At 44.7% G+C, this 58494-nt stretch overlaps 1 protein-coding gene across 1 annotated transcript; it reads right to left on the minus strand.

The window, feature by feature from the left end:
• Nucleotides 1-2829: 2829 nt before the first annotated feature.
• On the minus strand, nt 2830-42341 carry LOC135563714 (sericin-1-like). Its single transcript, XM_065006827.1, has 4 exons — nt 42188-42341; nt 41890-41941; nt 6271-6396; nt 2830-2920 (listed from the first exon to the last, which is right to left on the minus strand). The coding sequence occupies exons 1-4, from the start codon at nt 42339-42341 to the stop codon at nt 2830-2832; spliced, it is 423 nt and encodes a 140-aa protein (XP_064862899.1).
• Nucleotides 42342-58494: the final 16153 nt, after the last annotated feature.

A 58494-nucleotide genomic window follows, 5' to 3' on the forward strand; every position in this document is an offset into this window, starting at 1 on the left:
CACATGCACATTTGTGGCCTGCTGGAGGTCATTTTGCAGGGCTCTGGCAGTGCTCCTCCTGCTCCTCCTTGCACAAAGGCGGAGGTAGCGGTCCTGCTGCTGGGTTGTTGCCCTCCTACGGCCTCCTCCGCATCTCCTGATGTACTGGCCTGTCTCCTGGTAGCGCCTCCATGCTCTGGACACTACGCTGACAGACACAGCAAACCTTCTTGCCACAGCTCGCATTGATGTGCCATCCTGGATGAGCTGCACTACCTGAGCTACTTGTGTGGGTTGTAGACTCAGTCTCATGCTACCACTAGAGTGAAAGCACCACCAGCATTCAAAAGTTACCAAAACATCAACCAGGAAGCATAGGAACTGAGAAGTGGTCTGTGGTCACCACCTGCAGAACCACTCCTTTTTTTGGGGGTGTCTTGCTAATTGCCTATAATTTCCACCTGTTGTCTATTTCATTTGCACAACAGCATGTGACATTTATTGTCAATCAGTGTTGCTTCCTAAGTGGACAGTTTGATTTCACAGAAGTGTGATTGACTTGGAGTTACATTGTGTTGTTTAAGTGTTCCCTTTATTTTTTTGAGCAGTGTAGGATTTTCACAGATCGGGTGAAAAGGATCTTTCTATGAGGCCTTGTATCCTTTTCCCCATGTAGTATAATACTAGCCAACTGGCCCAGATGCTATCAGCTACATTTAGCTACCATAGACAATAATTTGTCTTATACTGTATATGTGTCAGGTTCTCCCTAGGAGAGGTGGGTGTGAAGTCAGGCGCAGGAGAGAGTGAATTGCAAGAAGGGTGTTTATTTACAAGTCCATCAAGAACAGGCACAGGACCACAACAGCAGCCACTAAACAACAGGAACGCAGTCCAGAAAAAACACCTGTTCAACAGAACAAACCAAACGCAAGCAAATGACAGCTACACAAACAATCCCTCACAAAACCTAGAGGGTAGGGCGAGATTAAATAACCCACTATATTACCTAAACTAGACACAGGTGAACAACAAGACAGACAAAACCAAATGAAAAAGAAAAGGGATCAGTGGCAGCTAGTAGACCGGCGACCGCCGAGCGTCGCCCGAACAGGGAGAGGAGCCACCTTCGGTGGAAGTCGTGACAATATGATTATAGTAAATAGTGGCTTAATTAATTGCAGTAACAGCATGTTAGAGGGCAAAATGTATCTGCACGCAAATATATTTTACTTGTAAAATATCAGTCACTGTTCAGAGTGAAGCAAAAAGCTATCAGGAACTGTAGGTGTAAAAGTTACAAATAAAGTTGGTTTCAGACAAGTCAATCACATTGCAGGGGAAGTAAGGTAATGCACAGCTAGTGGAGAAAGCATAGAAGAAAATATGAGTTTTTGTATCCGTTTTTGAATTATGTGCCGGTTTGGAACTCTTTTGAGGTGGTTGTGCAGAGAGTTCAAGACACGGGACAGGGGCACAGAAGGTGGTTGGGCAGAGAGTTCGGGATAGGGGCACAGAAGGTGGTTGGGCAGAGAGTTCGAGACACGAGACAGGGGCACAGAAGGTGGTTGGGCAGAGTTCGGGACAGGGGCACAGAAGGTGGTTGGGCAGAGAGTTCGAGACACGGGACAGGGGCACAGAAGGTGGTTGGGCAGAGTTCGGGACAGGGGCACAGAAGGTGGTTGGGCAGAGAGTTCGGGACAGGGCACAGAAGGTGGTTGGGCAGAGAGTTCGGGACAGGGGCACAGAAGGTGGTTGGGCAGAGAGTTCGGGACAGGGCACAGAAGGTGGTTGGGCAGAGAGTTCGGGACAGGGCACAGAAGGTGGTTGGGCAGAGAGTTCAAGACACGGGACAGGGCACAGAAGGTGGTTGGGCAGAGAGTTGGGACAGGGCACAGAAGGTGGTTGGGCAGAGAGTTCAAGACACGGGACAGGGCACAGAAGGTGGTTGGGAAGAGAGTTGGGACAGGGGCACAGAAGGTGGTTGGGCAGAGTTCAGGACAGGGGCACAGAAGGTGGTTGGGCAGAGAGTTCGAGACAAGGGACAGGGGCACAGAAGGTGGTTGGGCAGAGTTCAGGACAGGGGCACAGAAGGTGGTTGGGCAGAGAGTTCGGGACAGGGCACAGAAGGTGGTTGGGCAGAGAGTTCGGGACAGGGGCACAGAAGGTGGTTGGGCAGAGAGTTCGGGACAGGGCACAGAAGGTGGTTGGGCAGAGAGTTCGGGACAGGGCACAGAAGGTGGTTGGGCAGAGAGTTCAAGACACGGGACAGGGCACAGAAGGTGGTTGGGCAGAGAGTTCGGGACAGGGCACAGAAGGTGGTTGGGCAGAGAGTTCAAGACACGGGACAGGGCACAGAAGGTGGTTGGGAAGAGAGTTCGGGACAGGGGCACAGAAGGTGGTTGGGCAGAGTTCAGGACAGGGGCACAGAAGGTGGTTGGGCAGAGAGTTCGAGACAAGGGACAGGGGCACAGAAGGTGGTTGGGCAGAGTTCAGGACAGGGGCACAGAAGGTGGTTGGGCAGAGAGTTCGGGACAGGGGCACAGAAGGTGGTTGGGCAGAGAGTTCGAGACAAGGGACAGGGGCACAGAAGGCACCGCTGCACATGGTGCGCAGCCTGGTTTGTTGGACGATGAGCTTGTAGGTGCTTGAAGTTCTGCGATTGCTGAAGGGCTTGGTAGGCTTGAGGTATGTGAGTTAAAAAGCATTACCATCAATGTATTTGAAGGCCAGCAGGGCAATTGTGAAAAGTGTAAGCCAGTGTTTACTAGCGTGAGAGGTATCAAACCGAGACTGCGATTGTCTCCGGTGAATAGCTCATTGATGACTTTGCCACCCATTGACTGGTTGTCAATGAGTCTCCATCATGGGTGTAATAGGAGGTAACGGCTTGTTGATGTCAAACTTCTCCAGAATTGGTAAGCACTGGCTCACATTGGAACTGTGCAATAGTGGAAATTAGGTTAAGGGTCCAAAATTATCCAGGCAACCCAGCCTCCTCCTGCCCACTGTGTGCTGTCCTGTGGTGGTCTGTTTTGTGAGAGCCCTCCTGGTCATTAGCAGTAATTAAGTGGACCTGTCCCTGACCAGCCAAACAAGACACACTCCACTCCAGCCAAAATACCTGCTCACATTGGCGCTAAAACCTCTGGTCCAGATATCTCTACACATCTGGGTAGACTGAAAACAACTTGCTCAGATATTTTATTACTACCATATATTTCCTGTCCAGGATTTGGAATATGAATGTGGTAACAGTATTTGCTAACTCTTAAGTGGATACAGTCTGAGTTGGGATCAATTCCATTTCTATTCCAGTCAATTCAGGAAGTACATTGATATTCCAATTCTCATCAATGCTTTTCAATTAAGAACATTTGAAATTGGATAAAACATTTTTTCAAATTGATACAGTTGAGTATTGCAACATTATTTTTGATGATATTATATTATAATGATACTCTGCTAGCGCTATTTCTCATCCTATAGCTTGTTCTCCGTTTTAAATGGTGAGGCAACATGCTTTCAGCACTTATTTCCATGAATGATCAAAAAATAATTCTCATGGCTCTCTCGTCTCCCTGTAGCAGACACAGTGAGAAATATGTTTGGAACATCGAATCGCAAAATAATGGCAGTATCGAATCGCAATACTGTATCGTATTACATATAGAATCGGAATACATATATCATATCGTGACAGTATCATATCGTGAGGTCCCTGGCAATTCCCAGCAGTAGAATTTGACTTACTTTCTAAATTGACTGTAATTTAAATGGAATTGACCCCAACCCTAGACATCATAGCTTGCTTAATTTAACAAGGATAGGTTTAAGTGGCTGGTTTACCATTCATCACATTTAAGTAAGTAAATAGATGTTTATTTTGAAACCAGAATAAGAGTTCATATAGTCTACTGAAAACAATGACAGGTTAATCAGGATTGGGTAATAATGGATATCCCCAGCTAAGCCCATGTAGCTCATCCCATTGTGGGGCTGCCGGCCAGGCAGCGGTTGGAGCTGTTGCAGCCCTCCATGCCCATATATCAAACCCTCTTCGCTGTGCCTCCCTCCCTGCTGGGCAAATTTGTCCAATTAGATACAGCCCCACAGGGAGGCATTCCGTTTGAAATGAGGCTACTACTGCCTGTAGATGAAGCCACAATAAAGAGGGTTTCACAGACATGCTCATTTAAAAACTCTGAATGGCAGGGCTAGGAACCGAGGAGACAGGACTGCACAGAAACACACAGTGCATGCAGACAGACAGAGAGACACATACATACACAGGGCTGGTGGAAACTTCCTCCCAACGCAAACACAAACACAGACACACACAGAGCCCAATACACACCCTCACACAGACAGAGCCCAATACACACCCTCACACACAGACACAGACAGACACAGGGTCCAGTACCAGTGGTGTGTATTTTCCTTCAGTTCCCAAGAGACTGAATGTATCTCATAGGAGAAAGCATATGAGCGAGTGAAACAGCGCCCCTCTGTCTCTCTACGTGTAGGCCATCTATCTGATGCTGTCTGGTCCAAACAAGTATAACATTGTTGCAGCCTGTGGCATTGAAGGCAAGGAAAGCCAGCGAGCATTTGGCCTCCCTTGATTAAAAAAAGTATAAAACATTTGCCAATCAGCGTTGATCTAAACTGAACAAAATCAACTGTGAATGGTCCTGGCGCACCAAATAAACAGTCAACGGAAGCCAGCTTGGATGTTGGCGTCACTCCTATCAAATCCTATTGCAAGCATATGTCATTGACAGAAAGACTTGAATTGTTGCATCTCGTTGTGTTGTTGTCCTATGGTGGCTAGCTAGCTAAATTGTCCCTTTCCTAAATTAGCTATGGTTGGAGATAGGGATTTGGACTTGTGGTCTTACTTAATTCTCCATACTGGCCAATGATTATAACTGTGATTCTGATCCAACCATTAATTCATACATGGGGCTGAGAGGATGGAAGTTAAATATGTAGCTAGATGTAGAAGGCTAATGTTAACTAGCTAATGTTGCCCATGGATGGAGGTTAGGCTAGCGAGCAAGCATTTTAGCCAGGTAGTCTATGAAAACAAAAAATACAAGCATGTACTGTATGACAGAGGGATAGACGGTTTCGTCAACATCTCACGTCACCCCGCTCCTCCGCTCTCTCCACTGGCTTCCAGTTGAAGCTCGCATCCGCTACAAGACCATGGTGCTTGCCTACGGAGCTGTGAGGGGAACGGCACCTCAGTACCTCCAGGCTCTGATCAGGCCCTACACCCAAACAAGGGCACTGCGTTCATCCACCTCTGGCCTGCTCGCCTTCCTACCACTGAGGAAGTACAGTTCCCGCTCAGCCCAGTCAAAACTGTTCGCTGCTCTGGCCCCCAATGGTGGAACAAACTCCCTCACGACGCCAGGACAGCGGAGTCAATCACCACCTTCCGGAGACACCTGAAACCCCACCTCTTTAAGGAATACCTAGGATCGGATAAAGTAATCCTTCTCCCCCCCCCCCCCCTCTTAAAAGACCTAGATGCACTATTGTAAAGTGGCTGTTCCACTGGATGTCATAAGGTGAAAGCACCAATTTGTAAGTCGCTCTGGATAAGAGCGTCTGCTAAATGACTTAAATGTAAATGTAAATGAAAGAGAGGAGGATGGCATTGGAGTTTCTCTACAAGTAGGGTGAGTCAACATGTTTTTCTGCTTGCATGAACGTGCAGGCGCACACATGCATACAGAAATCAGAACCATGGACAGCCACATCATATTTAGCTTAGTTGTCATTGTATTAGACTAAGTAGAGGTAATTTGATGATGCTGGTATAGTGGAGGCAGCATCTGTTTTCTTTGAGACTTGCGGGTAACTCTTTAAGGTTCTAAATCAAAGGTTGTTTAATGGTCTGAACATTTTGGAAACATTAACTTGCTTGAACATTCTGTAGGTCATGTAACTGTTTGTTACTGTACGTGCAATATGCTTTGTGGACTTTACTGGGCAGAGATTGCTATCCGGTTTTGTGATAAAACAAAGGTGTGGTTGAATTTATTCTGCCACTGTGTCTTCTTATTGTCTCGGCATTGCGGCCTATAGATGGCAGTCGCAAGGCATATGAATTAACAGGTTAATAGGTTGTAATATGGCTTCCCCGGTGATTTTACCCACACACCACTACTGTCCAGTACCCGCCCTCACACAGGGCCCAGTACACACCCTCACACAGGGCCCAGTACCCACCCACCCTAATATAGAAACCGACAGACACACACAGAGCCTAGTACACACCTCTGCCCCTTATCTGTGACGAGCCTCTGGCTGATGCGTCTCACACCCGACCCTCCGTGGCGACATAATCCAAGCCTCTGGCCCAGGCTAAGAGCCTTACACGTGTCAGAAGAGGCCAGCTGCCACCTTCAATGGAGTTCAGTGACTGAAAATACACACCTGACCGGTAGCGCTCGTGGGGCAGGATGGGGACAAATTACAAGCGGATCAAATGCAAAGCAACACGGAACCAAGAAATGAGGGGACTGGCACACACCCAAGTGAGAAGTACTCATGAGGTAGCTTACTGCAGTCAATCAGATGAACTCCAAACTCATTCTTCAGACTCTCAAAGGAAATAGATTGCGTAACACATCTGTTTTGTAAACTAATGACGACTCCAAATCACTATATCACAAAATCCTCCACTTAAGGCAGGTCTTCAGCTCTTCAGATGAAGCAAAAATGACATTCTATAATACTTAGTTGGCATCAAGCATATCCCCTGGCAAATGTATCTGAAGCTATTCACAGCTTAATTTGATGCTATCCACAGCAAACCTTTAATGCTAATTTGGGCAATAAAGTAGGTTTTGAGGGTCATATTGCCTCCTGTTTCACTAGGGTAAACATGGGGCACTTGATTAACAAACTGACGAAAAAAACACAGACACATACGTATTTTAATGAAAATTGTTCCTTGAGGAAGTTCGTCACTAATGCCAGACAGGGACAGACTGGGATCAGAAATCATCCAGGGCATTTATAACACACTGGCCCATTGGGGCGGCAGGGTAGCCTAGTGGTTAGAGCATTGGACTAGCAGCCAAAAGGTTGCAAGTTTGAATCCCTGAGCTGACAAGGTACAAATCTGTCTTTCTGCTCCTGAACAAGGCAGTTAACCCACTGTTCCTAGACTGTCATTGAAAATAAGAATTTGATCTTAACTGACTTGCCTAGTTAAATAAAAGGTAAAATCAATTTAAAAATGATTTCCTTGAGGCCCCCAACACTGGACTAAAGATGGACCAGCTAATCTAGCATTTACCCAATGGCCAGTCCATCCAACTCAGTGACCTTGTGGTTAGTGTCCACCATGAGAATGGAAGGTCAGGTGTTCAATCCACGGTAGTCATACCAAAGACTGTAAAAATGGGACCCGATGTGTCTGTGCTTGGCACTGCGATAGACTTGTGTCCTGTCCTGTCCAGGTGGTGTACTTGTACATCAAGCTGCCTCACGCTACAGAAACAGGAGATAGGCTCCTGTTTCTGGGCTCCTGCTCCGATGAGCTGTTCTGGCTTGCACAAGCCAAGGCTCATGTAAGGATACTTACTTACAGTCCATCTCTGATGCCGGGTAACCTTGATGAACTGAGAGCTATTCAAAGAAACCAAGATCTACTACATGGGGGAAAGGAGACGTGGCCTCCCAGAAAGATCCTCTTCATCTTATCTGTGAAAATCCTGTGAGATCTAGATCTCTTGATAGGATCTGATAGAGGTTGGATAATGACCACATATACAGAACAAAAATATAAACACAACACTCAACAATTTCAAAGATTTTACTGAGTTACCGTTCATATAAGGACATCAGTCAATTGAAATACATTCATCTATGGATTTCACGTGACTGGAAATACAGATACGCATGTGTTGGTCACAGATACACTACATAACAAAAAGTGTGTGGACAACTGCAAATTCTAGCCAGTTTAGCATTGACATGAAACCAGGCAAAACACCTCAAAACAAGACATGGCATGAAGCACAAGATGAAATGAGCTGAAACGAGCCACTTACGATTCCCCACATGCCAGTTTCTTGTCATTCTTGCCATCCAGAATCACGACAACATGCTAACTTCTGCCCCATGAAAATGCACACATTGTTTTCTTGACGTTGTCAGCTAACCCATCTATTACTTAAGTGCGTGTTATGGAATATTTTATTCTGTAGGTTTCCCTCTTTTGACTCTGTCATTATTTCGGAGTAACTACAACATCCCCTGATTTCTCCCATCACAGCCATTGAACTCTGAGCTTTTTTAAAAGCACCATTGGCCTCATGGTGACATCCCTGAACAGTTACCTTTCTGTCCTGCAGCTCAATTCGGAACACAGCCATACACAGCCTGGAGGAGTGTTGTGTCATTTTCCTGTTGAAAAACAAATTATAGTAGCACTAAGCGCAAACCAGATGGATGGCGTATCGCTGCAGAATGCTGTGGTATCACATCTCCTCCTCCATGCTTCACGGTGGGAACCACACATGCAGAGTTCATCCGTTCACTTACTCTGCATCTCACAAAGACACGGCAGTTGGAACCAAAAATCACTAATTTGGAACGGTCTAATGTAATTTGCTCGTGTTTCTTGGCCCAGTCAAGTCTCTTCTTCTTATTAGTGTCCTTTGGCAGTGGTTTCTTTGGAGCAATTAGACAATGAAGGCCTGATTCACGCAATCTCCTGAACAGTGAACAGTTGATGTTGAGATGTATCTGTTACTTGAACTCTCTGAAGCATTTATTTGGGCTGTTTTTTCTGAGGCTCTTAACCTGTTAAAGATAGGGCTGTCTACTTCCCCTGTTGGAGGAATTGCGTGCCCATAGTAAACAGAATTTTTTTTTTGTCAAAAATTGCTAATATATGTGTTACGAGTAAATGAGTGAAGAGGTGTGGAGTCAGGCGCAGAGAGCAAAGGATGTGGGAAAAACAACACGCTTTAATGTCCTGGAAACATAACATGTACAAAAGTGGAAACACAAATGAACAGAAATATAAACGGACAGCGTGAAACCCAAATGCCAACAAAATACACTCAAACAAAGAAACAGGAGAACAAGCCCGCACGAAACAGAAGCGGGCTGAACAGACTATATATAACCCTATCCTAACAACCAAACAAGAAACAGGTGATACCAATTATACAGAACTAAACGAACACAGAACAACGGATCAGCGATAGCTAGTAGACCGGCGACGACGACCGCCGAGCGCCACCCGAACAAGAAGGGGAGTCACCTTCGGTAATATTCGTGACAGTACCCCCCTCCTGACGCGCAGCTCCCGCAGCGCGCCGACGCCGGCCTCGGGGACGACCCGGGGGGCCGAGGCGCTGGGCGATCCGGACGGAGGCGATGGAATTCACTCAACATAGATGGGTCTAGAATATCCCTCACCGGGACCCAGCACCTCTCCTCCGGACCGTACCCCTCCCAGTCAACGAGGTACTGCAAGCCTCTCACCCGGCGTCTGAGTCCAGAATAGCTCGTATCTTGTACGCCGGGGACCCCTCGATGTCCAGAGGGGGCGGAGGAACCTCCGGAACCTCATCTTCCTGCATAGGACCAGCTACCACCGGCCTGAGAAGAGACACATGAAATGAGGGGTTAATACGATAATACGAAGGAAGTAATAATCGATAACAAACCTCATTTATTCTCCTCAGGACTTTAAATGGCCCTATACACTGCGGACCCAGCTTCCGGCAGGGCAAGCGGAGAGGCAGGTTTCGGGTCGAGAGCCAGACCCTGTCCCCAGGTGCAAACACTGGGGCCTCACTGCGGTGACGGTCAGCGCTCTTCTTCTGCCTTATACTCGCTTGGCGTAATGACTCTTGGACCGCCCTCCAGGTCTCCTTAGAGCGCTGTACCCACTCCTCCACCGCAGGAGCCTCAGTCTGGCTCTGATGCCACGGTGCCAGGACTGGCTGGTACCCCAACACGCACTCAAATGGTGACATGTTGGTAGAGGAGTGGCTTAGTGAGTTCTGGGCTATTTCTGCCCAGGGAATATATCTCGCCCACTCCCCTGGCCGGTCATGGCAATACGACCGCAGAAACCTACCCACCTCCTGGTTAACTCTCTCCACCTGACCATTACTCTCCGGGTGATACCCTGAGGTCAGGCTGACCGAGACCCCCAGACGTTCCATAAATGCCCTCCAAACACGGGAGATAAATTGGGGGCCCCGATCAGAAACTATATCCTCGGGCACCCCGTAGTGCCGGAAGACATGGGTGAAAAGAGCTTCCGCAGTCTGTAGGGCGGTAGGGAGACCGGGCAATGGGATAAGACGGCAGGACTTAGAGAACCGATCCACAACGACCAGGATTGTAGTGTTACCCTGAGAGGGGGAGGTCAGTAAGAAAATCTACCGAAAGATGGGTCCACGGCCGTTGTGGAACGGGAAGAGGTTGTAATTTACCTCTTGGCAGGTGTCTAGGAGCCTTACTCTGGGCGCACACCGAACAGGAGGAAACATAGAATCGCACATCCCTCCTCAAAGTGGGCCACCAGTACTTCCTCTCAAGACCTCGCACTGTCCTATAAATACCTGGGTGACCCGCCGAGGGTAGACAATGAGCCCATCGAATCAATTGATCACGGACAGCCAGCGGCACGTACCTACGACCCTCCGGACACTGTGGAGGCGCAGGTTCCCCCCCTATGCGCCCGCTCGATGTCTGCGTCCACATCCCATACTACTGGTGCCACCAGCTTAGCTGCCGGAATGATGGGAGTAGGATCGATGGACCTGTCCTCAGTGTCATAGAGTCTTGACAGCGCGTCAGCCTTAGTGTTGAGGGAACCTGGTCTATAGGAGATAGTGAAACGAAATCTGGTGAAAAACATGGCCCACCTTGCCTGACGAGGATTCATTCTCCTAGCTGATCGGATATACTCCAGGTTACGATGGTCAGTCCAGATAAGAAAAGGGTGCTTAGCCCCCTCAAGCCAGTGTCTCCACACCTTCAGGGCCTCAACCATAGCCAACAACTCCCTATCCCCCACATCATAATTCCGCTCCGCTGGCCCGAGTTTCTTTGAAAAAAAGGCACAGGGGCGGAGTTTCGGAGGCACACCCGAACGCTGTGAGAGCACCGCTCCAACCCCAGCCTCGGATGCGTCCACCTCTACTATAAACGCCAAAGAAGGGTCCGGATGTGCCAACACCGGCGCCTCAGTAAACATCGCCTTCAACTTATGAAAAGCTCCGTTCGCCTCTGCTGACCACTGCAAACGCGCCGGACCCCCCCTTCAGCAGTGAGGTAATAGGGGCAGCTACCTGACCAAAACCCCGGATAAACCTCCGGTAGTAATTGGCAAATCCCAAAAACCGCTGCACCTCCTTTACCGTGGTCGGAGTCGGCCAATTACGCACGGCCTTTATGCGGTCACCCTCCATTACCAAACCAGAGCTGGAAATGCGATAACCCAGGAAGGAAACTGATTGTTTGGAAAACTCACATTTCTCCGCCTTCACATACAGGTCATTCTCCAGCAGTCGTCTAAGAACCTTGCGCACAAGAGATACATGCTCAGTGCGTGTAGCGGAGTAGATCAAAATATCGTCAATATACACCACTACACCCTGTCCGTGCAGGTCTCTGAGTATTTCATCCACAAAGGATTGAAATATAGCTGGAGCATTCTTTAAACCGTATGGCATGACGAGGTACTCATAATGGCCCGACGTAGTGCTAAATGCAGTTTTCCACTCATCTCCCTCCCGAATACGCACCAAATTATAAGCACTCCTGAGATCCAGTTTAGTGAAGAACTGCGCTCCGTGAAATGATTCCACTGCTGTAGCAATGAGAGGTAGTGGGTAACTAAAACCCACTGTGATGGAATTTAGACCTCTATAATCAATACACGGACGTAACCCACCATCTTTTTTCTTCACAAAAAAGAAACTCGAAGAGACAGGTGACATGGAGGGCTGAATGTACCCCTGTCCCAGAGCCTCGGTGATATAAGTTTCCATAGCCACCTTCTCCTCCTGGGACAAAGGATACACATGACTCCTGAGGAGTGCAGCGTTACCCTGGAGATTTATCACGCAATCCCCCTGCCTATGGGGTGGTAATTGGGTCGCTTTCTTTTTACTGAAAACGATAGCCAAATCGTCATACTCAGCTGGAATGCGCAAGGTGGAAACCTGGTCTGGACTCTCCACCGTTGTCGCACCGATGGAAACCCCTACACACCTGCCTGAACACTCATCAGACCACCCCTGTAGAGTTTCCCTGTTTCCACGAAATCGTAATTCCTCGGAGGCGTCATGTGCAGAGCGCTGGAACCGGATCCAGATGGGGGAGATGGTAGAGTTGCTGGTAGGAGGGTCCGCGGGGTAGTAGTAGGGAAACCATTCCTCTCCCAACGATCCATCCTCTCCATCATCTGATCCATCGCTGATCCTAGGCGATGGAGGATGGACGTGTGATGTTGAACTCGCTCTTCCATAGTGGGAAGAGGAGTGGTCGCTGCTCCTGCTGACTCCATAGAGGGGTGCGGGCTTCTGTTACGAGTAAATGAGTGAAGAGGTGTGGAGTCAGGCGCAGAGAGCAAAGGATGTGGGAAAAACAACACGCTTTAATGTCCTGGAAACATAACATGTACAAAAGTGGAAACACAAATGAACAGAAATATAAACGGACAGCGTGAAACCCAAATGCCAACAAAATACACTCAAACAAAGAAACAGGAGAACAAGCCCGCACGAAACAGAAGCGGGCTGAACAGACTATATATAACCCTATCCTAACAACCAAACAAGAAACAGGTGATACCAATTAGACAGAACTAAACGAACACAGAACAACGGATCAGCGATAGCTAGTAGACCGGCGACGACGACCGCCGAGCGCCACCCGAACAAGAAGGGGAGTCACCTTCGGTAATATTCGTGACAATATGCATATAAAAAAATATTATTGAATAGAAAACACTCTAAAGCTTCTAAAACCGTTTAAATTATGTCTGTATGTAAAGCAGAACTCTCAGGGCAGTCATTCTCCCAAACTCTCTCTTGTCATCAGAAAAGTTGGCCAAACTTTGACGTCATCGCCCCCACCCTTCCCAAGCACTTACAGGTCTGGGAACAGTCTCTTTGTCTTCAGCGCGATCTCTGCTTTCAATGGGGATTTTCATTGTGAGAATCTCGTGCTCACAAGAGTTTTGGCGGGCCGAAACCTTTCGGTCACTCGAAAAAACAGGTTACTCTCATGCGCGCTCTCCTCCGGTGATGTCTTTTTTCCGAAGTTGATTAAACGATGCGTGTGTTTCTGTTCGTCCTCACGATTGCTGTGTACCTTTATAACAAGTTAAAGCTTGATTATGAACATAGTTTGACAAGTTTAGTCGACATATAATATGTAATTTCAACGTTTTGGTGCGCATCCACTTAACTCTAATGAACATATCCTCTGCAGCAGAGGTAACTCTGGGTCTTCCTTTCCAGTAGCGTTCCTCATGAGAGCCAGTTTCATTATGGCGCTTGATGGTTTGTGCGACTGCACTTGAAGAAACTTTCAAAGTTCTTGAAATGTTCCGTATTGACTGACCTTCATGTCTTAATGTAATGACGGACTGTAGTTTCTCTTTGTTTATTTGAGCTGTTCTTGCCATATGGACTCGGTCTTTTACCAAATAGGGCTATCTTCTGTATACCACCCCTACATTGTCACAACACAACTGATTGGCTCAAATGCATTAAGAAAGAAAGAAATTCCACAAATTAACAAGGCACACCTGTTGTGTAGTAACCAAAAAAGTGTTAAACAAATCACAATACATTTTAGATTTGAGTTCAAGGACATGAACTCCTAGAATTCGCCAGCCGTGAGTAACCACTGCGAATGAATGAGCTGCCCTGTTCAATGCAATCTTTTGATCAAACTGATTATGAAAGCGGAAATGCGCTTATAATTGGAATGTTTGATGAACTTGGGAATGGAATTTAAAAACAATGAAGATGTTTGAGTTTGGAAAACACTGAGAACCTATACACAATGTAGCCTAATCAAATGTCTAATATTAAGCATAATGTGGAAATGCAATGCATCGAAGGAATGCAACTAAAGGATCTAAAGATACTGCCTGTTTAAATGTAATTAAACAGGACAAAACCTATAATGGGATGAAATGTTTAACCCATCTAAAATAACGAACTTGCACATGTTCAATGCAAGATGGGTCAATTTCCTGAAAGAAGTGGACATTTGGAAAAATGCTGAAGTTGAGCCACAAACGCTCATTGACCCAAGACAGCATTTCCAATGTGTCAAAAATATCAAGTAAAACAAAATATTCTAAGTTGCATCATCCTGAATGTCCTCTGCATGCTTGAAAAGCTGAAGCAGAGCGAACAGCTCTACTCGCCCACCAAGAATCATTACAGGACAAGCATGCATTGGAACTGGAACAACAGAAAGCTCAGCTGAATGTTAAGATGGAAAAAAATGGAACTGGAAACTGACGTAGCAGCATATAATGCCAGACTGAAGGTCCTGGAGAGATTTGAGTCAACTTCTCAATCCCATGCCGTGCTAGCCCACTTACTAAACCAAGAAGGTGTAATTAACTCTTATTTTGAGAACCAGGATCCTGAGGCCTTTCAGGAACCTAAACCAGCACCTGTTGAGTTTGCAGGATTAGGTGCAATTCCAAAGACCCCACTACAAAGGGTTTTACAACCAAGCCATCCAAACCCATTCAGAAAACTGTCATAAACCACACCCTTCAGCAGCCAACAGCAACGTCTAGCAATCAACACAGAATCAACACTGTGGGTGTCACGCCCTGACCTTAGAGATCCTTTTTATGTCTCTATTTTGGGTTGGTCAGGGCGTGAGTTGAGGTGGGCATTCTATGTTTTGTGTTTCTATGATTTTCTATTTCTATGTTTGGGCCGGGTATGGTTCTCAATCAGGGACAGCTGTCTATCGTTGTCTCTGATTGGGAACCATACTTAGGTACCCTTTTTCCCACCTGTGTTTGTGGGAAGTTAACTTTGATGGCACGTTTGATGGCACGTAGCCTTAAGCGTCACGGTTTGTTTTGTATTGTTTATTGTTTTGTCGGCGTCCTTTCGAATAAAAGAGAAAATATACGCTCACCACGCTGCACCTTGGTCCCGTTCTTTAAACGGCCATGACAGAGGGTATCAGCCATAATACCAGACATAATAACCTCTCTACTGTCATGCAAAGACAAAATGAAATTGCAAGACCTACAGAACGTGGAAGAGCTTAATCTTCCCTCCAACATAAAGTTGATAATGTCAAAACTTCCCTACAAACTAAGGGAAACATCTACAGCATGTATCTACCTTTGTGACGTTCATGGAAAAATTAGCCAAAATATTGCAGGATCCGTTGTATGGAGATATTCAAGTCCCCTTTCCAGCAAAATGTTTTTAAAAAACAAAATAGCAGCAGACTTTAAACAGCAGTTCAAGTCCAAGAGTAGGGGAAGCTGTAGCGGCAAACATTCAAAGTAAAGAGACCAGGCACCTACCCTTCTGATGCTCCCAGTATCTCATGTGTATTTTGTGCTGGTGAGCATTTATTGGTTGACTACCAAACAGGTGAAGGCACAGCCACACGAGTCCAAAGTTGAGTTTCTGAGATCAAGAGGCCTTTTGTTTTGGCTGTTTGATGAGTGGACACTTAAGCAAGGAATGTAAAAGAAGAATGAGCTGTCAAAGAAAGCCTCCCACTATCCTGCACATTAAAGGAAGAGCGATTTAGATTTCAGAAGGCAGATATGAGTGGTGTAGCAGTAATGCGGGAGGAGACTGTCAGCGGTGCTCTTGTTTCACTGGAAGCTGGTCAAGAGACCGGGGCCGGTACAGATTATGCACTTGCAATTGTGCCAGTTCAAGTAAAGATGGAAAATGGAAGCAAGTCTATGTTAACCTATGTGTTTCTTGATTCTGGTAGCTCAGCAACATTTAGTACGGAGAGACTCATGAGGCAGCTAAAAGCTAAAGGCAGTGAGACTGAAATTCTGCTACGCACAATAGGGCAAGAGGTTTGAGATATTTGGATTAGAGATTGGCAACGTGGAAGGCGTCACATTTCTTGCATCACCAAAGGTCTACACCCAGGGTAAGATACCAGTGACAAGAGAGAACATTCCCACTCAGAAAGTCATAACAGAAAGAGGTTCAGTTGAAGGAGATTGATGGCGATTTCAACAAGAGCACATTGTCATGATGGCAGACATCAAAGGAATGTTCCATCAACTACGTGTCCATGAAGATGACTTAGACTTCCTGCGATTCCTGTGGTGGCCAGATGGTGATACTAACAAAACATTGGAGGAGTACAGAATGACGGTACATCTTTTCAATGCTATATCCTCTCCAAGTTGGTCTAACTTTGCACTGCGAAAGACTGCAGAAGACAACTGTGAGAAGTATGATGAAGAGGTGATTGAAACAGTCAAGTCCAACTTCTATGTTGATGACTGCCTCAAATCACTGGCCATAGAAGAACAAGCCATAGCTATCACAAAAAACATCAGATGTGTGCCCTCAGGGTGGGTTCAAGATGACCAAGTGGGTCGGCAACAGTCGCGCTGTGCTGGCTTCTATCACTGATGAACACAAAGCCAAGCAGATTAAAGAACTGGATGGAGAAAAGCTGCCTGTTGAAAGAGCACTTGGAATCCGATAGAACAGTGAAAGATGATGCGTTTACCTTCCGAGTCACTTACAAGAAGAGGTTCTCTCTCAACTGTCAGCTCTGTTTATGATCCATTAGGTTTCCTCTACCCATTCATATTAAGGACAAAGCAAGTTCTTCAAGAGCTCTGCAAGTTAAAGTATGGATGGGACGAAGTCATCCCCAAAGAACACTCTATTTCATTGAAGAGGTGACTCTCAGAGCTGGACCAGCAGTCCAGATTCCAGATTGATAGGTGCATGATGCCTAAGAACTTTGGTCAAGTCAAGACCGCAAAGCTGCATCACTTTGGTGAAAAAGGTTATGGCACGGCAAGTTCACTTAGGTTCACAAATGGTATGGAAAAGGTCCACATCGCATTCATGCTGGGGAAATCAAGGGTGATTCCACTCCAGCAGATGACGATCCCCAGACTGGAACTTGCTGCAGCAACATTGGCGGTGCGAGTTGACAGGATATTAAAGTTGGAGCACCAGATTGAACTCGAGGAGTTAACTTTCTGGACAGACAGCCAGTCTGTGCTGAAATTCATCTGCTATGATACCAAGAGATTCCATACCTTTTGGCTAATAGGGTTGCTGTGATCTGTGACCAATCGAAAGCAAAACAGTGGAGGTTTTTGAACTCCAAACACAAGCCAGCCGATGATGCCTCGAGGGTTACAGGTTGAAACTTTCCTGAACTCAAAGAGATGGCTCAAAGGATCAGAATTCCAGGAGAAAGCAGAAGCACAATGGCCGAAAGTCACCGAGAAGCTTGGCGCCATCCCTCCGAATGATCCAGAGGTGAGAAAAGACGTCATTGTGAACAGTACAAGTGTGGAAGAAAAGAGTCCTACCAGCAAACTTGAACTAATCTGTAAATAGCACACCCGACTATCTCATCCCCATATTATTACTTACCCTCTTAATCTTTTGCACCCAGTATCTCTACTTGCATGTCATTATCTGCACATCTATCACTCCAGTATTAATACTAAATTGTAATTATTTTCACCTCTAGGGCCTATTTATTGCCTACCTCCCTACTCTTCTTTATTTGCACACACAGTACATAGATTTTTCTATTTTTCTTTTCTTTTGTGTTATTGACTGTACGTTTGTCTATCTGTAACTCTGCGTTGTTGTTTTTGTTGTACTGCTTTGCTTTATCTTGGCCATGTTGCAGTTGTAAATGACAACTTGCCTGGATGCTGAAACTGAAGAGTTAAGCCAGAAAAGGAAAGTTCTCACAAACACTGTTCCAGGATCAGATCAGAATTGAACAAACTCACTGAAGGAACAAATTAACAAGTTCAAACTGAAGTTTGGAAAATTAAGTCTGTCTGTGGATGACCTAGATAAAGCAGAAAAGATCATCATTCGATTTGAGCAGACAGCACTTTAAACAAGAAATTGCACTTGTTGTGGAAGGAAGACGATGTGAATGGGAAACGGTTCAATCTGTAAGCTTGATCCAATTGTTAACAATGGCATTCTGAGAGTGGGAGGAAGGTTAAGCAAAGCTGCTATGCCTACGGAACTACATAATCCTATGTTCCTACCCAAAGACACCCACATCTCCAGAGTGATATTACTCCACATCCATGAGCAGGTGCAGGCATGTAAACATGCTTTCCAGAGTTCGCCAGCAATATTAATACCTTAGCTAGGAAGATCCTTAAGAGCTGTGTCTTCTGCAGGCGGATGCAAGCTAGAGCTGGGGAACAGAAGATGTCCGACCTTCTACAATATCGGGTCTTTCACGCATGTGGGCATAGATTGCTTCGGCCCCATAGAGGTGAAGCCATGCCACGTTCATGTGAAACGGTATGGTGTGATCTTCACTTGTCTTGTGAGTCGAGCTGTCCATCTAGATGTTGCAAGTTATCTGGATACTGATTCCTGCATCAATGCCCTGCGCAGGTTCATCTATCAAAGGGGCCCAGTAACAAGTATCAGAACAGACAATGGCACCAACTTTGTTGGAATACACTGCGAGGATAAGCTCTGAAAGAGCTGGAATACAACAAGATTCAAAATGCGTTTCTGAAAGAAGGAGTGACATGGTCATTCAACCCTCCTTCTTGAGCCCACAATGGGGGAGCATGGGACTGGTTGATCCAACTGGCGAGTGAAAAATATCCTCTATTCAGTCCTTAAAGAGCAAGTTCTGGATGATGAGGCTTTGCAGACAGCCTTTGTTTGAATTTGAGGCGATCATAAACGACAGACCAATCACAACTGTAACAATTTACCCTAATAATCTAGATCTCCTGACTCGGAACCATCTGCTTCATCTGAAAGCAAAGCCAGTTGTCATGATGTTGCCCTGTTGGTGAGGTTTATGACCCCCATAAATACATTTTCCTCTTTTCTTTCTCTACTCTACAGTATGGACTCTTGGAAAGCCCTTTGTTAACATAGAGAGAGTATGGTAACATCAAAAGGTTGGGAACGGAACAATATTTTGGTAAACCAACTAGTTGAAAGTATCCGTTGGTAGTTAAAGAATATGATGTCAGATTAGTTGTCGTCTGAGACATTATTACTGATGATAGGACGACATAAATTGTATCTTGGAAAGTCTACACATTCTAGTTATCAGATTCACATGGAATTGTTGTGCAATTTAAATGTTTAAATATAAAAATATTTGTGAAAAGATTAAATGTAGTTTTGGTTAAGAATGAGCCAATTGTTTTCATGAGTAAAATATGCTCCCTCAGTAGCCATGCCCAAGTGAATATGTATTGGTTGGAAATGATGAACCAAGCCCCTTTCTACAAGAGCCCCTGTGAACCAATTTATGGCAGACTAAGCCAAACTCAGGGTGAGCTCTGGTTGCGAATGGTTGAACGACTACAACCTAACGAAATTAAGATTGTGTTCCCGATGATGTGAGGACTGATGTCCATACATTTAAAAGGGCTAATTTCAACGTGGAGGTGACGATCACCTCGCTGGAAGGATGCATTTTGAATACACCAGCCAGAATATAGCATGAGTTGAGTATGGCAACTTGGTATGAATTTTGAACTCTTATTCACTAAAGAAGTGATACATTCTATTATCAGCAGTAGCTGTAAATGTGCGTGGCCTAGGAATGGACGGACAATCTCTTCAGAACGACAGGATACTACAACGTATCAATTCTACCACACAACGACAGACTACAACGTATCCGACAATAAATATTCTTCAAAGGACAAGGGAGATCTCTGCTGGGAAACCCAGGCTTCCATCTTCGACCAATCTATCGAAGCACATCTCAGAGTAATTTTTTGTTGTTGTTGCATTTTCCATTTCCGAATGGGCGGTTATTTAGAATGCATAAGATTCTGTATTTTACGATAGCATAGCTTCATGAGGTTCAATAGAGACCCAATCCTTTTGTTCCTCAGTCTTCCCGCTCTTTCATTCAAACCCAACCCCCTTTCTTTGTGTAACCAGTCGTCATATTGGTTTCGTCCGCTTGGGACATTTTCTTTTATTACATATTTAGTCATCAATGTATGATCCATTCTGTGTATATGTAATCCTGTGTGATTATTTAGTAAATAAATAATTAAACCACATTATGTATTGCTGATTCAACTTGTTAGCCAGGGTTCGTGAAGAAAACAAATAATTTTATGACGTTCAGATGAGACTGAATAAGGTGATGATTAATAATTGACTGCTATTGATATAAAAGATTACCAAGTCTTTAAGAGTTTATTCGGAAGACAACAGCTCTATAAACATTCTTCCGTGGTGCCCCGACTTCCTAGTTAATTACATTTACCTGATTAGTTTAATCAGGTAATATTAATTACATAGAATTTATTTGATATAATAGCATATCATATATAATTTAATCAATAGTAAAGTCACGACAAAGTCCTGCCACCAGGACTATTCCAGAGAGGAGACCTATACTCATGAAGGAGATGGAAGTAAGTACAATATTATAACACTGTAATACTGCTCTAGTATAGTATATTTTGTGTATTGCTCTATTTTTGAATATTAAATAATTGTTATGCATTCAGTTCAGTTAACAATTAGGGGCCGGTATCTTAGACATAGTTGTATAAAAGACAGAACATACAGTGTTCCATAAATGTGTGTGTAAATAAATGAAATATGAATCTATGTGATCAATTTGGAACATACCATTATGATTTATATTTACCTGATTGAGATATGTTCCTTTGTTATTAGTGTAACTTAGTATTTGGCTCCCCCTCTTGCCCATTCACTGTACCATGGTAATTGTGTTAGTGATAGGATAAAGGCAGGAAGTTGGGCCTTATGTCATATCAAATCAAATCAAATTCACATGCGTCGAATACAACAGTGAACCTTACAGTGAAATGCTTGCTGACGAGCCCCTAACCGACAGTGCACTTTCAAAAAATACGGATAAGAATAAGAGATAAAAGTAACTAAAGAGCAGCAGTAAAAAAATAACAATATATACAGGGGGGGTGCCGGTACAGAGGCAATGTGCTGGGGCACCAGTTAGTTGAGGTAGTATGAACCTGTAGGTAGAGTTAATTAATGTGACTATGCATAGATGACAACAGAGAGTGGCAGTGGTGTGGAGAGGGGAGGGGTGGTGGTCAACGCGAATAGTCTGGGCAGCCATTTGACTAGATGTGCAGGAGTCTTATGGCTTGGGTGTAGAAGCTGTTTAGAAGCCTCTTGGACCTAGGCTTGGCGCTCCGGTACCACTTGCCATATGGTAGCAGAGGGAACAGTCTATGATTAGGGTGGCTGGAGTCTCTGACAATTTTTAGGGCCTTCATCTGACCCCACCTCGTATAGATGTCCTGGATGGCAGGAAGCTTGGTCCCAGTGATGTACTGGGCCGTTCGCACTACCCTCTGTAGTGCCTTGCGGTCTGAGGCCGAGCAGTTGCCATACCAGGCAGTGATGCAACCATGCTCTCAATGGTGCAGTTGTAGAACCTTTTGATGATCTGAGGACCCATGTCAAATCTTTTCAGTCTCCTGAGGGGGAATATGTTTTGTTGTGCCCTTTTCATGGTGTGCTTGGACCATGATAGTTTGTTGGTGATGTGGACACCAAGGAACTTGAAGCTCTCAACCTGCTCCACTGCAGCCCTGTCGATGTTAATGGGGGCATGCTCTGTCCTCTTTTTCCTGTAGTCCACAATCACCTCATTTGTCTTGATCACGTCTAGGGAGAGGTTGTTGTCCTGGCACCACACGACCAGGTCTCTGACCTCTCTATAGGGTGTCTTGTTGTTGTCGGTGATCAGGCCCACCACTGTTGTGTCATTGTCATGCCCTGACCTTAGAGCCTTCTTATGTCTCTATTTGTTTGGTCAGGGTGTGATTTGGGTGGGCATTCTTTATTTATTTGTTTCTGGCCGAGTGTGGTTCCCAATCAGAGGCAGCTGTCTATCGTTGTCTCTGATTGGGGATCATACTTAGGCAGGCCTTTTTCCCACCTGTGATTGTGGGTAGGTGTCTATGTGTAGTGGCCTGCGAGCACTACGTAGCTTTACGTTCGTTTGTTATTTCTTGTTATGTTGGCGACATTATAAATAAACTAAAATATACTCTCACCACGCTGCGCCTTGGTCCATTCCTTTCGACGAGCGTGACAGTCATCAGCAAATGTAATGATGGTGTTGGAGTCGTGCCTGGCCGTGCAGTCAGGAGTGAACAGGGAGTACAGGAGGGGGCTGAGCATGCAGCCCTGAGGGGCCCCTGTGTTGAGAATCAGCGTGGCGGATGTGTCGTTACCTACCCTTACCACCTGGGGGCGGCCCGTCAGGAAGTCCAGAATCCAGTTGCAGAGGGAGGTGTTTAGTCCCAGGGTCCTTAGCTTATTGATGAGCTTTGAGGGCACTATGGTGTTGATCGCTGAGCCGTAGTCTCAATGAATAGCATTCCCACATATGTGCTCCTTTTGACCAGGTGGGAAAGGGCAGTGTGGCGTGAAATAGATATTGCATCATCTGTGGATCTGTTAGGGCAGTTCGCAAACTGGAGTGGGTCTAGGGTTTCTGGGATAATTGTATTGATGGGAGCCATGACCAGCCTTTCAAAGCACTTCATGGCTACAGACGTGAGTGCTACGGGTCAGTAGTCATTTGGGAAGGTTACCTTAGTGTAATTGGGCACAGGCACTATGGTGGTCTGCTTTAAAGATGTTGGTATTACAGACTCGGACAGGGAGAGGTTGAAAATGTCAGTGAAGACACTTGCTCGTAGTACACGTCCTGGTAATCCGTCTGGCCCTGCGGCCTTGTGAATGTTGACCTGTCTTACTCACATTAGCTGTGGAGAACGTGATCACACAGTCTTCCGGTACAGCTGGTGCTCTCATGCATGTTTCAGTGTTATTTGCCTCGAAGAGAGCATAGAAGTAGTTTAGCTCGTCCGGTAAGCTCTTGTCACTGGGCAGCACTTGGCTGTGCTTCCCTTTGTAGTCTGTAATGGTTTGCAGGCCCGGCTACATCCGACGAGCTCCAGAGCCGGTGTAGTACGATTCGATCTTAGTCCTGTATTGATGATTTGCCTGTGTGATGGTTCGTCAGAGGGCATAGCAGGATTTCTTTTAATAAGCTTCAGGGTTAGAGTCCCGCTCCTTGAAAGAGGCAGCTCTAGCCTTTAGCTCAGTGCGGATGCTGGCTTCTGGTTGGGGTATGTACGTACGGTCACTGTGGGGACGACGTCATCGATGCACTTATTGATGAAGCCAATGACAGATGTGGTGTACTCCTCAATGCCATTGGAGGAATCCCGGAACATATTCCAATCTGTGCAAGCAAAACAGTCCTATAGCTTAGCATCTGCTTCATCTGACCACTTTTTTATTGATCTAGTCACTGGTGCTTCCTGCTTTAATATTTGCTTGTAAGCAGGAACCAGGAAGATGGAATTATGGTTAGATTTGCTAAATGGAGGGCGAGGGAGAGCTTTGTATGCATCTCTGTGTGTGGAGTATAGGTGGTCTAGAGTTGTTTTCCCTCTTGTTGCACATTTAACATGCTGATAGATATTTGGTTAAACTGATTTAAGTTTCCCTGCGTTAAAGTCCCCGGCTACTAGGAGCGCCGCCTCTGAGTGAGCTTTTTCTTGTTAAATTATGGTGGAATACAGCTCATTCAATGCTATATTAATGCCAGCCTTTGACTGTGGGGGTATGTAAATAGCTACAAAGAATTTAGATGAAAACTCTCTCGGTAGGTAATGTTGTCTGCAGCTTATCATGGGAAACTCTACCTCAGGCGAGCAATAGCTTGAGACTTCCTTAGATATCGTGCACCAGCTGTTGTTTACAAAAATACATAGACCGCCGACCCTTGTCTTACCAGACGCAGCTGTTCTATCCTGCCGGTGCATCGTATAACCAGCCAGCTGTATGTTGATATTGTCATTGTTCAGCCACGACTCCGTGAAGCATAAGATGTTACAGTTTTTAATGTCCCGTTGGTAGTTTAATCTTCCCAATAACGTATTCATTTTATTGTCCAAAGATTGCGTGTTTGCTAGCAGAATTGAGAGGAGTGGGGGCTTATTCGATCGCCTCCGACTCCTCAGAAGGCAGCCCGCCCTCCGGCCTCTCTTTCTCCACCTCCTCTTCACGCAGATCATTGGAGTTTGGGCCTGTTCCCGAGGGAGCCGTATATCCTCCGCCTCGGGCTCGTCATAGTCGTGAAAGAAGAAAAAGGATATTGCTAAGTCCTTGGTGAGTTATCGCAGTCCTGATGTCTAGAAGTTATTTTTCGTTATAAGGGACGGTTGTGGGAACATTATGTACAAAAATAGTAAAAAAACAAGGTTACAAACAACGCAGATAAACAAACAAAAAAGCACAATCGGTTGGGGGCACATGAAACGTCTGCCTTCTGTTCCGGTGCCATCTTACAAGTATTTTTCATGTCAAGTAATCTATGCTTTAAGTAGATTGGAGAATCATTTTTTGTTAGATATAAGAATAACCTTTTTGTTGCACCATATCCCTGGATCTCATTGAAGTCACTACACTGTTGGAAAAGCATTCCAGGTGAAGCTGGTTGATAGAATGCAGACTGCAAAGCTGTCATTAAGGCAAAGGGTGGCTACCTTGAAGAATCTACAATATATTTGACTGGTTTTGGTTACTACATGATTCCATATGTGTTATTTCATAGTTTAGATGTCTTCAGTATTATTCTAAAACCCTTGAATGAGTAGGTGTGTCTTAACTTTTGACTGGTACTGTGAACACTATCCACATTTTGTTACATTACCGCTTTATTTTAAAATTGATTAAATGAATAAAAATAGTCATCAATTTATACACAATAGCACATAATGACAAAGTGAAAAGAGGTTTTAGAATAAAAAATAAAAAATAAAAAAAACCTTATAAGTATTCAGACCTCTTGCTATGAGACTCGAAATTGCGCCAAGGTGCATCCTGTTTCCTTTGATCATCCTTGAGATGTTTCTACAACTTGATTGGAGTCAACCTGTGGTAAATTAAATTGATTGCATACAGTGGTGGAAAAAGTACCCAATAGTCATACTTGAGTAAAAGTAAAGATACCTTAGTAGAAAATTACTCAAGATAAAGTGAAAGTCACCCAGTAAAATACTACTTGAGGAAAAGTCTAAAAGTATATGGTTTTAAATATACTTAAGTATCAAAAGTAAATGTAATTCCTCAAATATACTTAAGTATCAAAAGTAAAAGTATGACTAATAAAAATTCCTTATATTATGCAAACCAGATGGCATAATCCTTTATTTTTTTATTAGTGTAGATGAAGGGGAGAAGACAGGCAGTGGTGTAAAAATATTTTGAAGTACTACTTAAGTCGTTTACTTCTCTAAAGAAAGAAAATAATGTACTTTGTATTCCATACATTTTCCCTGACACCAAAAAGTACTCGTTACATTTTGAAAGGACAGAAAATAGTACCATTTCTGATCAGGCGGACTCACTACACACATGCTTCGTTTGTAAATTATGTCTGAGTGTTGGAGCGTGCCCCTGGCTATCTGTACATTTAAAAACAAGAAAATTGTGCCATCTGGTTTGATAAATACAGAATAGGAAATTTGAAATGATTGATACTTTTACTTTTTATACTTCTTTTAGCAATTACATTTACTTTTGATATTTAAGTATATTTAAAACCAAACAAAAAACCAAACACTTTTAGACTTTTACTCAAGTAGTATTTTACTGGGTAACTTTCACTTTCATTAAGGTATTGTGATGTCCCTCCCACTCTGTCTGCTGGAATCCGTTGTTTGGTAGTCTGCTTGATGCAGGAGGCCAGTGGGCAGGACTGCTCCCTCCCTCCCCTCAGACTGACCATCAGATGTAGGCCATCGGTCCAGTAAAATAAAAAAAGCTAATGATTATGCTCACTCAGCTGATCTATTCCCAGTGTGATCATATACCTAACATGTTGTAATATCATTTCAAAATGGTCTGAGTAGAACAACATTGGCAGGGCAATTGAAGCATAGCCAATATGAAGTGATAATGTATTGGGCCTATTGCCTTCTGCACAAACCTCACTGCTACAGAACTGGTTTTAATAGGTTATTAATGTTGCATAGGCTTATGTTTTTTAAGTCATGTTTTTTATTTATCTGAGCGGTTTATCTCGGCTTGCTTTTGGACTCAGAAATTGATCTTGATCTCAAAGGTTGGTGACCACTGCTCTAGAGCCTATTGAAATTCGCGGTTTCCTTGAATCCAATAGACTACAAACATAATGAGTTAGAATCCAACCAGGAAGTGGGTAATCTGAGGTTTGTAGTTTTTCAACTCATTGCCTATCAAATATACAGTGTCTATGGGGTCATACAGCACTTCCTATGCCTTCCAATAGATGTCAACAGTCTTTAGTATGCTGTTTGAGGCTTCTACTGTGAAGTGGGAGCGAAAGAGAGCTGATTCAACCAGAGGTCTGCCAGAGTGGCATGAGCTGATCACGTGTGTACGTGAGAGCGTTCCAATGCAATTCTAAAGACAAAGGAGTTGTCCGGTTGGAACATTATTGATTTATGATATTATAAGATTTATGTTAAAAACATTCTAAAGATTGATTCTATACATCGTTTGACATGTTTCTATGAACTGTAATATAACCTTTTGAACTTTTCATCTGAACTTTCGCCTGGACTTGCCTGCGCCTCGTGAGTTTGGATTTGTTTACCAAACGCGCTTACAAAAGGAGGTATTTGGACATAAATTATGGACTTTATCGAACAAAACAAACATTTATTGTGGAACTGGGATTCCTGGGAGTGCATTCTGATGAAGATCATTAAAGGTAAGTGAATATTTATAACGCAATTTCTGACTTTTACTGACTCCACAACATGGCGGGTATCTGCATGGCTTGTTTTTGTGTCTGAGCACAATGTTTTCGAGGCACAACATTACTGACCATACAGCGCCAATGTAAACTGACATTTTTGGATATAAATAGGAACTTTATCGAACAAAACATACATGTATTGTGTAACATGAAGTCCAATTTGATGAAGATCATCAAAGGTTAGTGATTCATTTTATCTCTATTTCTGCTTTTTGTGACTCCTCTCTTTGGCTGGAAAATGGCTGTGTTTTTTTGTGACTAGGCTCTGACCTAACATAATCATATGGTGTGCTTTCGCTGTAAAGCCTTTTTGAATTGCACTTGTGAATGTATGAAAGTTACATATTTCAATTTTTGTATTTCGCACTCTGCCTTTTCTGCGGAATGTTGTCGAGGGGTTCCCCTAGACATAAGAAGTTTTAACATCAATTAACCAAAAAAAACGCATCAACTCAGATTTTTTTCATATTCGCATATGTTGTAGTAGGCCCTACTTTACATCATCTGAGGTTTTTGGTGTTGTGCCCGCCATTGCAGATACAGATTGGATGAGACTGAAACTCCCTGCACCAGACCTCCAACCCCATCCTATACCCACATCCATGACATGTAAATGCATCACGCCATCTTCTCCTTAAACACCAGTGTAGCGGGATGGTTCCCAATGTCCACCCACTACACCAGGTCTAAGGTTTCCTTAATGTAATGAAGTTTGATCTATAGTGTCCAATGTCCAATATTGTGCTGTTATGCTGGAGTTAAGAGCTCTCTGGGACTTCTCAGGTTCACAAACACACAGGACCTCCCAGACTGTGTCGTTGGACTGTTGTCTGTACAGTCCCTTAACTACAGACAGGCCTGCGATTAGAACTTATTAAGTTCATACACTGCCTGGCTCTGTATGGGGGGCTGACAGCTTCTTCAGTAGGACAAACACTGTATCCATGACAAGGTCTGTCCTCCTGGGACTGTCCATCCTGGCATCCTCCCCGCCAAGCACTATACGGTTGCAGATCTCCAATCAATGAGGAATCCACAGACGCCGAGCCTCAGTCGCCTTCATTTGTTACGTTTATTTAACGGGGAGAGAATCACATTAAAGTCAGGGAAACTAATGACATGAGGTGACAGACATAAATAAAGTTAAGTACAGAGGGTTGACATGCGTCTATGGCTCCTTAATTGACTTACTGCCAATGTTTTGGGACTGTGGCAAAGGAGCAAGACACCCTGAGCAGACTCTGTCTGACAAATTGAAATTAGATTAGCCTCATGACACTGGTATCTGACCAGAAGTGAGTGGGGGACGGGTAGCTGCTACCATTAAGATGTCTAAACAGTCTATAATTAAACCACTTTAATTGTGAAATGCAAATTGAAGGAGAAAACAGTGGTATAAGCACAATGATCCTCTATTCAACAGTACTTGTAAGATCCATATATTCATTGGTCTAATCTAGCTTTTACATACCAGCAGGAATATCAACTACACGGGGGTCTTCTGTGTCTCCTGCCCACACGTTTGCTAAACTCGGCTGTGAATTTACTTCCTGGGTTTGCTAGAGGGCACATTTCTGGCAGATATAGACACAGACGGGGTCAACAGATCGGAAAACATGTGCACCACAATCTTCAAGGGGACATGCTAAAGTGAAAAGCTGGCGCCTGACAACAAATGTTTAGTCATTTCAGCGGGGGATTGATGTTATCGGCATGCGCAGCAGCCACCTGAGCCCCCGGACCACCTGCCCTGCCACCACTCACTGGAATGACAACTCTAACAGCTGGCCCAGGGATTTACACACACATTAAGCCCAGCCTGCCATCCCAGTATGGTGTGGTTAACCGTCACCGGTCACCACCACCATAGCCTCACCAGCCCAGCGCCCAGAACTGGTAGTTCAGAGCCAAGAGCATGGATCACCTCCTCAAGCTTAATGCAGGGGATTCCAATCTCAAACCTGCTCTCTCAGGGGTCCAGCATCACCTTATTTTCCATCTAAATGAAAGGGCATACCCATTAATCCCTGCCCAATTCATTGGAGCCCCAGAGTGGCACAACAGAGTCAATACCCTGCTAATGGTGCTTATCAGCGCATGAGAGCGCGAACAGCACGGCCATTTTACAACCTAATCTGTGGACTAAATCCCTGTGTGATGCCAGCCAGAGCAGCCACTGTGGTATTTCTGCTTGTCTGCCAGCCTGCTAACATCCCGCTATCAACACCCTCTCCTGCACTCATCTGACTAACAACTCTATCAATGAGCACAGCTTGCATGCAGGCACAAAAGCACACATTCACATACATCTTAGTAGCTTTTACCAGTGTGAGGAATTAAGTGGAGAGAAGATCAGATCAGATAAGTTTTTGACCAAATACTACTGCATCACTAACACATTGTCCAAGTTAAACCAACAATATAATATAAAAGAACATAATCTTACAATATTATTATTTTACTATTGTAAAAAAATATAATGTCCAAAAGGTTCTGCATACAATGTCTTAGGCACTTTTGCTCTGGTATGTTTACATTGACACCAGGTTTCCAACAGGGAGAGGACAGCCAACAAGATTAGTAACATGTCCCGTGATGACATCCTGATATTGGGAAAGAGTGGTGTAAAACAGACACCTAATTAAATGTTTAATTACCTGTTCATTAACATTAACACTATGGAAAGAGTTCAAACCCTTTCCAATTAGATGAATTAGTGGGGTGACCAAAGTACAACCAAAGTACAACAGCAAGTGACACCTACTGAGATTACATCGTAGGAAAGAGTGTCGTAAAGTATATTGTACAGCTCCATCAGCCAGATGGCTACAACAATATATGCATTCACACAGCAAGTCTACTCTTGAGCTGGGCTCAGGGATGGAACAACTGTTGAACATCTGAGCTTTGTGTGTGTGTGCGTGTGTGAGTGTGTAGGTGGTTGTATTGGTGGAAGGGGAGAGGTGTAGATGTGTGGATGGGGCATGTGGGTGTATGCATCCCATAGCCGTTGCTATAGGGCAGTGGTACTCATTGAAGCGAGCCCTTCATTTGCGGCTTGTGGTGATTTTCCTATTTTCCATTCATAATACATAGCAATGATACAATTTCAATTCAATGTGTTTAATGCAGGCCTGAATTGCTTCATTGAGTATATATATTGTTCCCTGGATGACAGATAGATGGCAGTATAGTGCGGCTGTTGAACAGAAAGGCCGAAATAGAACGTTTGCCGAAATAAAACTAGCTAATTTTGCAGTCTGGTGGACATTGATCGATTTATTGTAAAAAAAGAAACGTAAATCTATTGACAATGAAAATGAGGGGGAAGAGCTGGAGAACAACGTGACAGCTAGGAATGAACAACCACCGGAGAACCAGGAAAATCAGGAAGATGGCGGAGGGGAAATGCAGCTAGCTAACATGGTTAACGTGGCTCAGGTAGTTAAGAGAGAATAACGGTCGATTCAAGAAGAACACTGAAAGTTCCAAGAGAAATGGACAGACAATTATTTTTTGTACTGCATGATGGGACTAGCTCACTTTGTCTTATTTGCCAGAAGGCAGTCAATTGTTTTAAATGAGCAAATTTAGAGCAACATTTTCAGTCACACCATGACCACTTTGACAAAACATATCTGCCACAAAGCAACCTCAGAAACAACAAAATAGCGCAACTCAAAGGACAGCTCAAAGGACAACAACAAATGATGGACAGATCTAGCAATGTTGCAGAGATACCGACAGAGACAACATATGAGATTGCTTGGACACTCGCGAGAAACAAGAAGGCCTTCACAGACGCAGAGATTGTCAAACAATGTTTTTTGGCCTCAGCCAAAATATTGTTTGCTGATTTCACAAACAAGGAAGCTATTTTAAAGCAAATTACGTGACTACAACTCTCAGACTCGACCATAACAAGACGCATAGAAGACATCGGTGAGGATGTCGGTAAGCAACGGATTACTGACATATCCGTGGCACCTTGTTTCAGTACTGCACTTGACAAAGGCACTGATGTAAGAGACATTGCGTTTGGGTCCACTTCCATCAAAACGAGTCGTTCAGAGAGGAACTTTTATGTTTACTGCCCCTTCAGGGACAAACATGAGGAGAGGATATTCTGAAAGCCCTTGTTACATTTTTTGCTGATAATAATATTGACAGGTCAAATCTGGCATCTGTGTGCACAGACGGCGCCCCAAGCATGCGAGGGAAGAAGAAGGGACACATAGACCTGATGAGAAAGACCGAGGATATTACCAAATTTGTTACGTTTCATTGTATCATTCATGAGGAAGCACTTGTGGCTAAACTCAAAGGCTGTGACTTACAGAATGTGATGTAGCAAGTTTGGTGAACATTATTATTGTGAGGACACTGAATCAAATTCTGCAAGTTTCTTGAAGAATACCAGACAGAATACGGTGACTTGATATTTCACAATGAGGTGAGATTGTCACGCCTTGGTCTTAGTATTTTGTGTTTTCTTTCTTTATTTGGTCAGGCCAGGGTGTGACATGGGTTATTGTGGTGTGTTTTTGTCTTAGGAGTTTTGTGGGGTGTCTACGTAGTCTATGGCTGCCTGAGGCGGTTCTCAATCAGAGTCAGGTGATTATCGTTGTCTCTGATTGGGAACCATATTTAGGCAGCCATATTCTGTGAGTGTTGCGTGGGTGATTGTTCCTGTCTCAGTGTGTTTGTATTTCACCAGATAGGCTGTATAGGTTTTCACGTTCCGTTTCTTGTTTTTGTATTTATCGTGTTTATTCTTTCAGGAAGAAAGCCGTTACAGAATCACCCACCTCACCCGGACCGAGTAGCGTGGTAACAGGCAACAGCGACAGCAGAAGCAGCGAAAGGAGGAACGGACATGGGAGGATGAATTGTTCGGAGAAGGACCCTGGGATCAGCCTGGAGAATATTGCCGCCCCAAAGAAGAACTGGAGGCGGCGAGAGCTGAGAGGCGCTGGTATGAGGAGAAGCAACAGCGGCAGCAGGAGCAACAATATCGGGACTACACTACTTGGGAGGAAATAGACAGGTGGGCGGTCGACCCAGAGAGAGTGCCGGAGCCCGCCTGGGATTCGCTGGAGCAGTGCGAAGCAGGTTATAGGAGAATGGAGTTGGAGAGACAAGCACGGCGGCGCAGAAGAAAGCCCGAGAGTCAGCCCCAAAAATGTATTGGAGGGGGCTCAGGGAGAGTGTGGCAGAGTCAGGAGTCAGACCTGAGCCAACTCTCCCTGTTTTCGTGAGGACCCAAAGAGGAGACCAGAACCAGAGCCAGTGTTAGAGGTGAGCGAAGCAGAGACTGTGAAGGAGTTAATGGGGAAAGTGGAGGAGAGAGTAATGAGGGAGTTGCTAGTTTGGTGCTTTAAATACGATATTCGCCCGACGGAGCGTGTCAGGGATTTAATGGCACCTGGGTCAGCGCTCCATACTCGTCCTGAGGTGCGTGTTAGTCGGCTGGTGAAAATTGTGCCAGCCTCACGCACTAGGCCTCCTGTGTACCTACCTAGCCTTGCACGTCCTGTGCCAGCCCTGCTCTCAGGCTCTCCAGTACACCTTCATGGTCCGGTCCATCCTGTGCCACCTTCACACACCAGTCCTCCGGTGGCAGCTCCCTGCACCAGGCTTCCTGTGCGTGTCCTCGGTCCAGTTCCACCAGTGCCAGCACCACGCATCAGGCCTACAGTGCGCCTCGCCTCTCAAGCGCTATCAGAGGCTTCCTTCTCTCTAGCGCTGTCGGAGCCTCCCGCCTGTTCAGCGCAGCCAGCGCTTTCCTCCTCTCCTGCGCTGCCGGAGTCTCCCGCCTGTTTAGCGCAGCCAGAGCCGCCAGTCTGCATGGAGCAGCCTGAGCTGTCAGACTGCATGGAGCAGCCAGAGCTGCCAGTCTGCATGGAGCAGCCAGAGCTGTCAGTCTGCATGGAGCAGCCAGAGCTGCTAGGTTGCATGGAGCAGCCAGAGCTGCCAGTCTGCATAGAGCTGCCAGTCTGCATAGAGCAGCCAGAGCTGCCAGTCTGCATGGAGCTGCCAGTCTGCATAGAGCAGCCAGAGCTGTCAGTCTGCATAGAGCAGCCAGAGCTGCCAGTCTGCATGGAGCAGCCAGAGCTGCCAGTCTGCATGGAGCAGCCAGAGCTGCCAGTCTGCATGGAGCAGCCAGAGCTGCCAGTCTGCATGGAGCAGCCAGAGCAGCTAGATCCGCCAGTCAGCCAGACTCTTCCAGATCTGCCAGTCAGCCAGACTCTTCCAGATCTGCCAGACTCTTCCAGATCTGCCAGTCAACCAGACTCTTCCAGATCTGCCAGTCAACCAGACTCTTCCAGATCTGCCAGTCAACCAGACTCTTCCAGATCTGCCAGTCAACCAGACACTTCCAGATCCGCCAGCCAGCCAGGATCTGCCAGAGCCAACTACCTGCCTGAGCTTCCTCTCAGTGCTGAGCTTCCTCTCAGTGCTGGGATTTCCCTCAGTGCTAGGCTTCCCCTCAGTGCTGCATTTTGGTCCGACTCTCCTTCGACGGAAGAAAGCCGTTACAGAGATGGCTGTCTCGTGGCAGTGTTTTGGAAAGATTTCTCTCTCTCCTCCCTCAAATCCATGAATTTGTTGCAAGCAAGGGGAGAGAGGAGCCAGAGCTGGTTGAGCCACAGTGGGTATTTAAACTGGCTTTTTTAACTGACATCACCTGCCACCTGAATACGGTGAATTCCCAGCTCCAAGGGAAAGGTAAACTCTGGACAAAATGCTGCGTGTGGTCATTGCATTTCAAAATAAAATCACCACACTGTTCATACCTGACAGACAGCATGTTAAATTTCCAAAACTCAGAGCAATCATCACATCCAACTCAGACATACTGCCACATTTTAGCTATGATGCATTTGTGCGTGTGTTGGAAGAGTTGATGTTGGAGTTTGAGTCAAGATTCAAGGATTTCATGGAGTACAAGGAGTTTTTCAACTTCGTTGAGAACAGCCCTCTGTCCTGACTGTGCTGGAACAGAGAGTGAGATAGTGGAGCTGCAGGCAAATGACACATTGCAAGGTGAACTAAGATCGGGTGTAACCCATTTCTGGACATTTTCGCACATCCAACTACTGAGGAAACCCTTACTATGGGTCTTATACATGTGATGTAGCCTATTTGATGTGTGTCTGTATATTCACTACTTGTCAACTTTTAGAACACCTCATTCACAGGTTTTTATTTATTTTCTACTATTTTCTACATTGTAGAATAATAATGAAGACATCAACACTATGAAATAACAAATATGGAATCATGTAGCAACCAAAAAGGTGTTAAATAGTACTATACAGTGCATTCAGAAAATATTCAGACCCCTACCCTGTTTCCACATTTTGTGACATTAAAGCCTTATTCTAAAATGGATGAAATAAAAAAGAATCCTCATCAATCTACACACAATTGCCCATAACGACAAAGCGAAAACGGATTTTTAGATTTTTTTGCAAATGTATAAAATTTTAAAACAAAAATACCTTATACATAAGTATTCAGATCCTTTGCTATGAGACTTGAAATTGAGCTCAGGTACATCCTGTTTCCATTGAACATCCTTGAGATGTTTCTACAACCTGATTGGTAAATTCAATTGATTGGACATAATTTGGAAAGGCACACGCCTGTCTATATAAGGTCACACAGTTGACAATGCATGTCAGAGAAAAAACCAAGCCATGAGGTCAAAATTGCTCGTAGAGCTCCAAGACAGGATTGTGTCAAGGCACAGATCTGGGGACCAAAACATTTATACAGCAATGAAGGTCCCCAAGAACACAGTGGCCTCCATCACTCTTAACTGAAGATTGGAACCACCAAGACTCTTTCTAGAGGTGGCCGCCCACAGACACTGAGCAATCATGGGAGAAGGGCTTTGGTCAGGGAGGTGATCAAGAACCCTATGGTCACTCTGGCAGAGCTCCAGAGTTCCTCTATGGAGATGGACAACCATCTCTGCACTCCACCAATCAAGTCTTTATGGTTGAGTGGCCAGACGGAAGCCACTCCTCAGTAAAAGGCACAAGACAGCCTGCTTGGAGTTTACAAAACAAGTCACCTAAAGGACTCTCAGACCATGAGAAACAAGATTCTCTGGTCTGATGAAATCAAGATTGAATTCTTTGGCCTGAATGCCAAGCATCACGTCTGGAAGAAATCTGGCACCATCCCCAAGGTGAAGCACGGGGGTGCAGCATCATGCTTTGGGGAAGTTTTTCAGAGGCAGCAACTGGGAGAATTGTCAGGATCAAGGGAAAGATGAATAGAGCAAAGTACAGCGAGAGACTTGATGAAAACCTGCTCCAGAGCACTCAGGACCTCAGACTGTGGCGAAGGTTCACCTTCCAACAGGACAACGACCCTAAGCACACAGCCAAAACAATGCAGGAGTGGCTTCGGGGCATGTCTCTGAATGTCCTTGAGTGGCCAAGCCAGAGCCCAGACTTGAACCCAATCTAACATCTCTGGATAGACCTGAAAATAGCTGTGTCCTACCGGACAGAGCTTGAGAGGATCTGCAGAGAAGAATGGGAGAAAATCCACAAATACAGGTGTGCTAAGCATCATACCCAAGAAAACTCAAGGCTGTAATCGCTGTCAAAGGTGCTTCAACAAAGTACTGAGTAAAGGGTCTGAATACTTATGTAAATGTCATTTTAAAACATTTACAAATATTGCCAAAAACCTGTTTTTGCTTTGTCGTTATGGGGTATTGTGTGTAGATTGATGAATAAAAAAACAATTTAATCAATTTCAGAATAAGGCCATAACTTAACAAAATGTGGAAAAAGTAAAGCGGACTGAATACTTCCCAAATGCACTTTATAAGTCAATGGTCATCTATAAGGGAGTTAACACTATTTTAAAGGACCGTAACTAACCATTTGTAAGGTGTTAATAAATGGTGTGTTCACCATTTATTAATCATAAACCCACATTAATAATCAATTTACTAATCATTAGAGAAGTATTTTTGCAGTTCCTAATCTAAAGTTAGTGCTATTTATACTTTATAAATGTTTTGAGTGACCAGTGTAATTTCTCACAAAAAGATGGGAATGCCATTGGTAGACATTCCTGGCGTACGTGGTAAAAGAACAAGCACAGGATGTTTAAGGAAATATACTGTATATTTACAAGTACTGTATGAATAACTAGCTTACTAATAACATTCATAAAATGTAGGAGTAATGATTAATAAATGGTGAACAAAATGGATTGTAAATTCCTCATAAACAGTTTATTATGGACCCTTAAAATAAAGTGTTACCTTAGGGGGTAGCTCGGCACAGCGCAGGCAGTGTGTGAGAGAAAGAAACACACACACACACACACACACTGACACATGTACTGCCAGTTTATTGATGTTTTGGCTCTATAATATATATGGGCAGTTGGGATTTTAGCATGCAAATCTTGGTGGGATATCAAACTCAAATAAATGTTCTAGATGCGTGCCAGCAAAGCCACTACGCAACACAACACTAAACAATCCATTAATTGCTCTATAACGGTGACAAACGGTGCCCTACATAAAGCTGTCCCAACAGCAGAGCTTTCTTTTCAGCACCATGGAGTGTATCCTTACCACTGCTACACCTGGGTTTCAGCAGAGCCTTGTCTGGCAGTGAAACAGTTCATTCAGCCTCATTTACTGCCTTGTAAAAAACAAAACTGATATGGATGACTTGCTTAAACAAATGTGGTTTCTACTGACAATTGAAATGTACACACTATGGCACAAGGGGACGACTAGCGGATGAGAGGCCATCTGTAATTTCGCTTAAGACATTAATGAGCAAGCTAGGACGGACATAGTATTAGTATTTGTTCAGCACTTTTAATTCAACATAATTCAGAACATGGGCCATTCTTACAGTATTCTCCCTGTACACCAAGTCAGAACTGTAGGACAAATAAAGTGGGTATATAAGCAGACAATGAAAATTCTTACAATATTCTCTAAAATAGGCTGTAGGCCACATGTGCAACACCAAGTCAGAACAGTAAGCTAAGTTATGAGGGGGAAAGGGTTCAAATTATTAAGGTGAGACACATGGGCTACTAACAGCTTACTACACAACATACACTTGGTATTACTTTTTTAGCTACAGTATACAGATCTCCCTGGCATATGACATCATTTATGCAGCAGCATACAATACATTTTTGGATTCAACTTGTTGTTCTGTGCTCACTTGAACAGGAAGGTGGTGCGGCGGTCATTGGTGGGTAAATTTTGTCAGCAAACTGTGTCATCAAATTCTCTGGATTTATGGTGCTTTCAAGACAACTGGGAACTCAAAAGAAAACTAGGTCGAATCATGACATCAGTGATCTTTAGGTCGGATCTCTAGAAAGAAGATGGAGTAACAAATTTGTGCTTCTTTTATCTGAATCTTCCTGAGTGCAATGTTGTAGGTCAAATACAATCTCTATCTTCGTTGTTGCTTCTAGTGACGTCAAGATCCATTGGAAAAGTATTTTTTAATCGGAAACTAATTAGTATGGTGGGACTCATTAAGCAACCAGAGGACAGCCAATAAGATTAGTGACGCCTCCTGAGATGACATCTGAACTTTTGGCAACCAGTGGTGCAAAAAGAGACCTAATTAAAACTGATTACATGAATTAACCATGTGAGACTAAACAAGCAACAAGAGGGCAACAATGACGTCTGAACTTTAGGGAAAGAGTATTATAAAAACAGATAAGATTGCACACATTGTACATAGATTTTTCTATTTTTCTTTTATTTTGTGTTATTGACTGTACGTTTGTTAATGTGTAACTCTGTGTTGTTGTTTTTGTCGCACTGCTTTGCTTTATCTTGGCCAGGTCGCAGTTGTAAATGAGAACTTGTTAAACTGACCTACCTGGTTAATAAAGGTGAAATAAATACATTTAAAAATTAAAACGTTTTTATTAACCTTAAAACTATGGAAAAGTTCCTGGATTCTAACTGAATTGGCCAACAAGCTGTGAGGGAATTGATGTTTAGCTCGATATAGCTTATTAACAAATTGACTGAAGTCTTCCTGAGGCAGCGGTGTTTCACCAAATTCTACACTCTAACACATTGTTCAACTTCAACTAATGGAATCAAGTGAAGAAAAATAAGCATAATGTGACTCTTCCTGATCACACTGTCATAGCTCTAATACAATAACAATCTTTATCTCCTTTGGCACCTTGAACGACTGCATAACGTTCTTGTAATCCACCTTGATTGGACTACAAGCTGAGGGGATTGACAACACACTCACGTGTGTTACGGTAGCTAATTATAGCTAATTGACTGAAGTCTGTTCACCAGCATCTGGTTCTCACCCTTTTCAGATTTCTGAAGTTGCAATTTCAATACGAAAGACTTACCTGGTGTTTGTCCACTAAAATCCCAAACATAACACTGATCATTTATTAAATGACAATCAGTCAAGAGTTATATCAATTATTGTACTTGTACTCAGATTTTTTGTTTCATGCTCATCAATATGGTCACATTGTTCTTTGACATTGATCATGATAAAACAAGGCATCTAAAGATCGTAGCTTTCTAGCTACTCTTACCTGCGGACCTTATCCCTTGGCTGGCTACTTACACAAGGATTAAAAGGACATCTGAGGGGTATCCAAAGAGGCAAGCTAGATCTACTCAGGGTTTTCTAAAGCCAACCAGCTTCAGTTAGCTTCACATTCCAACTCAGGCTTCGTCTGTACTACGATGTTACTTGTCCACCTGATGCTAACTATTGCAGGCTTTTAACTGCGAGTGCATGTCGTACATGGCTAGTCAAACGGCAAACTCTTCATTGTGACAATGCTGAAACATCAATCAATGGTCGATTAGGGCCACATTTTCCATTGTGCCAAAATCAAAATGAAAGAATTCAGCAGGCTATGGTGTGAAATAGACTTTTAGAAATGCAGTCTTTATTTTATTACTTATCATTATTGCCATGTTTGCTCTGCTTTATCAATGTACAAGCAACTTTTTTCCTATCAATGTTTTTAAGTCATACAAAAGTGTTACAATGCGTGAAGTTGAAAATGCGTTTTGTCATTACTAAATGTGTATTGTGATATATTTTAACATGAGAATTTCTTCCAGAAGAAAAACATTTGGTTAATAAAATATTTAATAATTCATCTTCCTCAAATGAAGGGGATGATGATACAATCTTTGCAAGAGGGAGAGAATCTGATTGCATTGGTCCTCAACTTGTGGCTCAGTCATTTCATTCAGGGTAAGTGGGGTTAGCCATGAGAGAAGGTTAGTTGTGAAGGATTTGTTGCCATAGCAATTTACCTGGCTAAATGTTGAGCCACTTTCCTTTGACCGGTTATCCCGAGTTGAGCTCAGTTTACCTAAGTTACATTGCTAACTACTCAAACCTGCTCTGTAGGATACCGCTCGGTTCAGGTCAAGGCCATTAGGATTTGTAAACCAGGAAATCAACAAAGGCAGAATCATGCAGTAGTGTTCCTCTGCTCAGACGTTGCTGACGCATGCCAGATCTTACAACAACTGGATAGGTATTTTATGTATCAGTTAATCATATCATAAATCAATCATGTGGCATGGAACTATTGGTTGATGTATGCAATGCCTGAGCAGGGGAACACGACCTATAAAATCTGTGATTAAGAGAACACTGCCAGAATCACGGAATCCAGACATTAAAACGGAATTCAACAATATAAAATTGTTTATCTATTGAACTTAGGAGGAAATCAATTAAATGAATTGAACTTATTCAAAAATGTATTAATTTGTCCAAGTTTATCATAAGACATAAACAGAATGTATCAGTGATTGTTTTTTTTCTGTAACTTTCTGAAGAGGCTACAACACAGGAATGGCCTTGTCTCTGAGTGTGCGTTGTTCACTTATGTCTTCCACTTTGTGTAGCCTTTAGCAATGCTAATGATAACCGTCTTTTGGTAGATGGAAACCCATTCATAAAAAAACTTCTCAATTAAGTGTTATGGGGCGTTCACATGCTATTGGAGTAATCAGAAGTTCCGAATCAGAGTTCCGACTGGGAAATTACACTTGAACAACGCTCCAAGTCGTAATTACAAGTGGGAAACTCTTGTAACCTGAGTTACAAAGCCTTTCACCTTTTCACCCGAAAGATACAACAAATCAGCAAAGTTAAGTATCTTATCTAGCAGCTAAAATCTCAGCAGTTGAAGAATTGTTCCACTTCAAAAGCACTTCAACACAATCATATTGGACTTACGACCTACCTTTTGCCTACCTGGAAGAAGGATATCATGATTATTTACGCTACCGGTCAAATGTTATATAACAACTATTCACTCAAGAGTTCTTCATCAGTCGTGTTGTGACCAGGTGGAGGGGTATACAGAAGATAGCCCTATTTGGTAAAATACCAAGTCCATATTATGGCAAGAACAGCTCAAATAAGCAAAGAGAAACAACAGTCCATCATTACTTTAAGACGTGAAGGTCAGTCAATGCAGAAAATGTCAATAACTTCTTCAAGTGCAGTCGCAGAAACCATCAAGCACTGTGATGAAACTGGCTCTTATGAGGACCACAACAGCAAAGGAAGACCCAGAGTTACCTCTGCTGCAGAGGATAAGTTCATTAGAGTTAACAGCCTCAGAAATTGCAGTCCAATTCAAGTAGAGTTCAAGTAGCAGACACATCTCAACATCAACTGTTCAGAGGAGACTGTGTGAATCAGGCCTTCGTGGTCCAATTGCTGCAAAGAAACCACTACTAAAGCACACCAATAGTTAGAAGAAACTTGCTTGGTCCTAGAAACATGCGCAATGGACATTAGACCGGTGGAAATTTTAGATTTTTGGTTCCAAACGCAGCGTCTTTGTGAGACGCGTTGTGGGTGAACGGATGATCTCCACATGTGTATTTCCCACTGTAAATCATGGAGGAGGTGTTATGGTGTGGTGGTGCTTTACTGGTGACACTGTCTGTGATTTATTTAGAATTCAAGGCACACTTAACCAGCATGGCTACCTGTCACGTTCTGACCTTTATTTCCTTTGTTTTGTATTTATTTAGTATGGTCAGGGCATGAGTTGGGTGGGCAGTCTATGTTTGTTTTTCTAGGTTTTGGGTATTTCTATGTTTCGGCCTAGTATGGTTCTCAATCAGAGGCAGGTGTCATTAGTTGTCTCTGATTGAGAATCATACTTAGGTAGCCTGGGTTTCACTGTGTGTTTGTGTGTCCTTGTTACTGTCTCTGTGTTACTTTGCATCAGTATTAGGCTGTTTCGGTTTTCGTGTTACATTTATTGTTTTTGTATTTGATTCGTGTTTACTTTGTTTCATTTAACATGGATCGCAATAGCCACGCCGCATTTTGGTCTGACTCTCCTTCACATAAGAAAAACCCGTACAGAATCACCCACCAACCAAGGACCAAGCGGCGTGGTAAAAAGAGGCAGCAGCAACAGCAGCAGCAGGAGAAGTGACAGGTGCAGCAGGAGCAACAGCAGCAACAGCAGCAGGAGAAGCAGCAGGAGCAACAGCAGCAGCAGCAAAGGCAGCAGCAGGAGAAGCAACAGAGGCAGCAGCAGCAGTGGGAGAGGCTGCACTATTTGGAGAGATGGACTTGGGAGGAGATCCTTGACGGGAAAGGACCCTGGGCAGAGCCAGGGGAATATTGTCGCCCCAAAGCCGAGCTGGAGGCAGAGAGGCGGCATTATGAGGAGCTAGCACGGCAGAGCGGCTGGAAGCCCGAGAGGCACCCCCAAAAATGTCTTGGGGGGAGTGTGGCAGAGTCAGGAGCCAGACCTGAGCCAACTCCCCCTGTTTACCGTAAGGAGCCATGGATGTTATCGGAACTGTCGGCGAAGCTGAGGGCTGAGTCTGAGAGGGTCGAGGCGTTATTGGACAGAATGGAGGAGAGTGAACGGATGGGAGATGAGGAGACACTCGAGGAGGTGTTAATAGAATTGGGGGAGTGTGAAGAGAGAGAGCAGTTGATTTGGCGTAGTATGCAAGGCATTCGCCCTGAGGTGTGTGTCCCCAGCCCGGTACCACCAGTGCCGGCACCCCGCACCAGGCTGTCTCTCCGTCCCATCAACACAGGTGTTCCCGCCTGTCCGGCGCTACCAGAGTTTCCCGCCTGTCCGGCGCTGCCAGAGCTCCCGCCCCTCAGTCCAGAGGGGCCAGAGCTTCTCTGTCCAGCGCGGCCAGAGCCTTCCTCCTCTCCAGCGCAGCCGGAGTCTCCCGCCTGTCCGGCGCTGCCAGAGCTCCCGCCCCTCATTCCAGAGGCGCCAGAGCCCCTCATTCCAGAGGCGCCAGAGCCCCTCAGTCCAGCACTGCCAGAGCCTTCCTCTCCAGCTCCGTCTGAGCTACCTGTCTTCCCAGCGCCGTCTGAGCTACCCGTCTTCCCAGCGCCGTCTGAGCTACCCGTCTGCCCAGCGCCGTCTGAGCTACCCGTCTGCCCAGCGCCGTCTGAGCTACCCGTCTGCCCAGCACCGTCTGAGCTGCCAGTCTGCCCAGCGCCGCAAGTGCCGCCAGTCTGCCCAGCGCCACCAGTGTCGCCAGTCTGCCCAGCGCCGCCAGTGTCGCCAGTCTGCCCAGCGCCGCCAGTGCCGCCAGTCTGCCCAGCGCCGCCAGTGCCGCCAGTCTGCCCAGCGCCGCCAGTGCCGCCAGTCTGCCCAGCACCGCCAGTGCCGCCAGTCTGGCCAGCGCCGCCAGTCTGCCCAGCGCCGCCAGTGCCGCCAGTCTGCCCAGCGCCGCCAGTGCCGCCCAGAGGCGCCAGAGCCCCTCAGCCCAGAGGCGCCAGAGCTGCCGCCCCTCTGTCCCGAGCTGCCGCCCCTCTGTCCCGAGCAGCCGCCCCTCTGTCCTGAGCAGCCGCCCCTCTGTCCAGTGGGGTCATTGAGAGGGGTTGCCATGGTTAGAGAGCCACGGAGGCGGACAATGAGGCGGACTAAGACAATGGTGAAGTGGGGTCCGCGTCCCGCGCCAGAGCCGCCACCACGGACAGACGCCCACCCAGACCCTCCCCTATAGGTCAAGGCTTTGCGGCCGGAGTCCGCACCTTTGGGGGGGAGGGGGTACTGTCACGTTCTGACCTTTATTTCCTTTGTTTTGTATTTATTTAGTATGGTCAGGGCGTGAGTTGGGTGGGCAGTCTATGTTTGTTTTTCTAGGTTTTGGGTATTTCTATGTTTCGGCCTAGTATGGTTCTCAATCAGAGGCAGGTGTCATTAGTTGTCTCTGATTGAGAATCATACTTAGGTAGCCTGGGTTTCACTGTGTGTTTGTGTGTCCTTGTTACTGTCTCTGTGTTACTTTGCATCAGTATTAGGCTGTTTTGGTTTTCGTATTACATTTATTGTTTTTGCGTTTGATTCGTGTTTACTTTGTTTCATTAAACATGGATCGCAATAGCCACGCCGCATTTTGGTCTGACTCTCCTTCACATAAGGAAAACCCTTACACTACCAAAGCATTCTGCAGCGATACGCCATCCCATCTGGTTTGTGCTTCGTGGGACCATTTGTTTGTCAAAAGGACAGTGGCCCAACACACCTCCAGGCTGTGTAAGGGCTATTTTACCAAGAAGGAGAGTGATGGAATGCTGCATTAGATGACCTGGTCTCCACAATCCCCCGACCTCAACTCAGCTGAGATGGTTTGGGATGAGTCGGACCACAGGGTGAAGGAAAAGCAGCCAACAAGTGCTCAGCATATGTGGGAACTCCTTCAAGACTGTTGGAAAAGCATTCCAGGTGAAGCTGGTTGAGAGAATACCAAGAGTGTGCAAAGCTGTCATAAAGGCAAAGGGTGGCTGTTTGAAGAATCTCAAATTTCAAATAGATTTTGATTTGTTTAACACCTTTTCGGTTACTACATGATTCCATATGTGTTATTTCATAGTTTGATGTCTTCACTATTAATCTACAATGTAGAAAATAGTGAAAATAAAGAAAAACCCTTGAATTAGTAGGTGTGTCCAACTTTTTACTGGTACTGTATGTACACTGAACAAAAATATACTTTTGATCAGTAGTGTACATTAATCCAATTGGCATTTCTTTTGCAAACTCTGCCATGATCACATGTGAAGTAAATAAACAGTTCACCAAACAATGGTCCCTTAATAGTGCACAATTTAATTAAAAGGTAACTACACTCCAAAATCAAAATGTAGATATTTCCCAGACCTCGAAAGTAGTCTCCTGATATGGTATAAGTATTAGTTGAGGACAGAACACCAAAATACATCAATACATTTTCCACAATTTTAAAGTAAAAACCTGAAATAACTGGGAAAATCCAAACCTGGAAAATAACAACCGAGAAAACTGAATTTGGGAAAAAGCTAAACAGTATTTGGCTAAATATTTACAGATTTTATAATACTCTAAATCATCAAATCAAATCATGTTTTATTTTTTCACGGGCTCCGAATACAACAGGTGTAGACTCTACCATGAAATGCTTGCTTACGAACTCTTCCCAATGATGCACAGTTAAAAAATGTGAGAAAAAAAACTACAAAAAAAACATAAAGGAATAAAATAGACAAGAATGAAGCTATATACAGGGCGTGCCAGTACCAGATCAATGTGCAGGGGTACGAAGTATTTGAGGTAGCTACTATATGTACATAAAAGGCAGGGTAAAGTGACGAGACATCAGAATAGAAAATAATAATAGTAAGAATAAAAACAAAGTCAAATCAAATTAACTTTATTTGTCACATGCGCCGAATACACCAGGTGTAGACCTTACTGTGAAATGCTTATTTACAAGACCTTTACCAACAATGCAGTTCAAGAAATAGAGTTAAGAAAATATTTACTAAATAAACTAAAGTGATTTTTTTTTAACTAAAAGTAACACAAGTACATAACAATAACAAGTTCTATATACAAGGGGTACCGGTACCGAGTCAATGTGTGGGGGTACAGTGTCGTGCCCTCTTCACGACTGTGCGGGTGTGTGTGTCTCACATACACACACAGACATACACACATAGTTTAAATTAAGCTCAACAGTTTGCAGTAATGTGAAAACAAACCGGCACTATGACTGTCTTTATTCTTACTAATCTACTCCTTCGGCCCAGAATCAATTTTAGGAATAACAAAAGAGCGTTAAACTGTAACAGTTGTTAAAACCAAGCCATTTATATATTTCATAACTGCTGGCCCCTCTAACGATGGTAGTGTTATTGTTTGCCGTTAAGAATCGGGAACAGCCATCCACACAGTAGCTCAAAGCCCCTTTGGTTTGTTAAGTAAAGTACAACTTCAGTGGAATATATTTAATAAACATCAGGCGCTTCCCTCGACCCAGCACCAGCCTCTTTGTGTAAAGCTAGGCTGATGTAGTCGGATGTTCAGTATTTAGAGATGAGTTTAGAAACATCCAATTTTGGCTGTGGTGTTACGTTCCGTGGTGATGGCTGGAGCGGAATAGGTGGAATGGTATCAAATACAGTACATCAAACACATGCTTTGACGCCATTCCATTTGCTCCCTTCCATCCATTATGATGACCTCAGCAACATCCACTAGTGTGCAGAGAGAGAGGAAACGGTCCCATGGTTCTAACCTGCATCTTACATCTTACATTTGTCACAGTGTAAAGAAGGCTACGGGGAGCAGGAACAATGACTCCAGGCGTGCTTGGTGTCTCAGCTTTACACTACTTTAGCCTAAGCATGGTCTATGGATATAAAACACACAGCCCCAGGCATCTTCAACTGGGAGGCAAGGCAGACCCTGGAAAAACTCCAGTAGCTGTAAGTCTGCCTGTACTTAATGTATGTAGTTCAGTCCTTGAGATGTTCTGTATTATGTCATGTTTTATGTTGTTTGGACTCCAGGAAGAGTAGCTGCTGCCTTTGCAACAGCTAATGGGGATCAAATAAAAATACAAAATACTGATACTACTAACAAGCGCAGCAGGAGGAAGCAAACGGAGGAAGCAGATGACTTGTCAGATATAGGAGTGTTTTCTTTGTTTAGGGAGGGAGGAAGGAGGTAAGAGAGAGAGAGAGGGAGGGAGATGGCCAGCTGAGACTCCCTCCATCATGAGCCCTCTCCACTGATTGATCTGTAGTGATTAAACCTTTACCATCACTCCCCCGTTTCTCATCACAGAAAAACATAGTCTTTCAGCACCACCACTCCCACCTCAGCTTAACTAGGCTGATGCTGTGCAGACTTGGGAAGCAGTGTAGGCTGGTCCTTGAGCTCCGGACTGCACACTAAATCCAGTCCACATATGGGCAGACAGCAGACAGGGCCAAGGCCAGATCTAATCTACTGACAGACCTTTCATCCATCTGCCCTTGACAATTCATTCGTGGTTCCTCTCAAAAGACAACATCATCAGAATCCCAGCCGTACACATTCATCTCCACATTCATCTACATCTTCTCTCATCCTTCATGTTCCTGGAAAAGAGGTTCTCTACCCTCGTCTGGTCTTTCATTTTAGCAAGGTGTATGATAGCCAGAGTGGCAGGGCTTCGTCATGATAATTGTGTGATTGCCTGCTGTGTAGCTGCTTAGGAATGTTACTCGTCAGATTCTTGCTGTAATCTTGCGCTGCTTGACACCAGCACTTCTCCTGTTCTCTGTTCTCCTCATGTTGTTTCTGTGGTCATATGACAAACATGCCTCCATTATGGATTAATGTGACAGGCTGCAACACAAGACATGGCTCTGGGTAGACTGTGATAGACAGGGAATCAGAGCACCTATGTTTCTAAACCGACAGTTCCCGGCAGTACATCCATTCAGACATCCCACCTTCCCTGGTAAGAAGCTGAGCCTCCTGCCTCTGTCTGTCTGTTTGTTTGTCTCTAGCCTAGTGGATTTGGCTGGTTGGCTGGCTTGGAGGGAGTGGGTGACAACACGGTGAAATATTAGCTAGACCACCTAGAAACAGGGAGAAGCAGGGGAAAAGTACCTCCGCTCGTTGCCAAAGTAATATTTAACCGTTCCCATAAAGCAATGCTTGAAAAATTGTCTCAGTGTTGGGAAAGGCCTCATTGTGGGCCATGGTCCGGCTTAACTGGGGGAAGAGGAAGTGGCATTTTCCATGACATCTCAGGGAGTGGTTATAGGACACTCTGGGAAGATAGGCTGGCTGGGGTAACAGGGAGGATGCTGGGAGGCTCACGTTACCTTTTATTACTGCTCCATAACAATGCATGTATCCAATTACAGTCTATCATGTGAATGAGTGACAGGTGGGTGGGAGTATGGTAACCTGGTGGTGGTGCTGCTAAGTGGTATGTGTGGCACACCAGACCGTGACACGCTGCCTGCTGAGACATACAGTATGCACCAATACAAGCTCAGGTTTCTAACACATGTAGATTCTCAAGTCAAGGATTAAAACTTCTCTGTCTGAATATATATCTTCAATTTGTCAGGCATTTCTTCTGGGGAGAAATTAGCACAAACAATTCTTATTAACCATGAATCCTCTCCTAATCGAAATGTAGTGGTATGTAACATGGGTCAGTATGCTGCTAACAGCCTAGTTTCCTCCACTGTCCAACCGCCTCATACTAGGATGCAACCAGTGAATTTCTGCTTTACAAAACACGTGACCGCCCTACTTGAAAATGTTCCAACGGTTTGAGCTACCGAAAATGATCTAATTTGATAGCTCCATACGGGCCATTTCAAGCTTGCTGTGGAGTGAGATTATGGTACATTCTTATCTCAGTTACACTCATTCCTTCTAAATTCGATACCCAGCAGTTGAGCTAAGCCCGACTGTCGATCTGGGTCACAGCACCACTGTAACAGGATTCAGCTTAGCTTCCTCCACTGTCCCGACTGCTCCATACTGTGCTCAAACCAGTGATTCTCTGCTTCACAACACACGTGACCACCCTCCTTGACAACATTCCAACAGTTTGAGCTAACGAATGTGATGGCTCCGATGTTATTATGTCTGTTATATGCATTCTGTCTATCACCTGGGCATTATTCTGTAACTTGTAAAAGTAATACATTAAACAGTCCTTTCGTTATGTTTGCCAAGTGCAATAGATTCATTTCTGTAAGAAACTCAGAGTTTATGATAAATAACAGTAAGAAACTCTCACATGGGGAAAACAAACTCTCATTGCATTCATCTTTCTGATTCAGTAGAGACTGTGTGTGTGTATATGCGTGACATGTCTGTGAGAATGTGTGTGTGTTTTTGCATGCTTGTGCATACATTTTGTGTGTGTGTGTGTGTGTGTGTGTGTGTAAGTGTCATGTCTGTGAGAATGTTTGTGTGTGCGTGTACATACGTTTTGTGTATGTGCTTGTGGGTTAAGGTTTAATGAGAGCAGGCCTTCAGTAGGCAGGCAGGCAGGTTGCTGCTGAAGCCATCGGTCGATGGGGCTCTCTGAGATTAAGCAGCGCGGGTGCTGTGTAGCGGCGGCCCAGCGGACTCTCTCTAATCTGCTCTGATTTATGATGTGCTCTTCCTGCAGCTTAGCTTCGGCCTGGAGACAGCCTGGCGTCCTCTCCTCCACACACAAACTGTACGCCCTCCCTAGTCGCTCAACAAAAGCCCACTCCGAACCCCCACCGCTCCCTCAAGCAAGCAGTGCAATTAAACCTCTACAGCACAACAGTGTACATCTCATATCAGTCTACTGTACACACATACTTACAAATACGCACATTGTTCACAACAGGTATTTCATACACATAAACACTACAATGCTTACCAGTGGTGGAAAAAGTACCCAGTAGTCATACTTGAGTAAAAGTAAAGATACCTTATTAGAAAATTACTCAAGTGAAAGTCACCCAGTAAAATACTATTTGAGTAAAAGTCTAAAAGTATTTGGTTTTAAATATATTTGAAGTATCAAAAGTAAATGTATAAATCATTTGAAATTCCTTATATTAAGCAAACCAGATGGTATCATTTGTTTTTTACGGATAGCCAGGGGCACACTCCAACATCATTTACAAACAAAGCATTTGTATTGTCCACCAAATGAGTCCATCAGATCAGAAACAGTAGGGATGACCAGGGATGTTCTCTTGATTAGTGCCTGAATTGGACCATTTTCCTGTCCTGCTAAGCATTCAAAATGTAACGAGTACTTTTTGTTGTCAGGGAAAATGTATGGAGTAAAAAGTGTCATGCGGATTGGAACAGGGCAAATCAAGAGCAGACTCAGACGAGGAGACTGGGATGAGGTAACCAAGGTATTTATTGAAAAACGGGGGGGAAGATTGAGTGCAGGCCAGGGGAAGCTCGGGCAGGTTGCTGGAAACCAGGTGTGGAGGCTGAGGTTGGACCGAGAGGTGTTGGGACAGGGTGAGCAGGTCCGGAGGGGAGTTCAAAGGAGCGTAGAGTGGGGAATCCAGGACAGAGTAGCTGGACTGACGAGAAGTCGGACTGGAGACAGGACCAGAGTCAGAGCGGTCAGAATTGTAGCGGAGAGAAAAACAGTGTCAGGCAAGGGACAACAGGCACAACAGGAACAAACGGTTAGAAACATGGACTGACTGTGTGTGTTACTGAGTAGGCTTGTCTGGACAATGCGACAAGTAAGTCAGGGTGGGGAGAGTTCAGCTGACATACATGACCGTCTGTTTTTCCCTCGCCATGTAACACACACGGCGTACCATCAGTCAGTCCTCCACACATGTCCAGTGTGTACAGAGGACTCCACAGGACGGTGGACCAGAAGACCATGCAGTGTTATCAGGGCCCAGGAAAGGTAAATCAGGAGGCAGCTCAGGCCCATTAGCACTTATACAAAGTCTGATGTGTGTGTGCTGTTCACATGAGAGTCATCAGTCCTGTGTTAAGTGTGGTGTCAGAGCTGTGGCCATTATACCCTCAGGGCTGGATAAACACAGAGGCCACAGTCTGCTGCTGCCACACACACACACACACACACACACACACACACACACACACACACACACACACACACACACACACACACACACACACACACACACACACACACACACACACACACACACACACACACACACACACACACACACACACACACACACACACATCCATCCTGTAAGCAAAGACACACCAACACGGACATATCACCACACTCTGAGAGAAACTCCTCACGTGACTCTTCTCAACTACTACCATACTCATACAGTATATACAAAATATACACAAAAGGTTACACAAGCCCGGGAAAACATACAGTCGTTTTAGACAATACAGTAAGCACTCTAAGGATAGCTATTTAAACTAGATTCCTCTTAGTAATGTGTGTGAAAGTGATTTGGCCAGTCCACATTTGAGTTCAGCTGGGGCCTAATTTTACCATGTCCCCCTGACCCTGGCAGGACAGGGAGAGGGAGCACTGGGAAGTAGCACAGAGGCTCTGACCTACCGTACCACTCTGTCCCTGTCTCCTCTCCGCACTCCCAGGAGTACCCTGGGAGCCTGGCAAAATTTCTCCCATCACATCACAGTTCCCAGGACCAGGGAATTCACCCACCCAGGAACTCAGAGGGTAACCAGAGGCAGCCTTTCGCTTTGCTCCATTAGGTCCACCATGGCCCCAGGAACTCTGGTTCCTCTCTGGTTCCCAGGACCACAGGGCAGTTTGCCAGAGCCTCTGCCCAACGATGGTGTCTCCCCCTCACAAACTGTTATCGTATTATAGGAATATGACGGGGTTTATCACTATGTGAATGCAAGGTTTCTCTTCCTTTCTTCTTTTCAGACATTGAACGTGTAAGTGCTCTTTGCCACCTACTGCTTGCCTTCCGGAGGCTCTCGTTGTACTCACTATGAACTCATGTTAAATGAGAGGACTGTGTCATTAGAACAGCTAGTGACCTGCCTTACACACTACAGGGTAGACACCAGAGGAGGGGGAGCGACAGTGGATCACACCAGGCAGGCAGTTGAACCCGACAGTTCATTGTTAATTGAAGCGTTGGACACCCTGAGTGGCACAGAGACGCCGGCTGTGCCCAGTAGACGGGTGTTCTAAGTGAATAGATGTGAGGTGACACATGGGCCTGTCTGATGCACCAGCCACCAGAGGTGTGACAGGACATTAGTCTTTTTTTATTAAGAGAGCCCATTACTGTGCTTTAATAAGGGCATGCCGCTGTCAACTGCAGCCAGGCACTGATATGAATGAGTAGAGGGTGTTGGCGGGTGATAATGAGAAAAGCTAGAGTAGCCCTATTGGGCTGCAGTGGAGGACAGAGGGTTACATATGGACAGACAAACAGAAATCAGGTTCATGCTGAAGCAGGGGAGAGCCAGTGGGAGAATGAGTGGGTGGATGAAAAGTGTGCCACCCACATATCAACATGATCTCATAGTTTTCCTTCGAAATTTGACATATTATACAATAGATGAATGTTTATTGTTGACGGAATAATTCCACGTTGTTTCAGGGTTAATTCTGCATGTTTACAGGGTTAACATAGAAACAACTCAAAGGTTATGATATAGCCCCCTTTTTTCCAAGTTTCACCTAAAATGACATTTAACTGCCTGTAGCTTAGGACCTGAAGTAAGGATATGCATATTCTTGGTACCATTTCAAAGGAAACACTTTCAAGTTTGTGGAAATGTGAATTGAATGTAGGATAATATAACACAATAGATCTGGTAGAAGAAAATACAAAGAAAAAAACAACAGATTTTTTTTCTACCACCATATTTGAAATGCAAGAGAAAGGTCCCAGTTCTAGCCATCACTCTGGTTGTGATTCTGATGGTGTCCACAAGATGGCAGCAGTATATGTACAAAGTTTCAGACGGGCAACTTATGAGCGAACTACATGACATTTAGTGTGAAGTCACCCAGGTACATTTGGGCAAATCGTGAAGGAGATATTTCATATTAATCAAATCAAATCAAATCAAATTTATTTATATAGCCCTTGTACATCAGCTGATATCTCAAAGTGCTGTACAGAAACCCAGCCTAAAACCCCAAACAGCAAGCAATGCAGGTGTAGAAGCACGGTGGCTAGGAAAAACTCCCTATAAAGGCCAAAACCTAGGAAGAAACCTAGAGAGGAACCAGGCTATGTGGGGTGGCCAGTCCTCTTCTGGCTGTGCCAGGTGGAGATTATAACAGAACATGGCCAAGATGTTCAAATGTTCATAAATGACCAGCATGGTCGAATAATAATAAGGCAGAACAGTTGAAACTGGAGCAGCAGCATGGCCAGGTGGACTGGGGACAGCAAGGAGTCATCATGTCAGGTAGTCCTGGGGCATGGTCCTAGGGCTCAGGTCAGTTGAAACTGGAACAGCAGCATGGCCAGGTGGACTGGGGACAGCAAGGAGTCATCATGTCAGGTAGTCCTGGGGCATGGTCCTAGGGCTCAGGTCCTCCGAGAGAGAGAAAGAAAGAAAGAGAGAAGGAGAGAATTAGAGAACGCACACTTAGATTCACACAGGACTCCGAATAGGACAGGAGAAGTACTCCAGATATAACAAACTGACCCCAGCCCCCCGACACATAAACTACTGCAGCATAAATACTGGAGGCTGAGACAGGAGGGGTCAGGAGACACTGTGGCCCCATCCGAGGACACCCCCGGACAGGGCCAAACAGGAAGGATATAACCCCACCCACTTTGCCAAAGCACAGCCCCCACACCACTAGAGGGATATCTTCAACCACCAACTTACCATCCTGAGACAAGGCTGAGTATAGCCCACAAAGATCTCCGCAACGGCACCCAAGGGGGGGGCGCCAACCCAGACAGGATGACCACAACAGTGAATCAACCCACTCAGGTGACGCACCCCCTCCAGGGACGGCATGAGAGAGTCCCAGTAAGCCAGTGACTCAGCCCCTGTAATAGGGTTAGAGGCAGAGAATCCCAGTGGAAAGAGGGGAACCGGCCAGGCAGAGACAGCAAGGGCGGTTCGTTGCTCCAGAGCCTTTCCGTTCACCTTCCCACTCCTGGGCCAGACTACACTCAATCATATGACCCACTGAAGAGATGAGTCTTCAGTAAAGACTTAAAGGTTGAGACCGAGTTTGCGTCTCTGACATGGGTAGGCAGACCGTTCCATAAAAATGGAGCTCTATAGGAGAAAGCCCTGCCTCCAGCTGTTTGCTTAGAAATTCTAGGGACAATTAGGAGGCCTGCGTCTTGTGACCGTAGCGTACGTGTAGGTATGTACGGCAGGACCAAATCAGAGAGATAGGTAGGAGCAAGCCCATGTAATGCTTTGTAGGTTAGCAGTAAAACCTTGAAATCAGCCCTTGCTTTGACAGGAAGCCAGTGTAGAGAGGCTAGCACTGGAGTAATATGATCAAATTTTTTGGTTCCAGTCAGGATTCTAGCAGCCGTATTTAGCACTAACTGAAGTTTATTTAGTGCTTTATCCGGGTAGCCGGAAAATAGAGCATTGCAGTAGTCTAACCTAGAAGTGACAAAAGCATGGATTAATTTTTCTGCATCATTTTTGGACAGAAAGTTTCTGATTTTTGCAATGTTACGTAGATGGAAAAAAGCTGTCCTCAAAATGGTCTTGATATGTTCTTCAAAGGAGAGCTCAGGGTCCAGAGTAACGCCGAGGTCCTTCACAGTTTTATTTGAGACGACTGTACAACCATTAAGATTAATTGTCAGATTCAACAGAAGATCTCTTTGTTTCTTGGGACCTAGAACAAGCATCTCTGTTTTGTCCGAGTTTAATAGTAGAAAGTTTGCAGCCATCCACTTCCTTATGTCTGAAACACATGCTTCTAGCGAGGGCAATTTTGGGGCTTCACCATGTTTCATTGAAATGTACAGCTGTGTGTCATCCGCATAGCAGTGAAAGTTAACATTATGTTTTCGCATTTCCTTCCAGAAACCGTGAGAAAGTTGTCCGGCTGCGGGGACTGTGCCAGGGGATTTATACTACTATCTGTACTTACTGGTGGCACAGACGCTGTTTCATCCTTTCCTACACTGAAATTACCCTTGCCTAACGATTGCGTCTGAAGCTGGGCTTGCAGCACAGCTATCCGCGCCGTAAGGCGAGTACAGCGGCTGCAATTAGAAGGCATCATGTTAATGTTACTACTTAGCTTCGGCTGTTGGAGGTCCTGACGAATCGTGTCCAGATAAAGCGTCCGGAGTGAAAAAGTTGAGGAAAAAATAAATAAATATATGAACGGTAATTAAAAAGTGAAAACCGTAAAGTTGTCAGGTAGCAAAATAGGTTGGCAACAAAACGCACAGCAACTCAAAAACAAGCCTGCAAGTTGTGACCGGAAATGACGGTCATGGAATATTACATTTTTCTGCAAGAACACCGTCAAATCTGTATACTTGGACTTTTTTTCCCAGTATTAGTAGCCATATTATAAATTCAACATTTTTTGTCCAAAAGGAAAAGAAATGCTGTCGCAGAAGGTTAGTAGCTACATTTTACGACAGATACAGGGTTTCCGGATACTCCCGTAAAGCCCAGCTCATTGGCTAGCTAGCTTTGTTTGACCCCGATTGGTGCTTATTGACATATTTAGAGTCGTTCAAGTGAAGACCGCCCGCGTCATCGGCTTGCCATGAAGGCGTCGCTCTCTGAAAGCGTCGCTCTCGGGTTACATTCTAGGATCTCTGCGGAATACATACAAACGTGATTTGACTGGTTGAAACAACGTTTAGGGTTGTTCACAGATGATTTTCTTTGCAAATTGAATGAGTGGAAATACAAAATTGATCGTGCATGCTATATGGACCTTTTTAGGATATGAAAAAGGATTTTATTCAACAAAACGACACTTCATGTTATCTCTGGGACCCTTTGGATGATAAATCAGAGCAAGATTTAAAAATATAAGTACACATTTCACCTTCAGAGGTGAATTTATCAAACCTATCGCGGTGAAAAAAGTGTTTTGAGGTGTTGTGAGGAGACAGGACGCCTATCCCTGAGAAGTTCTAACAGTTAGTCATTCTTTACAAATGGTTAAGGTTAGGGATATGGTTTGGGGAAGGCTTAAAACAAAATCATTAAAAACAACTCGCTATTACCATCAGGCATCATCAGTATTCTTTATATTCTTGGGGCTTGCTAGAGCATGGTAAACTACCATAGGACAGTGGTCTGAGCAATGTGCTTCAGCTTCTAGCATCACCAGTTTGCACCCAGTGCTGGGCAATTTTTTTTTTGTATTTTGTTTTTGTGAGCGCTGAGGAAGGCATATATCGACATTCTCAGGACCTTTTCAAATGTCCAAAATCAAAGTCTATTTCCAGTGATCAGACTGCTCATAAAGCCTCTGCCCCATTGATTAATCAACATTGTCAAGTGTTTTCAGTATAAGATATTGGGAGACCTGTTGTACAGCCAGGCAGTTGAGTTCAAGGGAACTACAGAACACAGATTACAATTGGAGTCAGATTACATCTCCATTACAATTGGAGTCTCTCATTACCTTTTCAAGTTGATTGATAAAATTAAATGAACCCCTTTAGTTGCAGACTAAATAACTAATTGACCACATGTACATGCTGATGTGCAAGTCTTGTATTCGAATCACACACACATCAGACATGCGCAGAAATTAAACTCACAAAAATAGTGGATAAGGATATAAAAAGGGAGTTCTAAAGCGTGTCTGAGTGATTTCACATCATAGCGGGGTACCATCCCACTCTCCCTATTAAAGAACAACATGGAGACTTAGCACACAGCCTCCACAGATCCCTGCTAAATGTGGCTAATGGAGGAAACAAATGGAGGGTTCCCACGCTTTCTTATTTATCCAGGGATATTTTAGCTAGTGCCTTTCACTCACTGGGCCCTGTGATGCCTGTCCTGCCTCTGGGCAATCCCTGTGGAGCTGTGGGGTTATGTGAAAACACAAACAAGAGTAGGAGAGAGCGAGAGAGAGAGAGAGAGAGAGAGATGCATAGTTTTATTCAAATCAAATCACACAAAAAATGTCACGTGCTCCGAATACAACAGGTGTAGACCTTACAGTTAAATGCTTAATTACAGGCTCTAACCAATAGTGCAAAAAAGGTGTTAGGTGAACAATAGGTAAGTAAAGAAATAAAACAACAGTAAAAAGACAGGCTATATACAGTAGTGAGGCTATAAAAATAGCGAGGCTACATACAGACACCGGTTAGTCAGGCTGATTGAGATAGTATGTACATGTCCATATGGTTAAAGTGACTATGCATATATGATGATCAGAGAGTAGCAGTAGCGTAAAAGAGGGGTTGGCGGGTTGTGGGTGGCGGGACACAATGCAGATAGCCCGGTTAGCCAATGTGCGGGAGCACTGGCTGGTCGGCCCAATTGAGGTAGTATGTACATGAATGTATAGTTAAAGTGACTATGCATATATGATAAACAGAGAGTAGCAGCAGCGTAAGAGAGAGAGAGAGATAGAGAGGGGGATTGAGAGAAAAAGAGAGAGAGGGAGAGAGAGAGGAGGCAGGAGGGTGTGAGAGGGAGAGAAAAAAAGAGATAGAGAAAGGGAGATAGAGAGGAAGCAGGAAGGTGTGTGTGTGTGAAAGAGAGAGAGAGAGAGAGAGGGGGGGGGGGAGGCAGGAGTGTGTGTGTGTGTGTGTGAGAGAGAGCAATAGAGAGGAGGGGAGAGAGAGTGAATAGAGGGGGTGGAGAAAGATGGTGTGTAAGAGGGAAGGAGAGAGGGTGAAGGGAGAGGGTTGGGGGGTAAAATGAGAGAGACATGGGGAGCCTGTGTGACCGGAGCCAGGTCCAAGCAATTATCTCTGATAATTAGATCAGAACCCAACCCAGAGCCAGACATACAGACCCCCTCATCCCCACACACCAACTCAAGGGCCACTAATTCTGTCCACCGGCCCAGGGACATTGAAAATGGAGGCCTAATCATGGGCAAACAGCTGGCCCCTGGTTCCGGAATGTAGCCACTTGAGTCCAGCTAATACCTCTGTAACAAGGCCAGCCCTGGTAGAGCCTCAGATCCCTTTGCTCCTGGGTTTGCCTAGGCCACTTGGACTAGATTAGACCTCCCCCAAAAAACTCCCCATTACATTAAAGTGTCTTGCAATTGTAGATCAGATGAATACATTGTATCATTGTTGTTTTGAATCATAACCTTCTTAGTCAAGTAAATGTAGCTTAACAAGATGTCGACCAAAACACACAGGTGGCTCTGGTGCTCTGCATCCAGCCCTGAGAAACAGACATGAAACAGAGAGACAGACCAAAGTCTCCAGAGCCTCTATAGTTGGATGGAGATCAAAGACACAAGAGGGACAGACGTATAGGCGGAGAGGAACACGGGTAAATACCTCTGTGAATGGACAGTAAAGGAGGGTGAGGTTCGAAGTGGTGCTCAAACGAAAAACCGTGCCCTTTCTCTCTCCCTGCATGTGCCTGTTCCAGAGCCTTAATGCTTTACCCAGACCAGCTCCTTATGGAGGTCACCCCATAGCTCTTTATCCAGGTGCTTTCAACTTCACTTTTTATCTGTCACACTCTGGCAGATTATCAACACTGGGAGAGGATCACACAAAGACAAAGGGGAAAATGACTGTCTTTTCATTTTACCTGCTGCAATCTCTCCCTGCACACAGATTAACAAGCCATTTTCTGAACGCTCTTGTATTGAATACAGGGCCATGTATTGATTCCTTGTGATACTCTATGTGATTTTGTCCAATTTAGTCTCTCTGTGCTTTCCAGTCAGGAGCACCTGCAGCCCGTAACACACAGACTGATCTGATAGCAGCAGTGTTAGACTGTGTCCATACAATATTTTGTGATGTGTATCACAGATGGACAATTGACCCAGCTGACACCTAGGTCCTTCAGGCTAGACAACAATGGGCCTGACAGGGCTACTGACAGAGGCCCACTGCAGCCACCATCTGTGCCAACAGATAGCAGGGTCTGATTAGGACACCTACCCACAGGCAGCACTTCATTTGGGAAAACAGGCTGTGACACGTGTTGGCTAAATGAGTAAATGTGCAACACAAGCTATCGAGTGTGTGTCTCTTTAGATGAGCGGCAGGTTAAACTTAGAGGGGTTTCCTTTGTCCCCAAAGTATTTGTTTTCTTGAAACTCACTGACCCTGATCCTGAAGGTACTCTGGTCTGGAAGACATGTGGCCTCTGAGAATGCTGCACAGCTTCAAGTTTAAGACCTTTAGAGCAACATACACAGCCACATTATTTCTAAAGTCTTTTATTTGTGTCTTACACATACAGTATGGATTATTACTGAACCGGCCATCTGTAGTAATCCCTGAATGTATTAGATAAGAGTTTGTTTCTTTTTGAAAATAAAAATCACGGTTGAATAGAAAATCAATCATGCAGGAAAATGAGCTCAAAAACATGACACATGCATAGAAAATGCTCCGACAGGGTATTAATGAAGGTATTCAGAGCTCTCCCCTTCCCTGGTTAACTTCACTCTGTCAGGTCTCATCATGTACTCACTCCATATAGTACTAAATA

This window comes from Oncorhynchus nerka, linkage group LG22, assembly GCF_034236695.1.
Source record: "Oncorhynchus nerka isolate Pitt River linkage group LG22, Oner_Uvic_2.0, whole genome shotgun sequence".
NCBI lineage: Eukaryota > Metazoa > Chordata > Actinopteri > Salmoniformes > Salmonidae > Oncorhynchus > Oncorhynchus nerka.

Coding starts and splice junctions, on each gene's coding strand:
- LOC135563714 (XM_065006827.1), bottom strand. CDS start 42,341: ATGAGGGGCGGGAGCTCTGGCAGCGCCGGACAGGCGGGAGACTCCGGC. Junction 41,942..42,187: donor CGGACAGGCGGGAAACTCTG/GTAGCGCCGGAC, acceptor CGACCCTCTCAG/ACTCAGCCCTCAGCTTCGCC. Junction 6,397..41,889: donor AACATCCATGGCTCCTTACG/GTAAACAGGGGG, acceptor ACTCCATTGAAG/GTGGCAGCTGGCCTCTTCTG.